This window comes from Capra hircus, chromosome 7 (genome assembly GCF_001704415.2).
Source record: "Capra hircus breed San Clemente chromosome 7, ASM170441v1, whole genome shotgun sequence".
NCBI lineage: Eukaryota > Metazoa > Chordata > Mammalia > Artiodactyla > Bovidae > Capra > Capra hircus.
The window spans coordinates 57,456,754-57,526,887 of record NC_030814.1 but is presented as its reverse complement, the minus strand read 5'-3'; the positions used below and the strand labels follow the sequence as shown (position 1 = coordinate 57,526,887).

At 44.3% G+C, this 70,134-nt stretch overlaps 3 protein-coding genes across 8 annotated transcripts in view; 2 read left to right on the top strand and 1 right to left on the bottom strand.

Moving 5' to 3' along the window:
• The window catches only part of KIAA0141 (KIAA0141 ortholog), a 15,334-nt gene extending 1,881 nt beyond the window's left edge, over positions 1 to 13,453 (top strand). The window contains exons 3-13 of one of the 2 annotated variants that reach the window (XM_005683338.3): positions 1 to 49; positions 1,688 to 1,835; positions 3,340 to 3,501; positions 3,751 to 3,839; positions 3,938 to 4,034; positions 6,741 to 6,883; positions 8,045 to 8,203; positions 8,297 to 8,389; positions 10,777 to 10,936; positions 11,886 to 12,128; positions 12,873 to 13,453. The exon at positions 1 to 49 is cut by the window's left edge and continues 75 nt beyond it. In XM_005683338.3, the coding sequence (XP_005683395.2) occupies positions 1 to 49; positions 1,688 to 1,835; positions 3,340 to 3,501; positions 3,751 to 3,839; positions 3,938 to 4,034; positions 6,741 to 6,883; positions 8,045 to 8,203; positions 8,297 to 8,389; positions 10,777 to 10,936; positions 11,886 to 12,127 (1,342 nt within the window). In that variant the 3' untranslated portion in view covers position 12,128; positions 12,873 to 13,453. The remainder of the gene's footprint in view (positions 50 to 1,687; positions 1,836 to 3,339; positions 3,502 to 3,750; positions 3,840 to 3,937; positions 4,035 to 6,740; positions 6,884 to 8,044; positions 8,204 to 8,296; positions 8,390 to 10,776; positions 10,937 to 11,885; positions 12,129 to 12,872) is intronic. The other variant, XM_018050215.1, reaches the window with a different exon arrangement.
• Positions 18,263 to 31,252, bottom strand: PCDH12 (protocadherin 12). The gene is made up of 4 exons (XM_018050214.1): positions 27,807 to 31,252; positions 24,709 to 24,806; positions 22,464 to 22,615; positions 18,263 to 19,110 (listed from the first exon to the last, which is right to left on the bottom strand). Exons 1-4 carry the CDS (start codon positions 30,675 to 30,677, stop codon positions 18,644 to 18,646), a joined length of 3,588 nt encoding a protein of 1,195 aa, XP_017905703.1. The 5' UTR covers positions 30,678 to 31,252; the 3' UTR covers positions 18,263 to 18,643.
• RNF14 (ring finger protein 14) lies at positions 41,727 to 60,910 on the top strand. 5 transcript variants are annotated; one of them, XM_005683072.3, is made up of 9 exons: positions 41,727 to 41,847; positions 44,309 to 44,484; positions 46,748 to 46,917; positions 47,943 to 48,094; positions 50,790 to 51,317; positions 52,626 to 52,854; positions 56,668 to 56,840; positions 57,778 to 57,908; positions 59,475 to 60,910. In XM_005683072.3, exons 3-9 carry the CDS (start codon positions 46,764 to 46,766, stop codon positions 59,530 to 59,532), a joined length of 1,425 nt encoding a protein of 474 aa, XP_005683129.1. In that variant the 5' UTR covers positions 41,727 to 41,847; positions 44,309 to 44,484; positions 46,748 to 46,763; the 3' UTR covers positions 59,533 to 60,910. The 5 variants fall into 5 exon arrangements, with proteins under 5 accessions (XP_005683129.1, XP_013821100.1, XP_017905702.1 ...); XM_005683073.3 differs by having other exon boundaries at positions 41,794 to 41,914; XM_005683074.3 differs by lacking the exon at positions 41,727 to 41,847 and adding an exon at positions 41,922 to 42,167.

The window sequence follows — 70,134 nt, the reverse complement described above, 5'->3', positions numbered from 1 at the left end:
GATGTCTGCCTGTGGCTCCCGGAACACATTGTGGGATGCCATATCATGGGTAAGGCTTCCCCACTCCTTTCCTTGACCTTCATTGTGGATGAGAATGATCCTGTATGGAAGTGTAGCCTAGAAACAAGAGCTAGGGCATCAATGTGCCCACACTCAAAATTTGAGTAACCCATGGTGTTGGAGCATATTTGGGGAGATATTGCTGATCCTGTTCCCCCTTTGCGACCCCATGGACTGTAACCTGCCAGGCTCCTCAGTCCATGGGATTTTCCAGGCATAAATACTAGAGTGGGTTGCCATTTCCTTCTCCAGTGGATCTTTCTGACCCAGGGATCGAACCTGGGTCTCCCGCATTGTAGGCAGACACTTTACTGTCTGAACTACCAGGGAAGCTTCCATTCATTCAGTAAACATTTATTGAACACCTTCATTGAGCCAGGCATCTTTTGCTATGCCTTAGGGACATAGCAGAGAACAAGGTAGATATGATTCTTCATGACGCTTATAACTAAATATTACTAAATAGCTAACTTTTCATTTATTAATAAATTCTCTATATATTATCTTTAATCCTTACAAAGCTTTACAGAGGAAATATAATATTCATTTTATAGATGAGGAAACTCAGGCTCTGAAAGTTTAGGTAACACTCTTAAGAGCACACAGCTATTAAGTAGAAGAACCAGATTTTACTCTGGAGCTCATGCTGTTAGCTACTATGGTCTGTACCTTTGTTGCTGTATCTAGTATAGCTTGTGAAAGCACTCAGTACACATCCTGGCCTGTAACAGTTACTTAGTAAATATTTATTGACTCTGATCTATAAAGACAGAGGTTTAGTAATATGAGCTGACAGGAGGTCTATCAGGGTAGAATCTTTGCCTCTCAGGTTCTGTTTTTAAGATACTCTAAATGACGTTGGCACTCACATCATTCTCATGTCCATCATTTCTCATCCCTCTCACTTTTATGCTGTGTACTTTGGGCAGGAGGTTTGACCTCTCTGAGCCTCAGGTTTCTAATCTTTAATTTGGTGTCATCAGCAGAGCTGAGCCTGGAATGTCTCCACACCAAGGGCACTTCTCTCTGGGGATCTGTGGCCTAGGGGCATAACACATCCTGGAGAGGGTGTGTTTTCCCATTTTGTCAACGATATGAACCCTAGGGTGATCCTGTAGTGAGTCCTTCTATAAACTGGGTCTGGATCTCAGGGGTCCTGATGTCACCCCTGAGCTTTGTCACTATTGCCCATGTGAAAAAGCCTGACCTTGTTTATTCAGTCACTCACTCATGCATCTATTCAACATTTATTTATTAGTGCTCTATCTATTAGGCGAGGTGCCTATATCTACTAGATTATATAGATAGATAGATAGATAAGTCTGTATCTATTAGACTATATCTATGGTCTACTAGGAATACATAGGTGAGCAAAATAGACATGGTTCCTGCCCTTGTAGTGCTTAGAGACTAACAGGAGAGCCAGACCTTGATGGATAATTGCAGAGATGACTGTTTAAGTACCAGTGTGATCTGGGCTCCACAGGGAAGGTTTGGGTGCTTGTAAGAGTGTGTAGTGGGCAAGCGGCCACAGCCAGAAATCAGGAAAGGCTTCTCGAGGTAGTGACATTGGGCTGCAGGAGTTGATCGATGGAGAGCTGTGTCCATTATATGCTGTCTTCCCCAGGGCACTCTGGCCGTGTTGGCCCTGCAGCTGGCGAGGCAGATCCACTTCCAGACATCCCTGCCAGCAGGACCTTGGCGAGTGGAGCACTGCTCTTGGTGCAGTCCGCTGGACCGCTTCCTCTCATCTCCCTTGAGGCACCCTTGTTCCTGTGAGTTCTCAGTCCCAGGGACAGAAGGGCTGGGCTGGGAGTTTCTCTGGGCCAGGAAGCATCTCTGGACACACCTCAGGAAAAGAGCCATCAGAGGCTCCTTGCCTTTCCTATCTGCAGTCAGAGGAAGGGGAATGGGAGGAAGTTCTATCCACCCAGGGTGTAGGCCACACCTGCCCCCAGGGTCCTCCCATGTCCTCCCCTCACCTTCCATGGAGGGAGCCGTGCAGGGGTCCAGGAGATTTTAGATTCTAGGTGTGGCTCCCTGCCCCGTTCTCAACCAGTTAGGTTATTCTCTGGTTAGTCATTCATTAAAAAGTGAATCTTTGTGGCGGTGGCTTAGTCGCTAAGTTGTGTCCAACTTTTGCGACCCCATGAACTGTAGCCTGCCAGGCTTGTCTGTCCATGGGATTTTCCAGGCAAGAATACCGAAATGGGTTGCCATTACCTTTTCCAAGGGATCTTCCTGATTCAGGGATCGAACTCTGGTCTCCTGCATTGCAAGCAGTACTCCTGTGTTGCTGGTGAATTCTTTACCAACTGAGCCACCTTATTGAATGGCTATCATGTGCCATGGTACAGAGGCAGTGCAGTGCAGTGTCACGGTTACAGGTCTGGAGTCACACTGCCAGGATTCCAGCCCAGAACTGCTGAAACTAGTTTTGTGTCCCTGGCCAAATTACTTAAAAAAAAAAACAACTTACTTATTTTTAGCTGTGTTTGGTATTAGTTGCACTACTCAGTGCCCTAGAGCACATGGGTTCTTAGTTCCCAGACCAGGGATCAAACGTGTGTTCCCTGCATTGGAAGGTGGATTCTTAATCACTGTACCACTAGGGAAATCCCTGGATGAGTCACTTAACTTTCTTGTGCCTCAGTTTCTTCACCTGTAAAATGAGGAAATAATAAAACACACCCCATAGGTTTCTTGGAAGGACTAAATGAGTCAATACATGTGGAGGACTTAGTGCCTGGCATGTAGTAAGCACTCAGTAAGTATCACTTTAAGTTCTTGCCTTTATTATTATGACTACAATCATTATCAATATTACCATCAAACCAAGTGCTAAGTGCCAGGCTAGAAGAGTGAATAAAGTAGATGCCTTCCTGCGGCTGAAAGAATTCAAGCCAAGGAGAGATTTATGCTTGAGGGATGTGGGTATCAGCAGAAATGTGGGCCTCTTTCCACCCAAGTGGAGGGAAGCCAGCCAAAGAAATGGAGGAGGAGGCATGTGATGGAATATCTCAGGAGTTTCCAGATTCTTCCTTTGGTCCGTAAAATCTCAGGGAGAGCTCAGTCAGTCCCAGTAGGATGAACCAATCCCCTTCTCTCTCTTTTTTTTTAAAATTTTATTTGGGCGTATCACATGTGGGATCTTAGTTCCCCAACTGGGGATCGAACCCACGCCCCCTGCATTGGAAACAGAGTCTTAACCACTGGATGGCCAGGGAAGCCCTGAACTGATCCCCTTCTGATGTGACTGTTCTCACTGGCTCTTTCTAGCACTGCGGAGACACATTCTGCCCAGCCCTGATAGCCCAGCTCCCAGGCACACTGGCCTTGGGAAACGCAGGCTGGGCCAGGAAGAACCCTCCACTCAGCCTGAAAGCATCTCTTCTCCCAGCTCCTTGAGAGCAGCTAGGCATCAGGATCCCTCTGAGGAAGGTATGGCCCCAGCTACTAAAAGCAGAAGGCTGTGGCAGGGTGGGGTGGGGGTGGGGAATTGGGCAGATGGACTTTTATTGCTGCATATGCCAGCTAAGGGAATTGTCATTCTTGTGAGTCCTCATGCTTTCTGGGGCAATTTGGAATTATTTTGGTTCTTGGCAGTGGTGCTGGTTGGAAGGCTGGGGGCATTGGGAGAGTGGGAGAAAAAAGAAATAACACCTTCCTCCTTTGCCCTTTCCCTCGCAGATCCCAGTGACATCAGCTTCCTGCATGCCAGCAGTAGCTTCAAGTCCAAGGCAAAGCCGGCCCAACCTCAGCCCACTGACGAAAAGCAGGTATTGTCCATGTGGCCACGTGGATCCCTATAACATTTCCCTAAATAGGCAGCACTCCCAGGGAACTGTCCTATGATGAGTCTATGTTTCTTCCCCAGGAACAAGAGAAATCAAAAAGTCTTTCCCTCGAGGAGGCCGTGACTTCCATTCAGCAGCTCTTCCAGCTCAGTGTTTCCATTGCTTTCAACTTCCTAGGTAACTGGGTGGACCCTGCCTCTAGGAAGGCAGATGAGAAAATGGGAAAGATTTGGGGTAGGTCAGATAAGATCAGGGCAGCAAATGGCCTAATAATAACATAAATAAACATGAGAGAGTTTATTTTCTCCAAGGTATGTCGACCAAAGCTAGCAGAATGGCTTAGTGGTGTCAGGGACCTATTCTCAGTCCAATAGTTCTGCCATTCTTAAAACAGGCTAAAGGTCCCATCTGCCTCATATGCAAATACTAACCAGCTGGAAGGGGAAAGGTGAGAAAGCTGAAGAACCACTCCTTCCCAACCTAGCAGTTGCACAGATTATTGTCCAGAATGAAGACTTGAAGTTATATTTAGTCTCAGAGGAGCCTGGGAAATGTAGTCATAGAAATGTACCTGGAAATTCTGTTACTGTGTAAGAAGGAGAAAAATCTTGGAATGATACCTTGAATTTTCTGCTACACTTAGGCAAAGATAGTCTCCTGAGGTTTGGTGCAGGCCCTCAAGTGCCCTTACTTACCCACATCTGGAGACCCAGATACCTCTCAACATTTGTCCTATTCACCACAGTGACCTGGCTTGTTCCAGGCCTTCTCAGACCCCCAGCAGCATCTCTTGGAGTCTAATGGGCCTGTGGGTGAAAGGCTGGGATTATTCAGTACAGATGTATTAAACAGTCACCTTTGCTAAGCCCCGTTTTAGTTGTTGGAGACACGGTGTTTCACAAGACAAAGTCCATACTCTCATAGAGCTGTTGTGTGAGCTGAAGGAGAGAAAAACAAATTAACAAACAAAAAAGAGAATTTCAGTTGATGATAAATCTTATGGAGAAAATTACACAGGGGGATGCTTTAGTGACTTGGACAAGGAGCAGCTCTGATTTGGAAGGCCTTGACCTGACTGAATCACAGATGGAAAGATCCTTGACCTGGCTGACAAAAATAAGCCAGTCTTGTTTCTGTTTGGAGAAAGCTTTCAAGCTGAGGGAATAGGAAGTGCAAAGGTCCTGAGGCAGGATTGAATTTTGTTTGTTTAAGGGGAAAAAAGGGTGAATGTGGCTGGAGCTCAGGGATCACCAGGAGAGTAGAAAGAGATGAAATTAGAGAAACAGGCAGGGGCCAGATCAGATCAGACCTCTGAGCCACAGTGGTTGAGACAGGAAGCCACTGGAGGGCTTTTGTACTACAGCAGAAAGCGGGGGCAGTGATGTGATCTGATCTACTTTTTCAAAGATCTCTCTGCCTGTGGGACTTCCCTAGTGGTCTAGTGAGGTAAAGACTGCGCTCCCAATGCAGGGGGCCTTCGTTCGATCCCTGGTCAGGGAACTAGATCCTGCATGATGTAAGTACAGCCAAATTTAAAAAAAACAAGAAAAAATTTCTGCCTGCTGTGTAGACAGATGTGGATCATAGGAATGCCAGAAGGGAAATAGGAAACTAGCTTGGAGCTGATGGTTAAACAAAATGTGATAGTGACTTGGTCTAGGTTAGAGGCAGAGGAGCCAGTGTGGGGAATGGAGACAGGGTGGGATCCTTCGCCCTCTGGAGTCTTCTCCTCAAGGACAGAGGGCTCTGTGAACCCTTGACAGTGAGTTTTCAGGCAGCCGGGAGGTGACTCATTCACTGCTAGCTGAATGGAACCCAGCTTCCACCTCATTAGCTTTTTGTGATTTTTGATGGGCAGACCGTCTTCTGAGAATTTTCTTGCCCATTCCTTCCTTCATATACATATTCATTTATTCAGCAAGTGCTCAGCACTGTGACAGAGCACAAAGGGAGCGTAAGCCATAATCATATTTTGCATTTGTATAGAGCTTTCACCCTATGCAGAGTTATTTCTTCTACATTCTTTTTCTGCTTCTGCCTCCGGGATTTTACAGTCTAATTGAGGAGACAGGGCTTGTACTCTCGAAACAGTTTAGTTCCTAGAAAAAGGCTTATATATGAAGTAAGTGCCAGAAGAGTGTTTAAAGCCTGAGTGTGGTCTGAAGATTCTAGGGCAGAAACAGGTTGGGACGGCCTGATGATGGAGGCAGAAAAAGGCATCCCAGGCAGGAAAAACAGGCTTAGAGTTGAGAGTAGGCCATGCCCAGCCTCTTCCCTGTTTTCCTCTTTGTTCAGATGATAAAAAGAACATGGGCTTTGGAGCTGGGATCTCTTATATTATCTCTCACAGTTTTCTCATAAAGCAGGATTAACAGTATCAGCTGTATCAGTTACCTTATGTTGGTGACAAGCAGCCTAAACCCACTTCGGCTAACCTAAGCACAAAAGGAACCTATTGGGATCTATAGCTTCCTGCCAAGGAATCAGAAAGGACAGGAATCAGAGAGGCTCCAGAAATCTAGAGGGCAGTAACTGAGCATCAGTGTCTGCAGAGTGCTGCCATCAGAATAACCTGCAGGGGCTGTTCTCTCTCCTGTTGCAACCAGATCAAGATTCAGATTCCTGAGAGAAGGTCTCATTGGTTGGGAAGAGCAGAGGCACACTGATTGACAGCACTGGGGGGAGGGCTGTTCCCAAAGGGAAAATTAGGATGCTGTTCCCAAGAGAAGGATGGAGTATAGGATGGAAATACTCAGAGGATGGAAATATATCCATGCAAAGTGTCTAGCACAAAAAAGAAAGGAAGGAGCCTCTGGGTATCTGACTAAGGATGTGGGGAAGTTCACAGAGGAAGCTGTGTTTACAGCCTGTGCTTTCTTACAGGGACAGAGAACATGAAGAATGGGGACTACATGGCAGCCTTTTCTTACTTCCAGAAAGCAGCAGACCGCGGCTACAGCAAAGCACAGTACAATGTGGGCTTGTGTCACGAGCATGGCAGGGGCACCCCCAGGGACCCCAGGAAGGTACCGCACCTCCTCCTGCCCCCAGGCTCATTGCCTGTGCTGCATTGCCCATAGTGACCTCCAGAGATGAGCAGGGGCCAGGGCTTGGGAAAGTCCAGCTTCTCTCTCCAAGCCTGGAGGGAAAAATCAATAAGTCTCCAGCTTCTCAGAATTTAAACTCCAAACACAGGAAGGCCAGGGACCTTGTCTTTCTTCTTTGCAGCTATATCCTCATGACCTAGAATGTTACCTTGATGAATGGATTAATTAATTCTAAAAAGTAGGGTAGGCAAAGATGTTGTACATAAGAATGTTATTTCCTAGAATTGTATATGATGGCCCAAAAAAGGGAAGCAATTTGAAGTTCCTTCAATAGAGAATTGGTTAGTAACATCTATGTTGCCCTTAAAAATGATGTACTGTATCTATATTTATTTATAAGGGAAGGTATTCATGGTGTATTACTTTTTTTAAACTAGCAGCTTTTTTTAACAGTTTTATTTATTTTACTTCTTTATTTTTGGCTGTGTTGGGTCTTCACTGTTGCATGGGCTTGTCTCTAGTTGCAGAGACCGGGGGCTGCTCTTTGTTGCAGTGCAACAAAGCCATCGTGGTGGCTTCTCTTGTTGCAGAACATGGGCTCTAGGGTGCATGGGCTTCAGTAATTGCAGCTCCAGGACTCTAGAGTACAGGCTCAATAGTTGTGGCGCATAGGCTTAGTTGATCTGCAGTGTGTAAGATCTTCTCCGACCAGGGATCGAACCTGTATCTCTTGCATTGCCAGGTGGATTCTTTATCACTGAGCCACCAGGGTGTAGTGTTAAGTGAAAAAAAAATAGGTTGCAAAATAGTTCTCTCTATCCCTACAAACACGCACACGCACACACATACACACACACACTTAGATATGTGTGTGTGAATACATATATAATGTGTATATATATGTTAATATTACAGCATATGGGGGAAGGCTGTACACTAAAATATTAACAGAGAACTATCTTCAGAAGGTAGGATTTCTTGGAATTTTGTTTCTATTTTTGACTTATTTGTATTTTCTGACTAATCTATTGATACAGTGATTATATATTATTTAATTAAAATAATTTTTTAAAACTTCATTCCAAAAAAAGGCAGCCTACAGAGTTCTCAGTTAACTGGATATTTTCCCCTTCAACCCAGGCAGCTTTTTATTACCAATTGGCTGCCAGCCAGGGCCACAACCTGGCTCAATACCGCTATGCAAGGTGCCTGCTACAAGACCCAGGCTCCTCGTGGGACCATGAGCGGCAGAGGGCAGTGTCCATGCTGAAGCGGGCTGCAGACTCAGGCTTACGAGAGGTGAATGCCATTGGTAGGGTCTTTCCTGGGTACTTGGGTCATGTTGAACTAGGCAGTAACCAGGATACCTTTTTCCTTCCTCCTTGACCACAGGCCCAAGCTTTTCTCGGGGTGCTTTTCACCAAGGAGCCCTATGTGGACGAGCAGAGAGCTGTGAAATATCTTTGGCTTGCAGCCAACAATGGGGTATGAGGTTTCCTTATCCAGGCATGATGGGGATCAAATCGGATAGAGGAAGTGATTTGGGAATGGGTACCATGCTTAGAAGAAGGCTGATAGGAGCATTGGCTTTAAGCCTTAACTCTCGCTAACTTGCTGTGTGCCCCTTGAGCAGTGGTGTGCTGATGTCAGCTCACACCAGCGTAGAAGAGTTGACATTAGCTTGAAATCAGCTGTGGGGGGAGCATTAGCACCACAGAATCGCCAAATGCTACATAGCAGGGCTTTCCCCCTTAGAGAGCTAGTTATTATTTTTGCTAGCATACTACTGAGCTGGTCACTTGTTTTCCTCATCTCTAAGATTGGAGTAATAATGCCTGCCTGACCTGCCTACTGCTTTACGGGGTTGTCGTGAGGATCAGAATCTAACTGAGATAATAAGTGTGAAAGCACGTTGTAAAGTGCACACATAAAAGGTGTACCATCACAAGGAATTTAGTCCAGGGAAGTCAGAAGACATGTGAGGTGAAGACATTGAGCAGTTTGAGGGGTAGAGGATGTCTGGTTGTCTATGAACTAGGGATTGGCATCCAGGTAGCATGACCCAGAGTCTGTTCCAGAGAGCATTAGCATAAATAATAAAAGGAAAAAATGTTCAGATAGGTTCAGGAAATATTGAGTTAAACAGATATTTTTAATGCAGGAAATTTCATAGCTTTATGTCACCGTGAATCACTGAAAAGACATCTGTGGGTCTGCTGTATCAAGTGTCTCTGACCAGTGTATATATTTTTTGAGTTGTATCTTGAAGGACCAGAAGCCCTGAATTAAAGCCAGCAATGGCCATGTACTAGAATTTCCCTCCATAAGGGCTGCTGCTCCTCTTTGCTTTCTGGCCGACATGGTGATGGCTTCAGTGAACTCTTGGGCATCAGAATACTTCTCCTTTTTCACTCTGTGTTGTCCAAAGTATCTGCCATGGAGGCATGCATGTTCAGTCATATCTGACTCTTTGTGACCTCATGGACTTGCCTGCCAGGCTCCTCTGTCCGTGGGATTTTCCAGGCAAGAATACTGGAGTAGGTTGCCATTTCCTACTCCAGGGGATCTTTCCAACACAGGGACTGAACTCACCTCTTCTGCATTGGTAGACGAATTCTTTACCACTGAGCTACATGGGAAGCCCAAAGTATTTGCAGTAGCCATCAAAAGGGGACCAGTATTACCAAGCAGTACCAGCCTCTGTGCCTGCCTTTCCATGAAATAGCTGCAGAGCCTTCCTAGAGCTGGATGGGCCTCAGGACCATATGAAGGACAATCCTGGGGACACCCTGGCCTGTGTTAGTCACCCAGCAGGCCCAGTGGAAAAGTACACAAAGGGATGTAGTATAACGTGTACGTGCATAACAGCATGGGTATTTTGACCTGACTGTGTTCCAACCTGGCCTGTAGCCATGAGTCAACCATATTTATTACATCGACTCTGGTCTACATGTTACAGAAACTTTCCAGAAATTTGACTTTAGAAGGCAGAAGAGATACGGCCGGCAAAACAAAACAAAACAAACAAAAAAAGAAGGCAGAAGAGAAATGGAACCATGATGGGAGACTGAATATAATGAAAATATTTACTACTGAGAGGGAGAGATTACGATGTGGGCAATGACAAGTGTAATAACAATAACGCTAATCTAGACACTTTCCGTGTACTGACACATTTAACCACAGGGTTAATAAGGTTGGTGCTGTTATTCGTCCCACTTTACAGATGAGGAGACAGGCACAGAGACATAGACTGTCATGTCTGAGGTTACACAGCTGGGAAGTGGTGAAGCCAAGACTGGAACTCAGACATCTGGCTGTATAGACTGGGTTCCTAATCCCTACCTGATACTGCTAGTTCTCAGCAAGAGAGAGAGAGGACCCAGAGCCAAAGGCAAAGGGATAAAACCATTTTAACCTTTCAAAGGAGGAGGAACACGTTCTCGGTAACGTAGGCTTTGTAACCGTCTGGGCAGAGATCAGGAAGGCATACAGGGCTTGCAGAAGCCCAGCCTCTACCCTCTACCAGGAGAAACAGCTCCTGGCTCTTTCAGGCAAACCTAGGGGTCTGACTCCCCTAGCAGGACTGAGTGCCTCTCGCAGACTTCGCTTCTGCACACCATCCTCAGCAAGTTTCCACACTGCTCTGGCTGGAATTGCTCTGGGTGGAAGGATCCCTGTTTCCTCTGTTCTAGGCCTCTGGCTCTTCAGAGTTGAGACCCCTTGGTCCAGTGAGGGAGTCGGGGCTGGGCCTGACCCTGCGGGGGTGAAGCGCCAGCCTGCTGACTGCTGTGCCTTCTTCCTGCCCCAGCATTTCAGTTCTCAGTCCTTTGTGTGTGTCCATCTGTGTGTCTGTCCGTTTCTTCCTTTAGGACTCACAGAGCAGATACCACTTGGGAATTTGCTATGAGAAGGGCCTTGGGGTACAGAGGAGTCTGGGAGAGGCCATGAGATGTTACCAGCAGTCAGCAGCTCTGGGGAACACGCCCGCCCAGGAGAGGCTGCAGGCCCTCTTCTCCATGGAGGCAGCAGGTACAGACGAGAATCACAACCATCAGGTCCCTCCCTGAGCTTAGTACCCTGCGACAGAGAAGCAGGTGACGGTAGCCTTCTGTCTCTCTGTTACTTCCTGCTCCATTGGTGGGTATGAGCCCAGCTTTTTGAGTCTGACAGATCAAACCTGAGTTTTAACCCCTGCTCTGTCACTGAACTTGGATTGCATGTTCTTGCACCTCTGTTTCTTCACCTCTGAAAACTCATTAGGTTGTTTGTGCCCTTTAAGAGTGGAGTCTGTTTCCCCCAGTTCTGTGGAAGTCCTGTAATCAAATCCCGCCAGCCTTCAAAGTCAGATTTCTTGGGGATTCCCAGTCCTTTTGCCAGTTCCCTGGGCTGGGAAGCCTGACGTAGTGCTCAGAACCTTCACAACAGTGGGAGAACTTCTGTGATACAGTTATTTTCCAGTTTGTGGGCCACTCACCTGGAGGGTATGGGATTTAATTTTATTGTGATTGCGTCCCCTTCTACCATCTCATTGCGGCTTCTCCTTTGTCTTTGGATGTGGGATATCCTTTCTTGGTGGGTTCCCGTGTCCCCCTGTTGATGATTGTTCAACAGCTAGTTATTGGTACTCTCACATGAGGAGGTGAGGGCACGTCCTTCTACTCTGCCATCTTGGAATCAATCTCTGGAAACTCATTGAGGATTAAATGAGACGACAGCCAAGGGCTTAGCATAGCCCTGGCGCATAGTAGGTATTGAATACGTGGTGGCCTTTCAGATGACTCGTCAGGAGGGACTCTATCCTGAGGCTGCCTCCGGGCCCCAACTTACAGTCTAGGGCTCTGGGAGCCCTGCTCACCCCTAACTCACTCTGGCTGACCTGGTGAACAATGCCAGGGGAGCCAAGTCCTTTAAGAAACCCTTGCTCCAAAGTAGACGTCCAAGAACACAGGGTAAGCACTGCTCTCCCATCTCCTTGCAGCCCCAGGGCCCAGCGACCTAGCAGTAAGAGGACTGAAGTCGTTTTCCAGCCCCTCTCTTTGCAGCCTGAACAGGAGCCTGCTGGCAGGAGCCTCTTGCCTGCCACACGCCTCAAGCACAGGGAACCTTGGCCTCCTCTGTAGAAGCGGGCATCTCCGAGCCAGCCCTGGAGCCCCCAGCAGGGCCATCCCCCCACACCCCTATCCCTTGGAAAGGAGTCTCGTCAGACTGGGTTTTGGCTAAGGTGAGATAAGATGCAGTCACCAGGACCTCTCACGGGTGCTGGAGGGAGGGGCGGGCAGGAAGGAGGTGAGATGGCAACAAAAATAGGGTGTCAGTATCCCTTTCTGGGGTGGAAATTCCATGGGAGCTTAGGTTTTTGAGCCATTTCAAGTACATGGCTAATAGATGACTCCGATCATTTCTCATAGGCCCACAAATGAGCTGTGGATGTGTTCGCAGTCATTTCGTCTATACATAAAAGATTCCTTCATTGACCTGGGGAAAACTTTATACTGAAGGGGCCAGAGACCCTGGTCCTTGCCTTGGCCTTTGTCTTTGAGAAATCACTTCCCTTCCCCCTTGCCTGGCCTCAGTTTCCTCAGGCTCAGACTACATCATTTTTTGCCAGCATCTGATGTGTGTGCCTCCGGTGGTTCACAAGAGGATTTTAGGCAGCATTCAGGCTAATATTTTTTTTATTTTAGTATTTGTATTGTTAATATATATTATAAAATGTGATTAGCATATTATAGTTTCACAGATATTAAAAAATAGTGAATCAAGTTCGAGAAAAACCTTGCAACATTGCATAAAGGGAGCACAGATCCAAAGGGGTGGTTCCACAAACGCCTACAGCTCAGGAAACGCTGAATCATGTTGCTTTTGTTCATCTCCACTAGATCCATGATTGTCTCCATTTCACCTTTGATTTGGAAGGAAGGAGCTTAGTGTCCAAAGGCCTGATGTAACTGTTTGACTTTTTCAGGCCTTCACGCTTCACTCAGCCCTAAAGATGGAGCCTGCAAGTTCTCAGAGAGATACCACAACTTGAATCCCAAAGAAGAGGCCAATTATCCACCTGCCTCCCCAAAGAACCTTAAGTACCTGGCCAGCACAGTGAAGAAGAGGGAAGTATATAAAGACCCCGGTTCTGGCCACATCCCCTCGAAGCAGTGGCCTGACTTGCTGTGTTGTTTCCTCAACTGTAGACCAAGGGCAGCGGTGTCTGCCCTCCTACCCACCAGGGCTGAGGTGGGACATTTCACTGCGAAAGGACCTTGGTGCGCACTCAGGCCCCAGGAGGCAGAGTGATGCCCTGTTTCCATGGGTTTGTAAGTCATCAGGCCAGGACTAGAATCCTGCCTCTTGACCCCTGGCCCAGGGCTCTTTTGCACAGTTCTCACTGCAGTTTTATGTGAAAGCTTTATTATCGTCCTGCCGACAAGAGAAGATTGAGCCCCAGGAGTTTTGGTACCAGAGAGTGTAGATTTCAAGATCCTCGTTTGTGAAAGGTTTGTGCCAGAAATGGATGGGAGTTTAATAAAAGAGATACTGGAGATTATCTCATCACTCTTGCCCTTGAGTATATTGGGGAAAGCCAGGGAGACGGGCAGGGGAAGCTGAAAGCTGAGGCTCCATCCTCATATCTAAACTCTCCATTAACCAATTTAAAGGGTCTTAAAAGCTTCTCCAAGAGAGAGACATAGAAAAAAATGATTTCTGAGTCAACACTAATGACTCCAATTACTGAATTTGTGCATAGCTGTTCCCTGGCTTCTGGATGTTAGCCCAAGTTCAATAGCAGAGATGTGGTTGCGGGTGCGGGGTGGCAAGGACTGAGGACCAAGCCCCTAGGAACTGTTCAAATGGGAAAGACCACCCAGCATGGCTAGCTCCACGTGGGGAGGATCTGAGGAGGGGAGTTCTCCACATTTCTCTCTCTGCCGGCCGCACCTCCTCCCACTTCTAGTGGTCTCGCCACTGGAGCCCTAAGCTTCCTCTAGCTCCCGCACCTCCCCTTGCCCTTTACTCCCTTTCCAGGGCTGCCCTGAACACGGGCCTCACCCCACTGGTCCCCTCCTGTGGCTTCCTCCTACAGATGGCTCCTTGGAAGCAGGGACTTTTTCTTTGGATTCCAGTATCCTTAGCACTAAATGAGGCCCCGTTGTGCAGGTAAGGGCTCAAGACACACACTGGTTAAAGCTCAGGGTTTTAAGCTGTGCAGCGCACTCATCTCTCTGCAAAAAAAAAAAAGGTCTGTGGTCAGATAAGTTTGGGAAACGCTGCACTAGACATCCCCTTTTTATAGATTCACAGTATACATCAGCATATTCAAGGTTCCAAGAAATCCTGCAGTAAAGAACTTGGTTAACCGAGTGCTCCCCTCATAAAGCTGGGCACAGAGCCCAGGTCCCCTCAGATAGCTGGTAAACTTTCCTGGGGCACCCGCTGTGTAAAGTGTCACTTCCTGCCTTCCCATGGAGCCCCACTCCCCAGCCTCTTCCCCTCCTTTTGTCACTGGGGGTTCTCTGATTATCAGCTTCTCTGGTCATGCCTGGGGCCAAGGGGCAGTTCAGACAGTCTGGGGACCCTGGGCCTCCTGTGGTGATGACCAGGTAGGGCTCTCCCTCCCCATCGGTTGTTACAAATTAAGTGCTAATCCAATCTGGCATGCCAGATACAGAGGGGGGATATTTTTAAGCTCCCGTTGTGGAGAAGGAAGGATGGAGAGTCGTGAGAGGAATGTTGTCAAGGGACCAAAAATCCTCAGCTGTTCAGTCCCTGCGGTCTCTGTACAGCCTCAGGGGATGGGCTTCCTCGCAGCCTCTGGAACTGCTGTGCTTTTGCCATTAAAATTCCGCTATTAATGACTCATTGTCAGTGCCCTGAAAGGAAATGTGAGGGGAGGCTAGGGGGTGGCCCCATTAGCAGGGCCAGCCTGGGTCCAGATGACCCAGTGTTGGAGCCCTGGTACCCTCAGCAGTGAGCCCTTTGCCAAGGCTCTGCTGCCTCAGTCTCCTTATCTGGAGATGCTGGTTTCAGAAGGCCCTGCCACTGTGGCTTCCCTGGTGGCTCAGCTGGTAAAGAATTCGCCTGCAGTGCAGGAGACCAGGGTTCCATCTCTGGGTTGGGAAGATCCCCTGGATAAGGGAATGGGTACCCACTCCAGTATTCTTGCCTAGAGAATTCCATGGACAGAGGAGCCTGGTGGGCTATAGTCCATGGGGTCACAGAGAGTCAGACATGACGAACACTTTAACTTTTCACTGACACTGTGGACGCTGTTTGGTTCATTATATTTTCAGTGCAGGGCATTAAGCAAATGTTCAGTAAATTTCATTCAGTGAATGAGTGATTCTATGGATTATCTTCTCTCCACCTGACATCAGCCAGTGCCAAGACTACCCAACACATAGCAATTGCTTTAAAATATTTAAATGATTCTGTGTCCCCCTCCCCCCACTGCCATTCCTAGTGCTACTTCTGACCCTTAGTAATTACTCATAAATACAAAATGTTTGTTGAATGAATGTTTCTGATCATGCCTCCCACCCCTGACCCACTATATTGTACCCACTTACTTACTCAGTAGGGACTGGAAAATACTGACCTATTTTCTAGGTGCACACTGTGTGCCAGGCTGAGCCTGTGCTGAAACTCTTCCCGTCCTGTTCCTGTCTTGCTGTGTTCTCTCCAGAGTCCCAAGGGTGGTAGTTGCCATATCCCTCTCATTTCAGTCAGAGGAGAGGTAGGGTCAGTGAGCTGCCAAGCTGAAGTTGGGTGACAGGCAGGGAGGCTGCCTGTCAGTCTCGAAACTGCCCCCGGGCTCCAAGTGAGCACTGCGTTGTGGCGCTGCTAGTGCTGGAGAATGGCTGACTATTGATTAAAAAAAATGTCCCCCTGCGCTTTCCAAATTAAGACGACATTTAACCGAGTGCTTGCTGGCTCGCCTGCTCCTTCAGTCTCCCAGGGGACAGAGCCCATCTTGGTGGAAGATGTTTGAGTATGTCCAAAGCTTCAGCTCTGACATCTCAGCTGATGTCAAGAAGTTTCTGTAACCTTTCCGTTCAGCACACTCAGTTCTGTCAGCATACGCACTGTCTCACTCTCAACTGTTTCTTGGGGGAAAGGACTGACATCAGCCCTTGGAGGGGTTGCCAGGTTTGGGCAAGAGCACCAAGGCTCACCAACATACACCCCAGCCCTGATCAAAGGTCGTTTGCCTCAGAAACAACTCTACCTACAAGTTCTCCAGATTCTGTGGGGAATCAAGGATCACAGTGGTCCTTATCTTATTTAGGTCACAGACCCCTTTGAAAATCAGATGAAAGCACTGTCTCCTTCTCATGGAAAAGTACTCATCCTCCCAATTTTGCATGCTATTCAGCAGGTCTTTAGATCCCAAAGCTCGACCAGGAACCCCAGGTTAAGGACCCTTGATATATCAGAAAGAACATCATCTGAATTTCAGATGTAGATGCTAGCTCTGCCACAAGCCTGCTGTGTGGCTCTGGGCCAGTCAGTCCTTCCTGTCTTGCCATTTCTTTGGCAATAAAGCGTTCAGACTCCTTGTGATTAAAACTGCCTGTCGGTGGAGGTTTAGTGACTTGAGCAGTGCTGCTTACCTTTTTTATAGGTCACATGTTCCTTTGAAAATCTGATAACTCTGTATCTTCTGCCTAGAAAAAAAGCCTGTACACAAAATTTTGCCAAGTATGCAGAGGTTCCAAGGATTACAGATTTAGGTCTTTTGAACTAGAGGGAGGCAGTGATCCAATTGTGAGCAATGGTTCCAGTCTCCTAGGTCATCTCCTCTTCTCATCTCTTCTCTCCATCGCCCAACATCAGCTCTGCACTAAAAATCCACTAGTGATTGGGGGTCAGCACTGTCTACTCCAGTGCTATGATTTTCAGTCTGTTTTCAGGTAATGGAACCTTTTTTTTTTTTCCTTCTCTTTTCTAATGAAGTCTTATACCTGGAGCTCCAGCATAGAGAAAAGGGAATCCTGTAGCATTTCTGTACCCACTGTTTCTTTTTTTTCTTCCATTCAACAAGTATTCATCAAGTGTTGCCTTGGGCCAGGTGCCTTGCTGGTCAGATTGGAAACCCTACCTGCTTGGTGTCCCCCAGCCTCTTTCATTGGCTTGGGGAACCAAAGAACTTGCAAATCACAGATCTTGTAAAGAGGTTATTCTGCCCTGGAGTGAGATATCAGAGTCCAAGAGACCCTCCTCCCAGAGCTCCTGAAGCACTTTGGGGGCCCCATTTTGTTCATCTGTAAAATGGGATAATAGAATAATGATGCCTCACTACATTCCAAGTTTGGATGGTTTTCATTATCCCTAGATGAGAGTATGATTGGCACCTTTCAGTGAACAGTGAACATGTGTTCTGAGCTCTGGAAAAGGACGAAAGGAGAGGCACAGAAATTTTTTCTTTAGTATCAGGGAGAGCCTCCACATTGTCGAGAAGCTGAATAGACTGTTTGGAAACTTCCAGGAAAATTATAAGGCTGAACCTTGGGAAAATACTTGCTGTTTTTTTCATCCCCTCCTCCCCTGGAAGGTTTGTTGCAGTCAGTGTTGATTTCATAGACCCAGTTCACACACTGTCCTCTAGGGCCTGCATTCACTGCTGTGACAGAAGAAGATTTACCCACGATCAGTGGGTCTGGAAAGATGACTTCTGCACCTGAAGGGCTGCTTGCTAAGGAAGGACAGGAGTCTGCAGAGGCCCAGCCTGCATCAGGTCCGTGACAAGTCCCCATCACTCTGCACTCGGAAGAGCAGAGATATGCAGCCTGAGAAGCTTTGGAAATATTCTTTTCAATATTTTTCCTGAGGGGATTTCAGGCAAGTCCACTTCTGGCAAAAGCCCACCTGTGGTAGCTCTTCCTATCTTTTCCTTGTCTGGCAGTCTAGTGCCAAAGTCGAGAGCATGGGTATTTGTGTTGGACAAGCCTAGTTCCAATTTCTGGCTCTGCCTCCTTTCTCTGCTTGATCTTGGGCAAGACACTCAGCCTCTCCCAAGTCTCATGGCCTTGTATGTGAAATGGGGATAATAACATCTCCCTTCCTCTGGTTGTGAGGAAATGAAATGAAATCCTATTGTAAAGACTTGTGCCTGGCCCCTGTTAATACTCTATAAATACTCATGCTTTTCTTAGCTTTAATTTTCACCTGGGAAGCGGATTATTTGATACTGTAGCAATAGGGGAGCGAGGGTCAAGTGTACCTATGTCCATCACCGCTGACCTAACACTATGCACCCTCCCATCCAGGCCCACAATGACACTCCGGCCAGCGACTGGATGACAACCCTCACCCTACTCTTCCCTTTTCCCTGTCCCTCCTGACAGGTGCAAACAGGGTAACTACCCACTGTATTTCCTTTTATTAGTAGGTCAGAGAGCTTTGCCTGGTGCCCCAGGATCCAGTCCCCAACCCTCCAGGGTACAACCAGGCCCTCCTTCCTACTTGGGATGCTCCTTGGCATCTATTTTGCAAAGAGGATGAACCCTCTGTGCTCTCCTTCCATGTGTTTTGCCAGCAAACACTTAGCCACAAACTGCTTCCCTCCTCCAAAAATTCCACAGGTAGAGCCAGCACTTAACATGGGGTTGCTTTGGTCAGCCAGCTCTTTGTCCTGGGGCTCCCGCCTCCTCTGTGGGGCAGCATCCATCACCCTAAAGTTCTCAGGCCACCTCTGGTCAGTGAGTTCAAAGATGAGAGACACCAGTTCCTGTCCCAGAATCCTCAGGGCCTGGGCTTCCTAACATCCCCCAGGGTCCCCGGTTCCTGGATCCACTGGCCCCTGCTGCTGCTGCTGCCACTGCTGGTCCTGCTCTCGGCCCCCTTGTTTCCAGCTAGGCCCGTGAGGCCTTCGGAGCCCGCGGCCCCGCTGGTGGCCAGGTCTAGACTGAGGGTCCTCCCGCAGACAGAGAGCCGCCGCAGCACCTCGGAGGCGGCCTCCACCGGCACGGCGGGGCGCTGCTCCAGCAGCATCTCCAGCAGCGAGCTCATCTCCGACAGGAAGGTGCTGGCCAGGCGCGTGCCTGTCGGGCTCAGCTCGGGCGCCTTGCCGAACGTCTGGAAGGTCCTGGGCTCCTCCGAGGTCGCAGAGTCCGGGGAGAACACGTTGTCACGGTAGTTGGTGGAGAGGGGCAAAGAAAGTCTTGCCATCCAGGCCGGGTCGGGGACGCTCAGCCGGTCCAGGGCCAGGCCTGCAGGGGGCGAAGGGGACGCGGCCGGTGAGGGCGGAGCCCCGGGCGGGCGGGGCGCCAGACAAAGGAGGGAAGGGAAATGGGGGGGACAGATGGGGCGGCCGGAGGGGGGCGGGAAGGAAGAGGCCCTGACGAGGAAGCGCGCTGGGCAGGAAGGCAGCGACTGAGGTTCGCTGGTGAGCTGGAGTGAGGACGCGGCCGCGGGAGGAGGAAGGCCTAGAATTAGAAATTGGCCTCTTTCTAAAGCATCTCCCAGTCCCCAGGGGTGTTTCGGGTTTAGGTGGCCTCCAGCCGTCCCTGTACAGCCAGGATTTTCACTCCCTTAGGACAGACACCACTAGTTGAGGATGGGAGAGCTGGAGGGATTCCCCTTTTTAGCCAATGCTGTAGTTCCTGGCTTGTTGCTGCCTTCCTTTCCTATTCATAATAATAATAATAGTGACCACTTATTAAGTATTTCTGTGCCAAACAATTTACATAAGTATCTCATTTAACCTCCACACACACCTTTGAAGTCAAGAGTATTTTATGGATGAGGAAACGATTTCCGGAAAGCTCAGTCATTCATCTACTAGGCACCCAAGCCCAGATTTGAGCCCCAGGTCTGATGATTGGAAGCCCCCTGTGACTGAACCACTGAGACCCGCTGTCTGGAGAATGTGCTCTTGCTCTCTCCCTGGATGCTAGGTGCTCACCTGTGGTTCTGGTTTCCCTGGCCTGCTAAGGTCTGTACTGTCGCTCGCTCGCTCTCGACACCACACGCTCTCGACACCTCAGCCTTCGCCTCTCAAGCTGCAGGAAACCTGTGAAGGGGCTGGCTGCCTAAGAGCTGTCCCGGGAAAGGCATGGGGCAGTGAACAAGAGTCCCCCTGACCCGGAATCCCACCATCACACTTCTCCGTTTGCCATCTCTTCAACAGAAAATCCTGTCTTAGGAGACCAGTCCCAGGCCCAGTTACAGAGGCCAGGGCAGAGGAGACAAAGCATAGGCCTTGTGGTTAAGAATCTGTATCTTTAAAGAAAAAGCACAACAACTACTTTAACGTGTATCTAATACTTGCTTAAGGTGAGCCGGTTTAAAGCCTGTGCACAGAGTGAAAGACTGGAGGGGGAGAAGTCAAAGTGTTAGCTGAAATTGCCCCGGGCAGAAATGATTTATTCCCTTTTTGTTTATCTACATTTGTCTCTATTAACCAAATATTACTTTTGTGATTTTGAAAAGTTATTCCAAAATACAGCTAAATGCTGTTTCTATTGATAAATGAGTCTTGGTCTTGCCTTGTCAGTGCGGGGCTATGCAGGCTGTGAGGCAGCCCCTTTCTGACTAGTCCAGCCCATGCCCAGGGCTCAGTGAACGTTTATTGAATGATTGAATGAACATAAATATTAACCCTGGACATTTGGGAAATGTAAACCTTAGTTCCCTGAGACTCCGGGGTAATAAGGTTGGAACTCTTTTGGTGTTACAGAATCAGGCTTTTCCTTGTATAAGGGTCAGAGGGCTTCAGAAGGAATGAAGCTTGGAATGAGAAAATCAGTGGAGTGTAGGAGAATGGCTGAAACATGATGGTGAATTCACTCTGAGGCAGGTGGGCACTGGGCAGACTGGGGTTTGATTTCCTAGCTTTGCAGCTTATGAGCAGTGTGAACTTGGAAAACTTGCTTAATCTCTCTGAGCCTCTTTTTTTCACTTATAAAGTGGTGAGATAGTAGCATTTATCTTGTAGGTGGCTATAAGGATGCAGTGAGCTCATGCAGCCACTAAAATATGAGCATCATCACATCCTCCAGGGGGGCTTTTACCTGATGCAACCGAGACCCCAGTGTCAGGCACATTCACCAGTAGCCCCATCACGGTCCAGCCCTATGGGCAGCGCAGGCTCTGCTACTGTTGCTGTGCTATTCGCTCTCCAACTTGTTACCATCCTCCTGTGTTTCTTGCCCTCTGTGCTATGAGGAATCAGGACCACATGGGAATTAAGCCCACAGGTTCCAGCACAAAGCTGGGGCATACAGATATAACACCAGCACTGAGGTCATCTGAAATTTTCTAATAGCCAGATTTAAAAAGTAAAAAGAAAAGGTGAGATTAATTTATGTAAATTTTTATATTTAATATCATTTATCATGTAATCAATATTTTTAAAATTATTAATGAGATGTTTTACATTCTTTTTTCATACTAAGTCTTCAAACTCTGGAGTGTGTTTTATACTTCTATCACATCTCAGCTGGTCCAGCCATTTTCACATATGGCTATTGGCTATTGGAATGGACCTCATAGCTCTACATTCTAGACAATGCAGTCCTATAAAGTTCTCTGTATTTGTGCCGTCCAAAGCAATATCCATTAGCCACATGTAGCACTGGAAACATGGCTGGTATGACTGAGGAACTGAATTTTTCATTTTACTTACTTTTAAGTAGATTTCATTTTACTTAATTTTAATTTAGAGCCACACTGCCTGGGTTAATAACCATAGGCTACACAACCTTGGGAAAATTATTAAAACCCTGGCCCCTCAGTTTTGTTTTTTTTTCCTTTATGAAATGGGGATAATGAAAAGTCCCAATCTCAGAAGATTTTCTCATGAGGCACTTGGAAGAGGGACTAGCACACAGAAAGCACTCAATAAATATTAGCTATATTTTTTTAACCAAGGAAAGGGAAATCCCTGCCATGCCTTCAGCACACGAATATGACCAGATGAGAAATAGATTATTAACTATGCAACAGAAAACCACAGCATAGGTCAGATTTAGTGTGTGTTACTTGGAGGAGGCTGACTGATGTGTGTTGTCAGGGAGGTGTGGGAGGGCCAGCAGATTCTTGAGTTCTCATGGTAAAGGGGTCTTCAAACACATTAAAGAAATGCAGATGAGTGGTTTAGGAGGGAAAGAGAGGTCCCCTAATGGTAGGTGGGCCCAGGTTGACTTCCCTTCCATCACTGATGAGCTAGGTGATTCTGGGCAGGCTGTGATACCTTTCTGAGCCTCAGTTTGCTGATTTCTAAGTTGGAACTCCTAATGTCTACCTCAGAAGACTGTGTGGAAGCTTACCTTGAGATTATGCCTACAAGACTCTTCCTTAGTACCTGGCACACACCAAGAGCTCAGTAATTGTTCACTATTCTTTGATGATTTTTTAAATGCATAATCAAAGACGAATCTGGTCTTTAAACAAATGAAGACCTGAAGCTCCAGGGGAAGTAAAAAATGTTGCTGATAGTCTTCTTCAGAAATAGACTAGCTGTGTTTCCCTGCAGTGGATTGGAGCAGCCCTCTGAAGCCAGGGCACAGGAAGGGACTGTAGGGGCAGAAGTGGGGTCAGGGTGACCCTGGGAAGTCCCTACCTGTGTGGGGGTCCAGGAGGTTCGACAGCTCTTCTTCTAGCAGCTGCTTCACAGAGATGTCCTCTTCAGGGTCCAGGGGTCCTTCCTCCTGGTCTGCTTCTGCCTGGCCACCAGCCCTGGCGCCTGGGCCATCTGTGTCTGGGATTGTACTCCTGCAGAGGAAGCCAATCCATTCCACCAGTGAGGAAATTCACACACAGATTCATTCATTCCTGCTTATGAATATTCTGCTATTCACGCCAGCATTCATTCATCTGCAAAGTGAACTAGGTTCCCAGCCCAGGCTTCAGAGTCAGACCAACCTGGGTTTCTTGATCCCAGCCCCCTTGCCTACTCTGAGTCTGTTTCTTCATCTGTAAAATGAGAGCAATAAATAACAACCACCTTACGGGGCATTGTGGGGATAAAATGAGGTGTCGCAGGTAAAGGCCTTAGCACAGTGTTGTAAGCACTCAGCAAACAAAAGTGACTGAATGCACAGATATTATTCACCATTGTCCCTCCGTTCCTTCTTGTTACCTGGTACAGAGTAGGAGTTTAGTAAACCTTGGTTGATCCAGCGCAATCACCCTTCCATCTCTCCATCCCTCCAGCCGAGTATGAGTTCCAGTGATGGCAGGGTTCTTTTTCTTAGTATCTATTTTTATTTACTTATTTGGCTATTCCATGTCTTAGTTGCAGCATGTGGCATCTAGTTTCCTGACTAGGGATCGAACCTGAGCCCCCTGCATTGGAAATGCAGAGTCTGAGCCACTGGACCATCAGGGAGGTCTCCAAGGGCAAGGATTTTTGTCTGTGTCTTCTCTCACCAGTGCTCTGAACAGAGGTTGGCACATAGTAGGTGCTTAATAAATACCTGGTGGACTGAATGACTGAATGTTCCCTTCTCCTTGTTTGAGGCTAAATCCCAGACCAGAAGAGCAGGTCAATAGAGGATGCAGCTGAGGTAAGGCATCCCAAAATTACTAAGAGTCTACTATGGGGTTTCTTGCTATCTCCCTGGCCTCTCCCTCCCATGGCTGCCCTCTGTCACTGAGGAGGCCAGTTCCTGGGACTACCTCAGCACAGTGGGTAGGCCTGGCTTCTCATCCCAGCATCTGGGAAGGCTCCCCAACAGCCTTTAAGGCCTGGGGTCCTTGCTGCTTTTTCTCTATGGCCATTTCAGCAGGAAGGTGGCAAGTTTGCAAGTAATGACAACAACTAATGTTTATTGAGCAATTACTCTGAGTCAGACATATGCTTTGCAAGGTATATTCGCCTTCTCATCAAACCTTTCACTTCTGTAAGGGCTTCTCTTGTTATCATCCTCATTTTACAAATGAGAAAACCAAGACTTATAAAGATTATGCATCTTGCCCAAGGTTCCCACAGGTTAAGTGATGAAGTCAGATTTCAAAGGCAGGCTGAGATGACTCTGGAGTATATGTGCTCACCCCTACTCTACAGAGTTTCTAGATATTTTCGCCAAAAACCAACCAAACAAAATGACTATAAGTTGTCACAACAAGAGCACTGAACTGGAAGTGAGTGTCCTGAGAGCCAATCCCAGCTTTGCCACTCACTGGTTACTTGACCTTGAGCAAAGTCACTTTAAGGGGAAAGGACTTAGCATTGTTTGTATACCTCCTTTGTTCCAGGCACTGGGCCACAGGCTTAGAACACTTGTGGTCACTAAATTCTTACCCCATCACTACAAGGAAGTGGCGACCTCCATCTCACAGATGAGAAACTGCAGGCCTGAGGCTTGATCTGACTTACTCAAGTTTACGTAGCTGGGTAGGATCAAACTACTTAGAGCCTCAGTTTCTCCATCTGTAACAAGAGGGAGTTAAATTAGTTGTCCTCTTGAGGTCTCTTTAATTCTAGGACAGCCCAAAGAAACACACCCACATACCCATATCCTTAGCCAGGAACCTTCATATTATATTTAAGGGTCAAGAGCAAGAAGGCTGAACGTTGCAGATTTAAAGTCCATAGTCTAGTCCCTCTGAAGTCAGAGGACAGATAGAGCCTCAGGGATGAAGTCATTTCCTTATTGACTCTGGGTCCTGTAAATACTATTAATACAGTAGCTCCAGGACCAAGCTGTCTGGGTGGGGGGATGGGTGCTGTTCTCTGCAGTCTCCCAGGGAAGTAGCATCTGGAATGTGCTCACCCTTCCTTGCAGCACAGAGGCTGCAGGGGTGAGGGCAGGCTGGTGGGGAGGGGGCTTGAGAAGCCAGAGTTGGGGCTACGTGCTGCTTACCTGCTGCTGCCAGGCTTGGCCAAGTACTTATTTCCCCGGTGGTTTGGTTTGGGCTGGAATTGGCCCTGATGCAGCAAGGACAGCAGCTGGGAGATTTGCTACAAGACAGGAAAAATCTGTTGACTCCACACAATTCCGACCCAGCACACTTCCTTACCGGATGTTTCCCTCAATGCCGGCGCTTTCTTTTTATAGTCTTTCCTCCAGCTTCAGATGTTTGTGGATCGGATGGGGGATGGTGAACAGTGATGGTGACGGAGGCAGGGATGTGTGCAGGCAGGTTCCCTGCTTGGCTTTGTGTCAACTACAGATTCCCGGGAACTGGGTGTCTGAGAGAAAGAATAAGGGCCCTCTGGGGGGCCCCATGAGACCTGCTCCCGGTGGACACTGTGGGATGGGGGTGGAAAAGGCATTTCCTGACTATAAATGTATTATTACTTCAATAAGAATCATCTTAAAGTGTTATATCCCCCTCTTCAGCAGTATTCAAACACTCAGCCAATGTTGGTGGGTCAGATGTAACTATGTTATAAGAAGGCAGAGGGTGTCTTTGAACCATTTATTCATCCTTTCATTCACTCGACAAGTATTTAATGAGAGCCTGCTTGTGCCAGGGCCTGTGCTTGCTGTGGGAGTAAGAATGAGATCACGGCCCAGTCGCTGCCCTCAGGGAACTCCCAGTCTGCCTGGGAGAACAGTTGGGGGAGACAGGGCATGTGGGCTACTATGGGGGCTTACATCGGAGTTGGGAAAAGATAGAGGTGAAGTGGAGCAGATGAAAGCCCCTCATCCAACTTAGAGCAAGGAGGCACTTGTGTGTGTGTATGGGGGGTGTGGCTACAGGGGGAAATCATTCACTTATTTCAGCAAATGTTTTCTGAGTTCATAGTGCATCACAGGCCCCTCTACTGAGACCTGGAGTTTCCATAGACGGTTAGCAAGTGGAGAGAGGGTGAGAGTCTGGGCGAGGGGTGAAAGGAGTTTCAGTTAGAAGGTACTCAAGCTGAAAGGCCAGAGGAGACAGTGGAGTTTCAGAAAGGCTGGTGAATGGGGACAGAGGTGGGTGAGATGTTCAGGGCTAGGCCCCACAGGCTCTTATGAGGGAAGCAACAGGCCAAGTCAAAGTCATTTCTAGCTTGGTGTGTGATGACAGGCAGGTTTTTAGATGTACTCAGATCTCAGTTTCCTCATCTCTAAGGTGACTCTAAAAATCCTACCCAGCCTTCTCAGGCTTGTCAGGATTAATTAGGTGGTTTTAAAGTTTAAAATGCTCCACAGAATCGAGGGGTTTGGGCTGTTACTCCTAGAAATGTTGTGTCTGCCTCCCGGGCCCAACTCACCTCCCTGCTGAGGAGATCCCTCTTCCCTTTGGGCAGCTGTGACAGAAAGGGCCGACCTCAGAGGAGGTCTGGAAGGGGAGGTGGCTGGGACTGGGGTTTCACTGTGACTTGGGAGTGTTAGGGCCCCACTGCTGCCTCAGGGCCATTCCCACCTCCTGGCCCAGGCCCAGAAACCCTCCTGAGGCACCTGCCACCCTTTTCTTGAGTGACAGCCGATACTTCAGGGACACACCCTGAGTGCCAGCCCCTAGGTGATGTGCTGTCATTCTGGGTCATTTCACAGCTAGAGTCAGACTCGAGTCAGACTCAGGTTCAAATCCTAAATCTTCCCCTGCTCCATTTCCCATCTGTGTGACCTTAAGGAATCCTGAGGCTCAGTTTCCTCAGCAGTAAAACAGGGGATAATAACAAGACCCAGGCCATGTGTTGGTTGTGGATATGAGTATTTAATGAGTGAACATCTATAAATCACTTAGTAATAGATCTCAGGATAAGCACTCACTAACTGTCCAGTGGTATCTAATCTCATGTCCTTCTTCAGTAACCCAAGGAAAAGGATGCTATTATACCCATTTTGCAGATGTGGCACCTGAGGCTCACAGGGGCTACCTAGCAATTAGAGGCAGGGCTGGATGGAATTTTAACCCAGATCTGACTCCACTGCAGCACTACGCTATTGGAAAGACACAAGAATTAGGCAAGGTGCCTCTTACCTTTATGTCGATCTCACCTGGGTGCCCTTCTCTCTTTCAATAGGGTCACCCGCAGGGCCTGCTCTCTGCTGTCTCTGGCAACCACCAGCACCAGATTTGACACAAAGAGCTTATTCATTAAGCATTTGATGAATGAATAGGTGAATGAATGAATGGCTCTGGGCAACACTTCTGGGGCTGCACAGAGCCAGGGCAGGACTCCTGAAAGAGCAGCTGGGCCGCCTCCAGGTGGCTTCCTGGGGAAGAAGTGGGGGAAGGAAGCTATGTCCTTGCTCTGCAGGAAACATGAGCTGATGGCCTGGCTCACGACAGAAGTGTGCCTTGATCACAGGGAAATGATCTGGGGTTCAGAGGAGTCGATATAGATGTGAGATCAGGCCCCATCCCAGAAAAAGCTTTCCATTTGTGTCCAGTAAACCCTAGGACACACCCATTCATCATCCCATTTAATCTTCAACCCCCTGGGAGGTAGACACAGGTAAGTTTGGTATCACAACTCCCATCTTATAGATGAAGAAAATAAGATAATGTTGCCCAGCTCCTAAAGTGACTGTGCCAAAACTGGAACCTAGATCTGCCTAACTCCCAAGTCCCATGGTTGTTTCCACTGCCCTACCCAGCTGGCCTAGCCGGCAACCTCTGGGGTCTCAGGCAGCCCCTGAGACCCGGGGGCAGTAATGCCCTTGCCAGCTTGCTTCACAGGGAAAATTGCCCAAATGAGATGAAGGCAGGTACTGTTGCTCGCTGCCTTTGCTGTGTGTCTGGTTGTGCCAGGTGCTCTGAGTAAGTCCTCAATAGGAATTAAGTGACAATTGTGTGAGGCAGATGCTCTTACTGCCATCCCTACTTTATAGATAAGGAAACTAAAGCTCAGAGACAGTAAGTCATTTGTCCAGGGTCACACAGCTAAATTCTTTTGACTCCAGAGCTGAACCACTGCCCCCAGTGCATCCTAAGGTGCTTGGTGAGCCTAAGGAATGAATGGGAGGGTGGCGGGGTCTGATGCTATTCGTGGTGGCCCAGAGGTGACCAGAGAGAGAGGTACCTGAACAGGAGGCGAATCCATGGTGAGCTCCTCTACAGGGTTCCGCTCCGCAAAGGCGGCCACAGACAGCCGGACCAGGCTCCGCAGGATCTGACGGGGGCCTGATTCTTTCTCAGGGGCTACTTTACCATTGAGATTCCGCTGCCGCCTCAGGGTTGCAGAGGAGGCTGGCGGGCTCTGTGGGACCTCCTCGCTGCCCTGGTCTCCAGGCACTCTTCCTGTGGGGCTGCCCGCAGCCTTCAGGAGCCTTGAGCGCGGCTGGCCAGGCTGGGGCTCAGCAAGGTTCAGGTTCTCTCGGGAGGCGTTCCTCTGCCTGGGATGGTTGAAAAGGAGGTTGACAGTGTCCTGCAGCACCTCTCGGCTCTCAGCCAGCGTTCCCTGGTTGCCTTGGTTACGCAGAGTCCTGTACAGGGTCGGTGTGAGATGAAAGGGGGCCTGCAGGCAGGAGTCCCAGCCTGCTTCCATCATTGCTTCCTCGCCCACATGCTTGGGGGGCTGCCCGACTTCACCAGGCTCATCCACCTGGCCCCTTAGCACAGGCACAAGTTGGATGTCTGCCTTCTGAATGTGTTTCTGGGGCCTCTTGGGCTGGTGACGGTAGGTGGACTCTGCCTCCCGACAGTTGTAGGCCCTGTTGTCCTTTTTCTCCGTCCGGCAGATAGACGTGATCAGAGTCAAGATCGACCCAAAGACAGCAAGCAGTACGACCAGGCAAATCACCGTGAGTACCGATGTGCTCAGGGCCCCTGGCTCACGGGCTGAATCCCTCAAGTGGTCCACACTGGTGACGAACAAGACCTGCAGCAGGGCTCGGGTCTGCAAGGAGGGGCTGCCTCGGTCTTCCACCACAATCTCCAGCTCCCACTCACTCCCAGTGAGGCTGCTGGCATTGGTGATGTTGATGAACAGCTGCCCCAGGTTGGGGCTGAGGACGAAGACACCGGCTTCGTTCCCACTCCGAATGGTGTAGAGAAGCTCTCCATTTGCACCCGAGTCTGCATCTGTTGCTATGATAGTCACCAAAAGGAATGGCCGAGAGCTGGAGGTGGCCTGTAGTGGTATGTTAGTGCCTGCTGGGCCCAGGCCATTGGGATTCTCAATGGGCACCAGCAAATGACCTGTGGAGGCGTTTACAAGCACCGAGAGGCTGGCTCTCCCATTGCTCAGTATGGGGTGAATCACCTCTGGGGCATTATCATTGGCATCCAGGAGGCTGACCCAAACAGAGACACTGGATGAGAGCTGGGGCTGCCCGCTGTCCTCTGCAATCACCAGGAACTCAAAGCTGGGCATCTGTTCATAGTCCAGTGACCTTTGTGCAGTGACCTCACCTGTGTCTGAGTTAATAGCTACCAAGTGAGAAACTGGAGAGTCCTGGATGCGGTATGAGATTTTCCCATTAACACCCAGGTCTGCATCATGGGCCTTGATGGTGATGAGGTGGAGAGAGGGTAGGTTGTTTTCCCGAGTGGAGACCTGGTACCTGCTTTTCTCAAACACAGGTGCATTGTCATTGGCATCACTGATCTGAATGCTGAGCTGTTTCTTGTCTGATAAGGGCTCGAGTCCTTGGTCTTGGGCCAACAGAGTGAGGGTATATTGGGGCCACTGCTCTCTGTCCAGTGTGGCGTTGGTTAGCAGCATGTATGTGTTACCATTGGTCCTTTTCAGCCTGAAGTGGCCCAGCTCTTGGCTCAGCCAACAGTGGACCAGGCCATTGTTTCCTGAGTCCAGGTCATTGGCCATGATGAGAGCAATGAAACTGTCCTTGGGAAGAGCTTCGGACACCAGCAGTGGTTGGGAGGCCCATGTGATATGGATGCTTGGGGCATTGTCATTAACATCCAGAACCTTGATGAGAATCTTGCAGTGGGCTGGGATGGGATTGGGACCCAGATCCCTTGCCTGGACATCCACTTCATAGGCCGGATTCTTCTCGTAGTCTAGGTGCTGGAGCAGAGTCACCTGGCCCGTCTTGGCATCAATACTGAAGGTGTTCAGCACCTCCAGAGGCACGTGCTTACTGAGAAAGTATTCCACCTCCCCATTGGGGCCTTGGTCAGGGTCTGTGGCGGTCAGGTTTATGAGGAGAGTACCAGGGGCAGCATCTTCTTCGATTTCTAGGGCCAGTGAGCTCTCAGTAAACACAGGGCTATTGTCATTGGAGTCCAGGACGCTGACCTTGACCAAGCTGGTGCCTGACTTGGGGGGATTCCCACTATCATAGGCAGTTAACACCAGATCAAAAAATGAGTGGATTTCCCGGTCCAGCTCCTTCACCACCACCAGTTCTGCGTGTTTTGTCTGATCGGGCCCCACAATGACATCCAGGGCGAAGTGCTCACTGGGAGACAGGGTGTAGGAGTGCAGGGTGTTGGGGCCAGTGTCTGGGTCCAGAGCTCTGTCCAGGGGGATCCGGGTGCGCAGAGAGGCGCTCTCGGAGATTTCCAGCTCCTGCTCACCTTTGGGAAACTGCGGCTGGTGGTCATTGATGTCCAGCACCTGGATCTCCACGTGAATAAGCGCCCGCTCCCCTGTGGCCAGCACATCAAAGGACACCAGGCAGGGATCCTGCTGCTGGCAAAGCTGCTCCCGGTCCAACCGCCTCCCTGTGCTGAGCACGCCGTCCTCAGAGTCCACCTGGATGGGGAGTCCCTGGGGCAGCTGTAGGACCTGGAAGGCAGCCCCTGCTTGGCCAGGCCCCTCCTCCCGGCCCCGTTCCTGAGGCAGCTTCCCTATCACGGTGCCAGCCGGTACCTCCTCTGCCACCTGATATCTCACAGTGAGAGTGGCCACCTCCTGACAATCCCCTGAAAGGAACAAGTAGCCACCTGGCCCCAGAAGTCCCAGAAGTGACAGAAGTCGCATCATGCTTACCACCAGAGTGCGCTAGATCCAGAAACTGCTAGAGTTCTTCAGGGGCTGGGCAAGGCCTCCAGTGTTTCCTGAGGGACCCGATTAGCCCCGTTCTCCTGCCCCCAGACCTGTTGGCACAGCCTCGTCCCATCATTAGATAATGGAACTAACAGAAAGAAAGGCCATTTTCGTCAGAAGAGATTTGAGAGGTGCAAGGACCGATGAGGTAAAATTGCCAGGAGAGCCCTGGTACAGGGCACTGTGGGTCCCCGTCAGCCAGTGATGGACAAGAGTCGGTCCAAGAGGAACTGGACCCAGTGAAGCAGGATGTGGGGATCTGACTTCCAAACAGTTGCTGGGCCAGGGAAACAGAGAAGCAGCTTTTTCCTATGGAAACCCCACCTACAGGAAAAGGGAGGGCTGTGAGTTTCTATGCCAATTAGAGAAAGAGAGTTTCCGTGAAGCTGAGTGGACTGCCGCTGAGGAGGATGCGGCTGGGGACAGGCCGGATGGGAAGGTGCTGTCCATGTGGAAGGCGGCCGCTGAGGGGAGGGGAGCCCCTGCTGTGTTCAAGTAAGCAGAGAGCCCGAGCCCCTCCTGGACGAGTCACGCCTCGGCCTCTCTTCCTTCCTTGTCTCTCCTTGTTTCCTTTATCTCCCGTTACTCCTCTCCCACTCCTCTTTTCCCACCCTTGTCTACATCTCAGTCTTGACTCTGCCCCAATACCCGTTTTTGTCTCAAGGGAAGCAGAGCTGATTGAGAGAGTGGCCATCAGAGCTGAACTGCCTGGGTTCAAATTCTGACCCTGCAAGTTCCCAGCTGGGTCATATGGGACAAGTCACTCAACCTCTCTGGGCCTCATCTTGAGAGTGAGATGGGAATTAGAACAGTAGACCTCTCAGGCAGAAATCTTGGAGATGAAATGGACTGTGCATGGAAAGCCTGGCCCAGAGTCATGAGCAATGACATTGTTATTGGAGGTGGGTGTTGTGATCTGCACAGTCTGGCCTGCCTTGGGACTGGCTCTGGCTCCTGCACTGGCCGTAGGGCAGTCCCTTGCCCACACAGACCAGATCGTAAAGGACCCCATGGCCTTGGCTCCTGAAGCACAATGACCTCTCTGACCCAACGGTGTGGCCTCCCTCCCCCTTCCCTTCTGGCTCCCCAGCCTCCTGCCCATTGTTCTCCACATCTGCTCTAGCTTGAGCTCCTATCCCGGGGAATCCCCCAGCCTCCCACTCCTTGGTCTTGGAGGTTTTTATACCTTTCTCTCTCCCACACTTTCCTCTCCCTTTCCTTCCCTTTCTCCAGTTCTTCACTCCCCACTGCAGTTCTTGTCCAAGAGTCCTGTCACAGAGATGAGACCCAGGAGGTGGCCAAGAGGGCAACTGGCTTGGGTGGCCTTGAGGTGGCTTGCTCCTTCTCATTTCCTCCTGCTGCTGCTGCCCCACCATTGTCCAGTCTTGCACTTTACTTTGAGGTTGAGTCCAGAGGTTTGTAAAGCATTTGATATGATGGGAGTTAAGGGTCAACTTTGCCTAGGTAGGTCCTTAGGGCTGGAGGTGCCTGTTGGGACAAAAGTGACTCCAGTCGGGCCACTGGCCTGGAGGCTTGTGGCCATTTGGATGGTATGATGAGGACCTCCTTGGCCTAAGCATCACCTGTGCTCCCCTCTGTACTTTCTTTTCCACACCCTACCCCCTCATATTCTACTCCCTGGAGATTCCCAACAGCACAGGGTCTGAATCCAATGAGGATATTCCCTGGCTCTGGAGACAGACAGAGCACTCACTAGCTTAGAGACATAGCACAAGTCACATGACCTCTTTGGGCCTCAGTTTCCTTCTCTAGTAGAGCATGACTATCCTGCATCTCCTGAGTTTCTGGTAAGGATTCAATGAGATGATACAAGTGAAGGCTCAGTGCAGCGCCTGGCACAGAGAGAGCACTCATTGCATGGGTCTAGTTTACCTGGTATTATTTGCCAGGCTTGATACCCTGAGTGCAAATGGTAAAGATGGTCTTGCATTTGTCCCTTCACTTTTTTCTCTGTCTTCTCCACCAGGAAGTCTCACTTCCCAGGGTGTCCTCAGCTTGAGCGCAGGCTAGGGCTACCTGTCCTGCAAAGAGAGCCAATGTGGGCCCCAGGTCCTCTGGTGGTAGCCTGCATGGTGGCCCCACTTCCTGACCCTCACTCATCCTGCTGTGTGCAAGGCAGTGAGCAGGACAGAGTGACCCCCAAGGGACTCGTAGTTTCAGGTCAGGGTGGGGAAATGAAAGAAGTGGGTCCAGTGGGGTGGCTCTGGATTCAGGTCCTCCTGGAGGACCCTTAGATGCGCCCAGAAGGATGTGGAGGAGTGAGCCAAAGGAGGTGGGTGGGCAGCAGGGAGGCAAGGCAAGGGGAGGGAGCAGGATGGAAGAAGCCTGAGGTGGGTAAGCTGGCTCCTTGTGGTCCTACAGGAGGGTCTGTGGACACAGGGGTCTGTGCACAGAGGAAAAGTAAGTTGGGCTGGGGATGTCAGCAGGGCCACCGGATGATGGCGGGCCTGGGGCCCAATGCTAAGGACTTGGACCTTGTCCTGTGGGCTATGGAGAGCTTTGGAAGGGCTCTGAGCTGCGTGATGAAAATAGCAGCTGCCTGCCAGGCCTTGTGCTGAGTGCTTCACATGCATCATCCCACGCCACCCTCTCAACAGGCCGTGGGCGAAGAAGCTGAGCCCTGAGGTTGGGTAACTTGCTCAGGATCACGCACATTTGCCTTCCAGACAGCCCCGCAGGCTGCACTCTGGGAAACGGATCAAAGGAGCAGAGAAGAGGGAGGAAAGGCAGCCAGCTAGGAGTAATGCAGGGCAGCTTTGGTGCAAGAAGCTCTGGTGCGTAGAACGTTTCCAGAATGCCATCTGGTGGCCAAAGGCAGAGAGGCAGGGAGGTGGGTGGCTGGAGTTCACAAATGTCCACAGCTCCAGGGAGAAGGCAATGGCAACCCACTCCGGTACTCTTGCCTGGAAAATCCCATGAACAGAGGAGCCTGGTAGGCTACAGTCCATGGGGTCGCTAAGAGTTGGACATGACTGAGTGACTTCACTTTCACTTTTCACTTTCATGCATTGGAGAAGGAAATGGCAACCCATTCCAGTATTCCTGCCTGGAGAATCCCAGGGACAGAGGAACCTGGTGGGCTGCCGTCTATGGGGTCACACTGAGTCGGACACGACTGAAGTGACTTAGCAGCTGCAGCAGCAGCAGCACAGCTCCAGACCCCTGTTCTGTGCTGTGTGCAGCACAGCGGAAGGACCTATACCCAGGTGATAATCATTTTTCCTAGTGGGAAGCCAACTGTGACCGAACACCCACAGAGGGGGGATGATAGAATTCAAGATTTTACCTGAGGTTTTTTGGCGGGGGAATGCTGCTTAATTCCTCAACCGGGGAGCAAACCTCTGCCCTCTGCATTGAAAGTGCAGAGTCTTAACCACTAAACCACCAGGGAAGTCCCTTATTTGCATATTCTTCAAAGGGCATTTGAATATGTGTGTGTGTGTGGCCTTGATTGGCACCCATGGATGCAAAAAATGGACTCACAGGTCATGAAAACTTTTGGATCTCATAGGTGGTTTATTATTGTTCTCTGTTTTACTCATGTTGGGTGCAGGAAGCTAAGACAACCCTTTAAGAATCCAAGGGCAGCAAAGGAAGCACCAGACCTTTTAAAGGCTATTGTCTCTAGGAATGAGGTCCCCATTTAGTAATACTTCCTCCTCTTTTTTGGCTGCAGGGTCAGTTGATCTTTAGCAGCTACATGTCAAGGGGTAAAACTGGAATTTGTTTGAAAAGCCTACATCACCCTGAGTCTTAAAAATAGATTCAAAGAAGCAGAAATTGTTTCAAATCCCTAAGTCTGAAATATTTTTAAAAAGAGGACAGGCTCGGGCTTGTTGCTTGGAGGCCTTGTTCACCACCACCCTTTGGGTTGCTCACACTTGGGTCCATCACTATGGGAGAGGTCGGAGACTGAAGTGGGAAGGGTCAGGGATCAGAGGATCTCTTTAAATACCTGGTGTCCTGAAGAACCTTGAGGGCAAGACCAGCAAGGTGAGACTCTGACACTTAAGGGACTTGAAGATCAGTTGGATGAAGGCTAAGATCATTTCCCCACATTAGGAATGTCCTGCTGGGCTGGCTGCCCACCCCCAGGACTCCCTGTGAATCTGCCCAGCCACTGCTGTAGTCACCACCACCAAATCAATGCACCACCAAAGCAGCACTGATGAAGCTGGGGGCCTTCATTCTCAAGACCTTTCTGGCTGGGGAGGTGACTGGACCACCTAAGAGTTGCCTCTTTTTTTCCCCAGCAAAACCTTACTGAAGTTGGAGGCATTCTAGCCTGGGCCATTGACTGGGAGACTCAAGGACTTGTTCTGGGTCCTGCCCCACTGCTTGTGGTCTCTGTTGGGGGCAGATCACAGATGTCCAATCCCACCCATCTGGGTGGATTTCTGGGCCCACTGTAGAGAGAAGAATACTTGGCAGGGAGAAATTTGCTAAGAGAGGACTTTTCAGGAAGTGGAAAGGTTTTGTGTCTTGATCAAGAGTGGTATCTCTCAAAAGGGTCCACGTATCATAGTCACTTGAAAAGCTTTTCAAAATACCATGAACAGGGCAATTCATAGTTTTCTTTTTTCTGGACTGCCAAAGAGAATTTTATAATTGCCAGCTCTATTTTCCTCTCTTTGAAAATGCTTCATCTTTCAGATCACTTGGGACCAGGTTGGGTAAGTTGATTGGACCTTTTTGCTGGAAAGAGAGGCCTAATTGATCTATATAATAAAAGGGAAAATAGATGAGGGGGAGGGGAATTGCTGAAGGTTGAGGATATTGTGGAGGGGGTACCTTAGAGAACAGCCGAGGCTGTGAAGGAAGTAGGTTGATGATAAGGACTTTCTGATGGATAGTTGTAAACTGTGACTGTCCTTCATGGTTTTCAAGAAAAGTGCAAGAAAGGATTTATAACATATTGTGCTTTAGTTACCACAACACAGCCTCCAAAACTGGACCACATAAATTCTGAGTTAATCAGGGTTACACTTATGTCTCTCTCCCTAATCTTCAGAGGAGAAGAGGGCTACCTCCAGCATGTAGGCCTCAGTTCTGATATTGATATTATTATCTGATTCTGATATTATGACCCAGTATCGGTCATTCTACCACACATCCCTTCTCCACCCCAACCTGATTGAGAGCCACTGACATAGAGCATCTTAAACTTTTTATTTATTTTTTAAACTTTTGGCCATGCTGGGTCTCTTGCTGTGTGCAGGCTACTCATTCTGGTGGCCTCTCCTGCTGCAGAGCACAGGCTCTCAAATGCGCAGGCTTCAGTAGCTGTAGCTCGTGGGCTCACAGAGCTTCTTAGAAGCACTAATAGCCTGGCAAGAACTCTGTAGCCATCAGGCCTTTCTCACCAAGCATCCTCCTGGTCCCCACCTCTGTCCTATGTCTGTATCAGTGCTCAGCAGAAGCTCTGTGCACACTAGTTCTTCCATATTTCTGCAGGCCCTTCTGCCTGCTTCTCGGATTCTCCTTTTGGTTTGCCTTCCTTCTGACTCCCAGGTGTGGGCATGTCCACCAAATATTCTCTTCAGCCCTCTCTTCTAATTAGGGTTCTTAGCCCAGAAGTAGGTTGCCAGGTTTAACAAATAAAAATACAGGGTGGGGGCATCCCTGGGGGCTCAGTGGTAAAGAATCTGCCTGCCAATGCAGGAGACATGGGTTCGATCCCTGATCTGGAAAGATTCCACATGCTGTGGAGCAACTAAGTCCCTGTGCCACAACTCCTGGGCCTGTGCTTTAGAGCCTGGGAGCCACAGCTACTGAAGCCCGAGCATCCTAGAGCCCGTGCTCAGCAACAAGAGTGGCCACCGCAGTGAGAATCCCATGCGTTACAACTAGAGAGCAGCCCCTACTTGACGCAACTGGAGAAAAGCCGCGTAGCAACGTGGACCCAGAACAACCAATAAATAAATTTTAAAAAATATATAGAGTGACTGTTAAATTTGAATTTCAGATAGTGAAAAAACTTTAAGTGTTTTTATCTGGCAATCCTATCCAGACGTTAAGTATGACCTCACCACAAGTTCTTCTCTGTTTTCCTTTTTCCTCTTCTTTTTATTTTTAGAATTTTGGTTTACACAGTGAATTTGAAAATCTATCAGTAAACACAAAAATCAAACATATTGACTGGGAGCATCATCTGTGCATGAATATTCAGAGGCTGACTCTGTTGATTGGCCTTGTTATGTATTCAGCATTTCTGGGTGATTGTAGGATGTAACTGTTCTCACACTAAAAGAACCACCCCTGAGGAGGCTTGGATCACATTCATTAATTTATTTGGTCATCCGGTCACTCATTCATTGGGTGGAATTCAGCATGTTCTTCTCCATTTTCAAGGTCAGGTTTTTTTGGCAAGGGAAGTAGCTAAATAGCTAAAGTTGACCCATATTTTCCTTTCCTCTAAACCACTGGTTTGGTTTTCTTTCTTCACATAGAATCTAATCAGCCTAATTCTCACCTTGCTTCAGAAAGATTCTTGCAGGAAGGAAAACGAGTCTTCCCATCGTTACATGAATTCTCATGGGACTCCCCTTTATAAGTTTATGACAGCCAAGAGTTGAGCCCGGAGCTCCGAGAGAAACAGCCGTACGCTGATTTATGATGGCAGCTGCTGCTAAATCTCACCCCTCTTTCCTTCTTACAGTGCCATGTTACCTTGGGGTTACAAAACTCTCTTCACTGTTATTCAGGGGAATAATAATAAAGTGCCAGGTTGCAAGTATAAACATGATCATTCTGTGCCTATTATTGTAAATCAAATTTTACCTTGGAACAGAAGCACAGAAAACATTTTTATACTGTCAGCCACTGCAAGCCTTTTTAGGAGTCTGTTTTTATATAACCCTGGGATGACCTGAGGTATTGTTTGAGCTGTACTCACCAGGGAAGCTGGCCACATTGGTTAGTCTGGCTATTTTTCCTTACAGACCTGAGCACTTTCCTTAGGCAAAGTGTTAACCTGACTTAAGCATAACATTAAGGTTAATAATGTGGGCTCAGGACTCCAATTGCCTGGGTTCAAAGCATGGCATTATAATTTCCTATCTGTGTGACCATGGCAAGCCACTTAACTTCTCTGTGATCAGTCTCCTTAGCTTTAAAATAGGGATGATGATGATGGTAATATGTTACAGGGTTACTGTCATGTTTAGCTTACTCCATGCAGAACATTTAGAGTGGCGCATGGGACATGAATAGCGCTCTACTTGTTAATTATTTATAATTCTGCTTTTAGCTCTCAATTTTTATTTTTGAGTATGAAGCCCCTGTTTTAAAGAAACACCAATTTTTCAGATTTCCAGGTGATAGTAGTAAATTTTTTGAGATCCACAGAGTGAGGAAGTATAAACGACATGAGATCAGTTGTGAAACTTCTGTACTGGGATGAGGCCTGCCACTATCCAGTTCTGTCCCAGAGATAGGGACAAGACTTTCCCTTCCACACTGCTGCCCCTGTATATGTCAAGGCTTGTTTCAGGAATGCTTGAGAGGGATGGCCATTGAAAAGGAGGCTGGCCCCCCGGGCAGAGGGGATGAGAGCTCAGCAAAGGCTCTGGACACCATTGGATGCCAGTGATGGAAGGCCTGCCTGTCCCTACAAGACCAGACATATTTTGTGACTCACTTTTGCTTCTCTACCCACTGGCAGGGTCTTGACCTCTGGTCTAGGTCACACAACCCATTCTCTCCTAGCCCTGGACTCCATCATCTTCTAGTGTTCCTGAGGACAGGATATGGAGTTAGATCGCTTTCTCTCTCTCTGTATTTTCATTCTACCTATCATGACATCATAAACTGTAATCCTGACTTCCCTAGGGCCTTCTCTTTTAATTCTTAAAGCCAGAATGACTTTATTCTGTCTGTATTTCTGTTTCAACAAACCCTAATTCTTTTACAAGCTATATGAGAGGGTCAGACTGATGAGGGATTGGTCCTAATACTATATAGATCACCACTGAATGACACTGGTAAAATCATTTCACCCCATAGCACCTCAATTTCCTCATTTGTAAAATGGGGAGATACAATTACTTTGGTCATGGGGTCCTGGGTGTTAAAATGAAACAATGCATGTAAAATGCTTAGCACAGCAGATGATTAGGCATGTAGGGAAAGCTCAATTTAAACTAAATGATGCAAAACCAGGCGCATAAAACCAATGCTACAAAAATCTTACAGAGTCTAAAAAGAAAATTAAGTAAAAAACTCTGTTTATCCAAACCTGACCTCTAAAGTGGACTCTGCTTAGTCCACTTTAAACATTCATCCAAACTTTTAACACTGCTTGAAATTCTTCTATTCCCTCCGTCCTGTGACCTCTGACATGAAGCCCTGACAGGATGTCACAATCACCTTTCACTTCGACTTTGTGAGACTTTCCTGGCCTGGTTCTTTGTCCCCTCGCTTTTAGCAGCTGGGAGATCTCTGGCTACATTCACGGTCTCGTCTCTGAGCACTCTGCAGTAGGGTTTCACTCTTGGCTTTATTTCCTTTGGCTGAATATGAACCGTATTAGTGGATGACTTCAGAGATTATGCTTCCTTCCTTTGTCTTTTTAAGGAGTACATTTCTGGTTTTGATATCCATTATAGGGATAGTTAGGTTTCTGTTCTGTAACAGTCAAGGTTTATAGCACAGAGGATTAGGACTGATTATTTGCATTTCAAAAATTTCCCTTCTGTGGCAGTCAGGAAGCCCCTCCAGTACCCGATTTTTTCCCACTTGAGTTTTCCTTTCTCCTGCATGCAGGACCAGCAGTGTAATTTGTGAAGCTCAGTGCAAAATGAAAATGCAGACCTCTGTTTTCCAGAGTGGCTACTCCATTTTACATCCTCAGAATCAATACATGAGGATTCCAATTTCTTTGCCACTTCATCTGTTTTCTTTTTAAAAATTCTTTATTGAGATGTAACTGGCATACAACATTATATTAGTTTCAGGTGTATAACATAATGATCCAATATATGTATGTATTGAGAAATGATTTCTACAGTGAGTAGTTAATATCCAACACCATACATACAGATTTTTTTCTTGTGATGAAAACATTCAAGATTTATTCTCTTAGCAACTTTCATATATAGAGTATTATGTACTATATTCACCATGGTTTCCATAACATCCCAATAACCCATTTATTTTATAATTTAAAGTTTGTGTCTTCACCCACTTGCCCACCTCTTGCTTCTGACAACCACCAAACACTTCTCTGTATCATGAGATTAAAAAAATTTTTTTTTCTTTTCATTACAGTGGTTCTAGTGAGTGTGAAGTGGCTTCTAATTGTGGTTTTGATTTGTATTTCCCTGATGACTATTTCCCATCACTTCATGGGAAATAGATAGGGAAACAGTGGAAACAGTGGCTGAATTTATTTGGGGGGGCTCCAAAATTACTGCAGATGGTAATTGCAGCCATGAAATTAAAAGACGCTTGCTCCTTGGAAGAAAAGTTATGACCAACCTAGACAGCATATTCAAAAGCAGAGACATTACTTTGCCGACTAAGGTCTGTCTAGTCAAGGCTATGGTTTTTCTTGTGGTCATGTATGGATGTGCAAGTTGGACTGTGAAGAAAGCTGAGCACCGAAGAATTGATGCTTTTGAACTGTGGTGTTGGAGAAGACTCTTGAGAGTCCCTTGGACTGCAAGGAGATCCAACCAGTCCATTCTGAAGGAGATCAACCCTGGGATTTCTTTGGAGGGAATGATGCTAAAGCTGAAGCTCCAGTACTTTGGCCACCCATGCAAAGAGTTGACTCATTGGAAAAGACTCTGATGCTGGGAGGGATTGGGGGCAGGAGGAGAAGGGGACTTCAGAGGATGAGATGGCTGGATGGCATCACTGACTCGATGGAAGTGAGTTTGAGTGAACTCCGAGAGTTGGTGTTGGACAGGGAGGCCTGGCGTGCTGCAATTCATGGGGTTGCAAAGAGTCGGACACGACTGAGCGACTGAACTGAAACTAAACTGATGACTAATGATGAGCCTTTTTTCACATGCTTACTAAACATTTGTATATCTTCTTTGGAGAAATGTCTATTCACATCCTTTGCCCATTTTTAAATTGAGTTATTGGTCTTTCTGTTGTTGAGTTGTAGTTCTTTATATGTTCTGGCTTTTAAACCTTTATCAGACATATGATTTTCAAATTTGTTCCCCTGTTCTGTGGGTTGTCTTTTCTTGATAATGCCCTTTGAAGCACAGAAGTTTTTAATTTTGATGAATCTAATTTATTTTTCTTTTATTTCTTGTGCTTTTGTTCCTAAGAACCTATTGCATAATCCATGTTCATGATTTAATCCATTTTCTTCTAAGAGATTTTTTAGTTTTATTGCTTACGTTTAGGTCTTTGCTATATTTTGAGTTAATTTTTGCATATGGCATGAGGTAGTAGGGGACATGTAATTTTAATTCCCACTCAGCCTATACGCTTTGGTAAATTCTTGAACCTTTCTCAATTTCCTCACTTGTAAAGCAGGAATAACAAATAGTATCTAAAGTATAAGGTTACAATGAAGTGAACATTTACATAAAATCATGAGTACAGGACTTGAAGCATCCCTATGCTTAATAAACACTGTAGTTATTACAGTTACAATATGACCAGTGAGAGAATGCCTTCATAGTGGAGGTGCCAGAAAGATAGGTAGCATTTCTGAGACCGGGATCCCGGGAGGTAGAAGAGGCTTGCCTTCTCTACTTGGGGGAGCAGGTCTACCCCAGGTAGTTCCCTGCCTCGTGATTTACCTCTAGTGATTGGTAAAAATTCTAATTCCGAGGCACATTCCCAGCAGGGGCCCCAGAATCTGCATTTGTGTCAACGTCTCCACAGGCATACTGAAGTCTTAAGTCTGGTGGGCAGCGGTACGGTGACGGTGGTCGCGGCTGCAGCGCCGGTTTGACCTGCTGGGGGCGGCCGAGGGGCCGGGGCGGTCACGGCGTCTGCGCACAGCCCTTCTCTCGCCGAGGCCTCTCAGCCAGATCCGCCCGGCTCAGCTGACAGCTCCGAAGACGGAAGAGGCGGTCCGCCGGTTGAGCTGGGCGTCTCCAGGAGGGGCCAGCGAGTGGAGGTGAGGGGACCCGGAGCTAGGTTGGAGGGCGGAACTTTCGAGCCCGGCGCGGTGGGGCAGCCGGAAGGTACGGTGGGAACTGCGCTACAGGCGCGCGAGGCAGAGAAGGGCGGCCGGGCCCGGACTGCTTGCTTAGCAGGCTTCAACTCCCCGGACCCGGGACCCGGCCCGGCTAAGGTCCCCGGGGTGCCCAGAGGAGGAAGGGGAAGTTCCAGGCCCTGCCCCTTCGGGACCCCTGGGCGGGCTCACACGCGCGCAGCGTCCTCCGTTTCCAAGCACTGGGGCAGGTAGCGGGGCTCGGGCCTGCCCCCCAGCTGTAGGTGAGTCGCGCAAACAACGACTCCATACGCCCCGCAGTAAGCCGCGGAGACACGGCAGCGGCATGCTGACCCCCCGGTCCCCCGCCCACGGGTAAAACGTTCATGGTGTGGCCTGGGAGAATGAGTAGGATTTTCCCAGGCTCGAGGGAAACCCGGCGGAGGAGGGGCTTCCCTCACTCTTATAGCGGTTTCCGGTTTGCCTAAAAGTAATATTAAACTTGAATTCTCTCGTCTTGTGACACCGGGGTTTATTCTTGTTCCTGTGCTAATAGCTGAAGAAACAAGGTGGTCTGAATCCCGTTTTATTTTTATATTAGCTCTGTGACCTTGAGCCAGCGTGGACTTAAAATGTCATTTTTCTGTGTATAGTGGAAATAGGAGTAGGACTTTCTTCATGGGGTTGTGGGAATCTAACGGGTTAGTGCATTTAAAGGGCTTACCACAATGCCTGACACGTGGTAAGAGTTCACTCTTTTTGCTGTTATTGTGACGACCAACCCAACGTGCTCCTGGTGGGATGTGGCAGTGCAGTCCCTGAATCTTGATTCTAGTCCCCCATTGCTGCAACCACATCTCACCCCAGTTCAGTTCTCACTTTTTCCAGTGTCTAACCTAAAGCACTGCTAGAGTCTGAGAGCAGTATACATAGAGGCAAAACACTTGATCCTTGCCCTTAAGGAACTAATTTAGTCTGGGAGGAGAGGAAGCGCAAGTTCAGAGGAAAAACTAATGCAAGGTGGGGTGTGACAATGTCATAGGAAAGTTACAATAAAAAGTTTTCTGAGTTTTTAAAGGAAGACATGCTAATTGGAAGTTTTATATGGAATAGGGGTTTTGGAGGTGAGTCTTGACTGAATGAATAGAATCAAAGAAATTCATGTCAGCAATTTTAATTAAGGGACTGGGACCCATGGCAGCTTCAGAAGCTGGGGTCTGGTGAGTTGGGTCATAAGGAGCTGCCAGTGGGAAACAGCTTGGAGTAGAGTTTCTTAATCCTGGCTGCACATTAGAATAACATGGCTAACTTGGATGACCCATGTCTGATTGAATTGCTCTGGGGTGTAGCCTGGGTATAAATTCATTTCACCTCATTTGTATAGGACTTCCCTGGTGGTTCAGACAGTTAAGCGTCTGTCTACAACGTGGGAGACCCGGGTTCGATCCCTGGGTCGGGAAGATCCTGTGGAGAAGGAAATGGCAATCCACTCCAGTATTATTGCCTGGAAAATCCCATGGACAGAGGAGCCTGGTAGGCTACAGCCCATGGGGCCGCAAAGAGTCGAAACGACTGAGTGATTTTACCTTACCTCATTTATAATGTTTGAACAGGAAGAAACAAAAAGCTTAATTACATTATCACCATGTTCTACAGGTGGTAAAAAGCATTTACAGTTATGTAAGGTGATGTGAAAAGACTTATTATATCATACATAATACATAGTAGTACTACTCGATAAATGTAAATTGATCTTAAATTTCATTGTTAACTTATTTGAGAGTCACACATCTGAAAATATGGTTTTAAAATTATTGTTTTATATATTTTGCATATTTTAAGGTATTCATAGCATTCTCCAGAACCCGTCTATGGACCAGTCTCCCTTTCTCCTTTATTCCCTGTTCAAGAAGCCTGGTAGAGCATTTAGAATAGGACTTAAATGTTTGTGTGTCAGCACTTTTATTATTTTGTTTTTAAATACCCTGCTGTCTTCCTTAAATTAACCTAACGTTGAGTGTCCCTCTCAGGATTAATTCGTTAGTGGACAAAAGGACAAACTGGAGGCGTAGGAAATGAAGGAATAGAAGAAGTGGAAGAGGAAAGGAAAAAGAAAAACGAGAAAACCGCAGGAAGTGGTTTGTTATGGGGGCATGTTGTGCTGTCCTCTCCTATGACTTTGGTGTTCTCAGCTCCTCCCAGGGCTGAAGGCAGGCAGATAAGAAGGGCACTCAGATTATTGGGAACATGCAAATATCCTTTGAACCACATGGCTCAGTTTGGCTGACCTAAGTGATCAATATGCAGCTGTAGATTAGGATTGACTGTGTGTTAGAATGTGCTTGATTTAAGTGGTGGTTGTGGAAATTCAGAATTTAAATTTGGAGAGGATGCTAACACCATCTTTTGTATTTTTTTTCTGCAGATGGCAGGGTTTCTCTAGTATATCTGGTATGAGTTCTACATCTTGGCCTTTTATCCACCTTCAGCAGTCTCATCTCCATCATCTTAAGAATAAATGAGATTTGCATGAGTTCCAAACTTGGGGCTGAAGTACAAACTCCAGTGCTGATATCCTTTTCTTCTAGTTGTTATTAACAGGTACTAACTGACCTCTAATTGAATATATCACTGTGTCTTAGGTAGGGACACAGCTTAAGCAGAACCATTATCATCTGCTAGAAAATGTACTTTTTGAAAATGGAATCATTTTAAATGAATTTGAGTTTTGTAGTGTCACTTTTTTATAACATGAAAAACCACGTCCTAACTTTTCCTTGTGCATTCCAATTTAGAAAATATTTCGGCCAAGAGGGAGCATATTTGCAAATACAGTTACAGTCTAGTATTTTAATCGATAGAATGGTAATTTTTGGTGGTTGTTTTATTAATTTTCACAGATTCTCACACATATTTTTTTGCATGTTTGAATTATCTGACAGTGTGGTGTATCTTTCAGTTGCTGTAATTAAAAAACATTTGTACAGTTTAATTATAGCATATTTTCACTGTTGGTGTTACCTAAAATAATGATAAATCTTAAAATTGATTTGATATTATTTCAAAAATTTAATGTTTTTTGCTGCTTCCACAGTTATCTGTCTGACATGTTATCATCCTTTTAACAGTCTCTAGAGTGGGGTGTTCTCAAGTAGGAGCAATTTTCTTCCCCCTCCCCAGTGGCAGGGGTGGTGGTGGATATCTGGTTATGTCTGGAGATGTTTGTGATCGTCACAACTCTTGAGGAAAAGGGATGCTGTTGGCATCTAGCAGGTTGAAGCCAGACATGCAGATTCATGTCCTCTAATGCACGGGACAGCCTCCCACGACAGTTGTCTGTTCCAAAACATCAGTAGCACTGAGGCTGAGAAAACCTGCTATAGAGATTCCTGTGGATTTAAAAAATTCATTTATTTTTAAGAAGTGTATCAAATATACTTTGACTGCTTTTATGAGCAAGGCACTTTCCTAAGTTTAGAGAGCAAGTCAAAGTACTTTGTGAATTGTCCTTGAAAAATTTTTTTATTGTGCTTTCTTTTTTCAGTTCAGTTCATTCGCTCAGTCATGTCCGACTCTTTGTGACCCCATGAATCACAGCACGCCAGGCCTCCCTGTCCATCACCAACTCCCGGAGTTCATTCAAACTCATGTCTATCGAGTCGGTGATGCCATCCAGCCATCTCATCCTCTGTCGTCCCCTTCTCCTCCTGCCCCCAGTCCCTCCCAACATCAGGGTCTTTTCCAATGAGTCAACTCTTCGCATGAGGTGGCCAAAGTATTGGAGTTTCAGCTTTAGCATCAGTCCTTCCAATGAACACCCAGGACTAATCTCCTTTAGAATGGACTGATTGGATCTCCTTGCAGCCCAAGGGACTCTCAAGAGTCTTCTCCAACACCACAGTTCAAAAGCATCAATTCTTTAGCGCTCAGCTTTCTTCACAGTCCAACTCTCACATCCATACCTGATCACTGGAAAAACCATAGCCTTGACTAGACGGACCTTTGTTGGCAAAGGAATGTCTCTGCTTTTGAATATGCTGGCTAGGTTGGTCATAACGTTCCTTCCAAGGAGCAAGCATCTTTTAATTTCAGGGCTGCAATCACCATCTGCAGTGATTTTGAAGCCCAAAATATAAAGTCAGCCACTGTTTCCACTGTTTCCCATCTATTTCCCATGAAGTGATGGGACCAGATGCCATGATCTTTGTTTTCTGAATGTTGAGCTTTAAGCCAACTTTTTCGCTCTCCTCTTTCACTTTCATCAACAGGCTTTTTAGTTCCTCTTCACTTTGTGCCATAAGGGTGGTGTCATCTGTGTATCTGAGGTGATTGATATTTCTCCAGGAAATCTTGATTCCAGCTTGTGCTTGTTCCAGCCCAGCATTTCTCATGATGTACTCTACATAGAAGTTAAATAAGCAGGGTGACAATATACAGCCTTGACGTACTCCTTTTCCTATTTGGAACCAGTCTGTTGTTCCATGTCCAGTTCTAACTGTTGCTTCCTGACCTGCATACAGATTTCTCAAGAGGCAGGTCAGGTGGTCTGGTATTCCCATCTCTTTCAGAATTTTCCACAGTTTATTGTGATCCACACATATCATACCTAACTGAAAAAGTCAGCAATTATAAGAACCACAGCTGTCCTTTTTGAAAAAGGCTGTTACTGTGATGATCTACTGGGATATTAGATATGCCTGTCACTTTTAGTTAGATAGAAAAGTGAGAATATTGATTGATTCTTTGCAGTTGTTTTTGAGGAACTTTCTTTTGAGGGGAGTGGGTTTGTTGGGGGGAGGGCCGTTAGACTTTTCCAGACTCTGTGCCTTTTCTGTTCTTAACTGACTTGAATGATTATCTTCAGCTCCTCAGAAAATTAAATGTCGTCAGAAGACCGAGAAGCTCAGGAGGATGAATTGCTGGCCCTGGCAAGTATTTATGATGGAGATGAATTTAGAAAAGCAGAGTCTGTCCAAGGTGGAGAAACCAGGATCCATTTGGACTTACCACAAAATTTCAAGATATTTGTGAGCGGTCAGTTAATATTCTCTTAAACAGATTTTTTTTCTAGATAAAGGTTATTCTCAATTTCTTAGTGTACCCTAAGTTATTTGTCATCTTGTGTTTATAGGCATTAGTGATAGATGGTAGTATTACAGATTTAATGCCTGTTTCTGTTTTAATTGAAAATAAAGGGTGAACAATTTTCAATTTAATTCTGCCTTTTTGATCACAAATGTTATCCTGCCTATTTCATGCTTCCTAATCATCTAACTAGCAGTTCATCAGCCGTGAGTCATTGGCTGTTAAATAGGGGTAATAAAATAGAAAATGAAATAATATATGTGAAAACACTTGGAAAGATTTGGTTGTTGTTAATGCTATTTGGTTTCTAGAATCTTTTTAACCACCATAAACACATGACTCTACTACTCTGGGACCTTTTGCTTCAGAAAAAAATTAAAAACTAGTGCTTTTGATACTGTATTCACAGAAGACATTATGAACGCTTTCTCAATATGTTTCTAGTGTAACAGCCTTAAGTAGAGAAAGTAAGTGTGATGACTGGAAATGAAACTTTGATTGTGAAGGTGTTATGTGTTGTAGCTTGCCCTCAGCCTGAGATCATTGCATTGGCATAAATCCTCCCAACTCTGATTCATTGGAGTTGGCACATTGTCTAAGTAGGTCATGGCCTTTTGATAGAAATAATGTCTTTTTCTCTAGATTGTGTCTTTAATCATCTGCTGTAAAAAACAACAAAAGAAAACATTGTGTATTACTTGTTCCCTGGTGTTAGGAATTATACTCAAAAGTGTAGCAAGAATAAGTTGTGTATCTTCATTTTAAATTTCATGATGCTTAGTAGATTTTTTTAAGGGGTTATAAGATTTTTTTAAGGTGGTGGCTCCAAAGTAAAATTAAGAACAGAAAGTGCTTTGAGGGAGGGTTTTTATCCCCTCAACTAAAGCATTACGTTTTTCTTGAGCACTGCTCAGCAGTAATGGACACTCAAGTGTTGACCAGCTGATCCTTTCTAATCTTTGTTTTTGGTTCAGGCAATTCAAATGAGTGTCTCCAGAATAGTGGCTTTGAATACACCATTTGCTTTCTGCCTCCACTTGTGCTGAACTTTGAACTGCCACCAGATTATCCATCCTCCTCCCCACCTTCATTCACACTTAGTGGCAAATGGCTGTCACCAACTCAGGTTAGACCCGAAACTTAATTTCTATCCATTTTTAGAAACTTAAAAAATCATCTTTAATTGAAGACTACCTTGATGATCTTGAATTCAGTGCATGAAGAACAAATGGGTTTGATGTTGTAATTGTTTCCCCTTCATGAATTATAATGTTAATAAGTTGAAAATGTTTGGTGTTTTAGAAAGGAATGGCAATAATTAGAATGATTAATCATTTTGAATTGCAGTAGGAGTAATTTTTAATCAAGTATATTGTTTCTATCCTTTTCTTGGTATTTTCCCATTTAATCTGTATTGTAATGGAGACTATAGGTCCTCCTCATTTTCCTCAGATGTTGCTATTGCTTTTTATTTTTCTTATCCATTCCTTAAATGAAAGATTTAATTGTAATTAGGACTAAAATTGAGCTAATGTACTTATAATAAACGTTCCTTAAGAACGCATAAGAGCGCTTTTGTATGTAGAAGTCTGTATATTAGCAACAGTTGTTGACTGCGCTCACATAATGTGAATGCACACAGAAATGCATATGATTCCCTAGATATTTCACTAAGGTTTGAGATCTGATATTACGAGCTTTCATTTCCTCTGCGTCGTATATCCTTTTCTACTAACAATGTCATCTCTTGATTGAGACATAAATATGGCTTGAAGCTGATATAATGTATTCTGGAATAGATAATGGATCAATAGCAGTTGCTTTTCTAGAAGTCATGATGAAGATTGATAGGCTGATGTATTAAGACAAAAGCTGTCAGAGTTACTTGACCTCAAGGAACAGCTTGTCAGTTTTTCTTTATTGGTCATGTAATTCTCATTCCCACCACTGTGCATTCATCACCAGGCTGATCCTTAGATGAGAGTGCATTTGTAAAATTGAACTTCGAGTTTAAAAACAAAGTTAAATTTTTAAAAAGAATAATACATGTAGAATAAAAAGGAGTTTCACCTTGCATTTTAACATCTTTGTCAGAGGTAACACATGCAAGACAGTGGATTATTTACATTTAGATCACTGAGAGTTGACTGAATTATCTAGACATTTATAGTCCCATTTCTCCAGAGAGCTCTTGATACTTTATGTTCATGCATGTATACGTATGTACAGTTGCAGATTCCAACCAAATAGCATCTACTTAATGCTGGCTTTTAAGGTGTAGGGAGAAGAGAGTTGCTCATTATTTTATGTTACATAGCTAAAATTACAGTAGGACTCTGTCAAGTAAATTTTTGTCCATATAATTGACATTTTAATCTGTCTCTTATGCTCCTTCTTCCTTCAATTCTTGTTTGTTACTGGGCCCTGATTCCTTGGCTTTATGAATTGCTCCTGTTAATAATGAAGTTGACTCATGGACCTGTTCCTCACTGAATCTGATTGATAGATAGAACTGGGTTTAGTTTTCTAGTATTTTCCTTATTTCTTTTTCAGTATATATACACACAGTGTCTTTCATGCTCTTCTCTTTCTGCCTCCCTCGTTCCTCACATGTACGTACATCTCAGATACCTCTTTTGAGAAGGGACTAGAGAAGAAAAGAGGATGGAGGAGGGTGACTTCTTGCTTGGATTTGGTGACTCAAACATTCAGAGCTTTCTTTTAGTATTTATTACATTTTAAAGATTTCATCTGGTTTCTTATTGATCATGAAAGCACATTTATGCAAATGTGTAAAAGCATTTGTTGTCCAGTCTTGAACAGTCAGTGTTTAATTTTGTACCCATATAGAATTTAGTGAATAGCACTGCGCAGTGTAAGGAAGAGAATGTGGTTCTTTTTCACTTCAAATGTCAAATTTACAAAATTTATTTGCATCTGGAAGGCTTATTCTTTGATGTTTACCTAAAAAGAAAAGCTGCTTATGAACCTGAGCTCTACTTAAAAATCTTCTTATATTTGCCTTTCAAATTGAACAGACCAGTTTTAAAGGAGGAAAAGTCAAAATAGTTTAAAGTTTGATTGCTTAACTTAGGAAAAATGTGAGCTTTGCCCATGGGAGTCAAATCATGTTAAGGGCTTGTAATCATATCCAGGTTCAATATCAGTCTGCTTTCCTTTATTTACCAGGATCTGGTGTAATCTCAGATTGCTTAGTTAAAATCAGCTTATAAATTGGAATAACAAGGACTATGAGATTAGATTCTGTTAGTGATTTTTTTCACATAAGTTGACTTCTTGATACAATTAATTAATTAATTTGAAAGAATTAATTTTAAAGCTTGGATGGTATTTTTAAATTGTTTTTTGCTAATCTTTATTGTAGGGTACCAACAGGGCTAGTACTCCAAAGGAATAGAAATAGTTCGTTTTAAAACTAGATCTCTTCTCCTACATGAGATAGATAGCAATACTAAAGTAAAGAAAAATAAAGAACAGAAAAAGTCCTCCATTTCAGTAGCCCATATGTAAACCTTGTTCTACATCTGGTAGACTCTTAACTGTTTCTCTTGTTTTATAGAACTTCTTTTAGCTTCTGAGCTTGTGTCTATGGTTCATGTTGCTGAATAGTTTAAGAAGTACTTTGATAAGAACACTATGCTATTATGCAGCACAGTTTATCACAGAAGTGAAAAGAATACTTTCTACTTCCTAACAGGAAGTAGAAAGGTCTAAATTAAAAAGATTTCAAGGGAAATTAGGAGTTGACAGCATCATCATCTTTCCAAACTCACCAACATCCTCATGTGTTTTTCCCCTAGCTATCTGCTCTCTGCAAGCACTTAGACAACCTGTGGGAAGAACACCGTGGCAGCGTGGTCCTGTTTGCCTGGATGCAGTTTCTTAAGGAAGAGACCTTAGCGTACCTGAATATTGTCTCTCCTTTTGAACTCACGATGGGTTCTCCGAAAAAGGTTCAGAGAAGGATGGCTCAAGCTTCTTCCAACACAGAGCTAGATTTTGGAGGAGCCACTGGATCTGACATAGACCAAGAGGAAGTTGTGGACGAGAGAGCCGTGCAGGATGTAGAATCATTGTCGAGTCTGATCCAGGAAATCTTGGACTTTGATCAAGCTCAGCAGATAAAATGCTTTAATAGTAAATTGTTCCTGTGCAATATCTGTTTCTGTGAGAAGCTGGGTAGTGAGTGCATGTACTTCTTGGAGTGCAGGCATGTGTACTGCAAAGCCTGTCTCAAGGACTACTTTGAAATCCAGATCAGAGATGGCCAAGTTCAATGCCTCAACTGCCCAGAACCCAAGTGCCCTTCAGTGGCCACTCCTGGTCAGGTAACTCTTCACTCTGCTGACAGCTGCTCCCTAATTCTCTCACAACTCTCCAAAGGGAGGCATTCTCTCAGGAACTTCTTGATAGGGCTCATCAGGACAGTCTGAAGCCTTGGAGCCAGCCCACCAGTTTTATTGTGTCCATGATCTTTATTTAAACAAATGTAAATGCTCCCTTTGCTGGCTTTGGTGTTCCTTGGCAAGGATGAGCATTAAAAAAATAATTCTGGTGATTTACTCTATATTATCTGCTAGAAGGGGGAACTACTACCCAGTCTGTGTGAGGTTGGGATCTGGAGGGGTTATCCCTTGGGATGATTAACCAAATGTTTACAGACTTTAAAGATAGCCTGCTTGGTTGTTTCTTCTTTTTTTTTTTAAAATCAGCTCCTTTGAGTCATAAATGTACTCATTTAAAGTGTACATTTTGCTTAGTTTTGACAAATGGGTAGACCCATGTAACCACTGTCTCAGTCAAGATATAGACTTCCCATACTAGCTCAGTTGGTAAAGAATCTGCCTGCAAAGCAGGAGACCCTGGTTTGATTCCTAGGTCACAAAGATCTGCTGGAGAAGGATAGGCTACCCACTCCTGTATTCTTGGGCTTCCCTTGTGGTTTAGCTGGTAAAGAATTCACCTGCAATACGAGAGACCTGGGTTTGATCCCTGGGTTGGGAAGACCCCTGGAGAAGGGAAAGGCTACCCACTCCAGTGTTCTGGCCTGGAGAATTCCATGGATTGTACAGTCCATGGGGTCGCAAAGACTCAGACATGACTGAGCCACTTTCACTCACTCATTCACTCATACTTGGTTTGATTTTGAAGTGAGATAGAGGGTTTTATTTTCTTTTTTTTTAATCTAACTTTATTTATTTTAATTGGAGGCTAATTACTTTACAATATTGTATTGGTTTTGCCATACATTGACATGAATCCTCCACGGGTGTACATGTGTTCCTCATCCTGAACCCCCCACCCACTCCCTCCCCATCCCATCCCTCTGGGTCATCCCAGTGCACCAGCCCCAAGCACTCTGTATCATGCATCGAACCTGGACTGGCTATTTGTTTCACATATGATAATATACATGTTTCAATGCCATTCTCCCAAATCATCCCACCCTCGCCCTGTCCCACAGAGTCCAAAAGACTGTTCTATACATCTGTGTCTCTTTTGCTGTCTCGCATACAGGGTTATCATTATTATTTTCTGTTCATCTGGTTTTTATGCTTGCTTCCTAAAGATCTCCCTTAGGATCAGAACTGGTTGGGAAATCATCAAACTTAACGATGTTTCACATTTCCCTCCAGGTCAAAGAGCTAGTGGAAGCAGAGCTGTTTGCCCGTTATGACCGCCTTCTCCTCCAGTCTACCTTGGACCTGATGGCCGATGTGGTGTACTGCCCCCGCCCATCCTGCCAGCTGCCTGTGATGCAGGAGCCTGGCTGTACCATGGGCATCTGCTCCAGCTGCAATTTCGCCTTCTGTACTCTGTGCAGACTGACCTACCATGGGGTCTCTCCATGTAAGGTGACAGCAGGTAGGTTGTAACCGTGTGAACTCAGTCTCCCAGCCCTCCCCCACCCCCTAGAAAAGAGACTTATCACTTCAATTCTTAATTTGGAAGAATTGTGTTCTTCTTTGTTGGTTCAACAGATATTTTTATGTCAGTTACTGCCTACATTCTGGGAATATAGCAGTGACCAAATGCCCTCATGGAACTTACATTCTAATGAGGGAGACAGGCAAACCCAATAAATAAGAATATTAGATAGTGGTAAATGCTGAAGAGGAGAAAAAAAAGGAAAGCAGAGACAAGCTATGAAGTGTTCTGAAGGGGAAGACGTTTGGGATTTTATTTAGAAAAACCCAGCAGAGGCAAAGTGGTTTGAGTAGACTTGAAGGAAGTAAGGAAACAAACCATGCAGATATCAAGGGGGAGCATTCCATGAAAGGAATGACAGGGTAATTTCTATCGATGAATATGGAATAATGTAGATGCTGGCAAATACAGAACATCTGAGCTATCACTGTTGTCTCCATGATGCACACGTTTGATCAAGTGCTTTCTCAGTGAGCCCAGGAGGCCTCAGAATCTTCCTCAACCCAGTGCTTTAGAAAGCCACCCTCTATTGAGGTAGGCACAGGAAGTGAAACCTGCTAGCCATTTCTGGTTTAGATAAGGATTGAGAAATCATGCCCTTGACATCAATTGGACTAGACTTTGGTGACTTAGTGTTTCTCAAACTAACAGGGCTGATGATGATAGCTACTTCATAAGGTTATTGTAAGTTTGAAATGACCTATTGTAGTGCTGCTCAGAGTTGTTATAGTTGTTATACTGGTCAGTGACAGGGTAAATACAGAAATTGAGAGTCAGGGTTTAAAACTTTTATAGCAATTTCATTATTGCTGGCCACTGACTAAATTTTATATCAGTCAAACACAAAAATTTAGGCTTATATTTTTTGTCTTTTTATGCATTTTTATAATAATTCATTTGATTATATTTTGCAAAAGTATTGGTCCTTGACAGAGTGGAAGGAAAAAACTGGTTCTTCACTGAAGTTTGAGAATGGGCATTTTGCATGTGAAATGCAAAATGGTAACTATTTTTTTTTAATTTTTGTATTATTTATTATTAAAGTATAATTAATGTATAATTTGTGCTGATTTTTTCTGTATAGCAATGTGATTCATTGCTGTACAGAATATACGTACATTCTTTTTTATATTTATATTTTTTTCCATGATGATTTGTCACAGGATGTTGAACATAGTTCCCTGTGCTATACAGTAGGACCTTGTTTATCCATTCATATATAACAGTTTGCATAACCCCAACCTCCCCAATCCATTCCACTCCTGGTTTCCTTGGCAACTGCCAGTCTGTTCTCTATGTCTACAAGTCTGTTCTTATTTTGTAGATAGGGTCATTTCTGTCATATTTTGGATTCCACATATAAGTGGTATCATATGATATTTGTCTTTTTCTTTATGACTTTACTAGTAGGATAATCTCTAGCTACATCGATGTTACTGCAGATGGCTTTATTTCATTATTTGTTATGGCTGTGTAGTATTCCTCTGTATGTATGTACCACATCTTCCTTACTCATTCGTCTGTTGATAGACATTTAGGTAGTTTCCATGTCTTAGGTATTATGAATAGTGCTGCTGTGAATATAGGAGTGCAGCTATATTTTTGAATTATAGTTTTATGTGGATATTTACCCAGGAGTAGGATTCCTGGATCATTTGGTAATTCTGTTTTTCGTTTTCTAAGGAACATCCAAAGTGTCTTCCATAGTGGCTGCACCTTTTTCAGTCCCATCAACAGTGTAGGAGGATTCCCTTTTCTCCACACCCTCCAGCATTTGTTATTTGTAGATTTTTTAATGATGGCCATTTTCACCGATGTGAGGTGGAACCTCATTGTAGTTTTGATTTGTAGTTCTCTAATAATTAGTGGTATTGCACATCTTTTCTGTACCTCTTGGGCCATCTGTTTGTCTTCTTTAGAGAAATATCTATTTATTAATAGTTATTTTGCCCATTTTTCCATTGAGTTGTTTGTTTTTGTTGTTGAACTGTTTTGTTGTATGAACTGTTTGTATATTTTGGAAATTAAGCCCATGTCAGTTGCATCATTTGCAAATACTTTCTTCCAAACCATCTCTATTTATTGATGGTTTCCTCTGCTGAACAAAAGCTTGTAAGTTTGATTAGGTCGCATTTGTTTATTTTTGCTTTTATTTCTATTACCTTGGTCAGAAAATGTTTTGCCTCTGTTCTCTTCTGAAATTTTTATGGTGTTATGTGTTAGATTTAAGTCTTCAAACCACAAAATGGTAACTATTAATGCCAGTATTGCTATAGTTACTGATTGTTAGCAGAGTGTCATCTCCAAGAAAGGACCCTGACAGGAGAATGAGTAAATGGAGTATTTCCAGTCACCTATGACAGTCTTGTAGAGGTTATGGGCAGATGGGATGGAGAACTCACCAGAGTATAATATAAGCCTTTTCTTGAGACTTTGGTATCCTTATCATTGAGAGGCTGAAGTACCTTCCAGGTATTTCACAATGTTTGGGGAAGAAATCAAAGATAGACTTGGGGGCTGCAGCAAAATTGGGAATCTCTTTCTTATTCTCTATATGTTAGATATTACCATAAAAAATATATGATACACTAATAATTTTATTATTTTGAGAACATTAAAGCAGCAACCTCTGTCCTTAAGATGTCTTGGAGTACAAAAACGCTTTGAACTAGTAGAGGAAATACAAATGACAGGATTTAAAAATACATGTCTGCTGCATCTCAGTAGAAGTGTTAAAGTCACGGGAATGAACAATACAGAGAAAGGATACATAGGTGAAGGAAAAGTGCAGTTATAATTCTGCTCCAGAAGTTGTCTACTTCTAAATAGTATGAGGAAGGTAAAATAATAAAAGAGCCAGAACATTGTTGAGAGAGGTCTTTAATTAATTGTGTTGAAAAGGTAAGGTAATAGAATTGTGAGCAAAAGCCTTTGTTGACAAATAAAGCCTTTGGAAATAGCTGCCCATTCCATTTGAGTTAAGTGATAAAGCAGTAGAAACCAGATTGATGAGTATTAAGCAGAAAAGTTGGTAGAAAGGACTTTTCCTTTACCTGTTGGTGGTAAATTTTATTCACTGGCTTTTTTCTTATATATGCAGAATTGAACTGTTGGTCTTTGTCCTTAAATCAAAGGTGCTTTTGTTTAGTTTGGCAGGTCTTGTTATTAAATGGTGAATGATGCTGACTTAGTAGAAAATCAGCGTCTGTTTCAACCTTTGTGTCGTTTGATAAGTCAGCCTTTAAACTGTACTACTAGTTGTACTAGTTGTACAAAAATATCAACATTAATAAGTTAAAATCAAAGAGAAAAGGTAAGCTATTATTCTGTCACATTTAAGAAGTCCAGCTTTTCTACTTGGAGAATTCCTGTCTGTTCTTTGTCTTTTATGCATGTGTAATTTTTACCTAGTTACAACCTAAATATTCTTTTTGCTGGCTTCTGTAATGAGTATTTTAATTGAGTTGTAGCCATCCTAATTATAAGTTTTAATAACTAAACATTATGTCATTAAGTGGTTCCACACATAATTATTCCCTTGGACATTTAATTTGTTTGCCATTGTTATATGTGTTATATGCGTCTCTTTGCATATAATTTTACTTTGGATTAATTCCTTATGATAAAATCCCAGGAATAACATTATTAAATAATAATATTATTGAATAGTCAAAGGTTATGATCATTTTTAATGATTTTTAATGAGCTTTACAAATTGTATAAAAGTTAATTTTCCATTTCACCTTCTAGAGAAATTAATGGACTTACGAAATGAGTACCTGCAAGCAGATGAGGCCAATAAAAGATTTTTGGAACAGAGGTATGGTAAGAGGGTGATTCAGAAGGCACTGGAAGAGATGGAAAGTAAGGAGTGGCTAGAAAAGAACTCAAAGAGCTGCCCATGTTGTGGAACTCCCATTGAGGTAAAAGTCTGGGGACAGACTTGGAGGCCTGCCTACTTGCCAAGCATGTTATGATTTCCTCAAGAAGCCTTTTAATTTTGAACTAATTAAGAAAACATATTTTGGTATTTATTAAACCTTCTTAGAAGATTCAAATTTGCTACTAATTATTGTTATTGATATTAAATATATTAGACTTCCTTTTTCAGAGTGCTTTCATACAGTGATAGTTTTTCTCACCTTGTATCTGCCTCAAAATTTAATGAGTTATGAGGAGGCCATGCTAGGACTACAGTCAACTCAACTCATGTATGTTATTTTTTTTAAAAAAACAGGCTGACTTCTCAAAACTATTTATCCTGGAATTTAACACATCTTTTTAACAAGTTCCTGCTTACGAAATACAGATATAAGTCAAAATAGATAGATAAATCTATTGTTTCTTGACAAAACCTTAATATATTTTAAAATCAAAATATATGTCTTTGCATTTGATTCCGTTTTTCCAGTCCATTATATCTGAGCTAACCTGGATGATGATGCCTCAATTATTCCATTAAGGAAACTAGCCTTCTATTTAACCACTTTGGCATGCCTCAGCTCTGATAGAATGGGAGACTTGGGTACCAAATGTTTACTAAGATTTAGGTAAAAAGTTTAAATCCCACATATTAAAGCCAAACATTTTCATAATCAATCTAACTACATAATTCACCTATACATGTTTGGTTTGTATTTACTGTTTATCAGAAGAGATTTTACTTAGTATCGAAGTATTTCCTGTATTTCCCTTGTAACGCCAAAGAGTTTAGGTATTAATATCAGTGTGTGTTAGCCTGTGTTTCTCAACCCTGCATTAGAAAAGGGAGACAATAAGGAGAATGTTGCACCAAATCATTTTGTCAAGTGCATTTCTCTTTTGCTTTTACAGCCTTGATATTTTTCTCTTTCCCACCAGAAATTAGATGGATGTAACAAGATGACATGTACTGGCTGTATGCAATATTTCTGCTGGATTTGCATGGGTTCTCTTTCTAGAGCAAACCCTTATAAACATTTCACTGATCCTGCTTCCCCGTGTTTTAACCGGTATGTATTCCCAGAACTCCTACTTTCAGCAGTTTTTTGGTACTTGATTTGCAGACCACAAGCCCAGGAAGTTTTAGCGCTGTTTAGAGAATTTTCTTATATTTTTAAATATTTTCTTTTATATAGTTTTCATAGTTTTCTTTCATATATTTTGTCATATATGCATTTTCTTGAAAATGAGTTTTATGATGAAAATGTACTATCTGAAGATTTTCTTTAATTTATTATCCTCCTCAACTTTTTTAGTGAAAAATTTCAAACATATGGAAGAGTTGAAAGGATAGGACTATGATATCTTTCACCAAAATGAACAATTGATAGTATTTACCATATTTGTTTTCTAAATTTATTGCTTAACTACTTGGCCATAAGTTGGAGATATGATGCATCGTCTCTGTATACTTCCACACATCTTTCCTAAGATAAGGAAAGTTTTGTACATAACAGTAATACCTCAAAAAATTTAACAATGGCGTACTGTCATCTAATAAAATATTTAAGACTTATCAACTATTCCCAAAAATATCTTTTAAAGCTGTTTTATTATACCAGGATCTAATCAAGTTTAATTATTTTATTTGATTCTGTTTCATAATAGAGAAAAGTATTACCCACCTTTTGTTTGTCTGTATTGAGCGGAACGTTGACCTTTTGAAGAGTCCAGGCTGTTGTCCTATATAACCTTACCTGCTGGAGTTCTGTTTCTCCATGGTGCCTTTTAGTTTGTTTCTCTTTCCTCTCTATTTTCTGTAAAGTGGAAGTTAGCTGTAGAATGCAGTTTGATTAGATTTAGACTAACATTTTTGACAGGAATACTTAACAAGAGGTGGTGTACTTCATGTTGTATCACGTCAGATCCATAATGTCAGGCTGTCTCACTATTAGCATGATGTTCAGTTCTATCATTTGTTCCGTTGTAAAGGTAAGGTTTTTCTTCTGTTGTCAGTGAGTGATCTGTGGGATGACTCCTTGGCACAATGTGAATATCCTATTCTCCACCAGCTTCAGTTTCAATATCAGTTGATAATCTTTGTTAATAGACATCTGTGGGGTACCTACAGCCAGTTCTTGACATTATGAAACTATGAGTTGAAGAAACCACCTCTGCCTATGAACCACTGGAAATAAAAGTGTTGAAAATACAGATTTTAAGTAACATAAGAGGAGGAAAAGAAATTGGCAACTGTAAAACATTCTACTAGTGGAGAGTACAAGCACGGTGAAGATGGAAAGGATGGAGTGATTAGTATGTAGTAAAGTTACAGTGTTTTGAAGGAGTGCAGCTTCTTGACTGCCTGAATTTTTCAGTCTTGACTTATTCTACATATTATACACATTAGTGTCAGTTTTTGTGATACCTGTCTCCCATTATTGTTTCTCCTTGGCCCTTGAGAGTTGTCTGGATCCTTAAAAAAGGGTTGTTATTTCAGCCCTTCCCAGTAGAATAATTAAAGGAAAGGAAAAGATATTATCAGAATAGTGCAGAACATATATTTGAAAAAAGGAAAGAAATTATATTCAGTTTCTATCAGGTATATTAAAATGTACCTTGTTTTATGCTTCCAGGTTGTTCCATGCTGTGGATGTTAATGGAGATATTTGGGAAGATGAGATTGAAGACTAGTTAACTTCTACTGCTCAAGATATGGAAGTGGAATGGTTTGCCCTAATCTTTTGTCAAGTATACAGAGTAACTTTGCAGGATATTTAGGGTGCCATTGATTTAGTCTTCCTATGTAGAAGATATGGAAGAACAAGGTTTTATTTTCATGTGGTACTACTGATTAAGGCACATGTATACATTTTTTCATTGCAGCATAATTGAGGAAGTATTAAGCCAAAGGTTCAGAAAATGAAAACTAGAAAATATTAAATATTACAATGTGCCCAAAGCTTTGAATAGTTAAAATTAAATATTTATTTTCTTCTCCAAGCTTTAGGGAAAGAGAGAGGGGTCAAGAGTTAAAGACCTTTTTGTCTCTGAGAAGCATCCCTCTAAGACATTCTGTGGGAGCTCTCTCAGTAGTACTCCTTAACACTTGGGGTAGGTAGAAGCCTTACTAAAATTGTGCCGAGACCCTGATCTTATTTACTCCGTATTGCATTCTTTCCAACCTGATTTCTGCTAATTTTATTTGGAGGAAGCCCGTTACTCTCTAACTGATTAGATGGCCCCGTGTCATTTTGATCTGCTGCTTTTCAGAATAGAAATTTACAGATAATTTAAAAAATATTTTTTAGTACGTAAACACTGTAGGTCACCTAATATATTTATCAGTGGTCTATAGTCCACTGGTTTTGAGCCAAGTCTAGAATTTATTGATAGTGGCTTAGAAGAATTTCAGCCCTTTTAAACTTTCATGCTGCTTCTAGGCAGTAGAGCCTAGATTCAGAACGACTTGCCTTTGCTACCTTTTGTTCTACATTCTCTCCGGTTGACCCTTGCCCTACCTTTCATTGGTAAGGACAATTTTAATATTAGCTCCAACAGCTCATATTTTTATTTCCCCTGCTGGGATAGGAGAAAGCCTAATATATTCCCAAGCTGAACTTTAATTATCTGCGTTTTGATAATTACACTGCACCACCATAGTTCCAGCGCTAAGTTTCTGAATTCTTTTTAAAAGGGCTTCTCTAATGTGCTATGGAAATTTGTTTTCCTATCCTCTCTTTTTTTTTTTTTGGCATCAGCACTGTTTCAGGGGATGATTTTGGCTTGATACCTAGATCCCTGTTCTTGGGTTTTGTTGGCTTTTTGAAAAATTGTCTTTCCTTATGGTTTGGTTAGTGGGTTGGTAGCAAAATAAGATTTTTGGTAAAAAGGATAGAAGAATTCAGCTAAAGCTGTGAACATGTTCTTTTTTCCTACCTTGTCATTGAAAATTGGGGAATTGCTTTTAACCATTTTATGTGTGTGTATCCAAAGAGCATGGACTGTTTCTGGATTGTCAATGAGGATGCTAAATCTTAAAAATAAAAATTATTTAAAAATTGTCTTATAATTAGAGCAGAGTTGCTGCTATCTGTTCTGTCACCAAGGCAATGATCACATTTAAAAACTATGTGGTGTATAACACATATTCTTAAAGTGAGCAGAAGAAAGTCATGGAACAGTGTCTCCTCTTTTCCCTAAGCTTGTGACCGAACTTAGATTTGGGGGCCCATATTTTGTTTAATCTACATGGATTCAGCACATTTTATATAAGAACTAAAGTTAACTTAAAAAATAAGTTGAAGATAAGAAATGGAAATGAAAACAACTAATTATATATAGTACATACTTGAGAATAGTGGCTCTTCTCAATGACTGGGTAAGAGTTCATTTCATACCTTTCACTGGTAGCCTCTCAGAAGCGCTTAGGTTCATGGGCTAATTGATGTTGCTAGGGGTTATTTGGGTCTGTTGTACATTATGTTAATGATGTATTGAAAGTAGGAAAGACATCTTAGTTTCGTGAAAGAAATGACAGGATTTTTCTCTGTGATTTTAAAAAAACACAACAGGTCCTTAGCTTCAAAGACTTGTTTGTTCAACTGAGTGTTTTTTCTTTAGGTACAAGATCTTCACCCTTTAATTTTCACAAAGACAGTAGGATTTATAAAGTCTTATTTTCATTTATTTACTTATAATTTGCCAATCTGACAGGGCAAAATGGCGCACAATTAAAAATTTTTTGCATACACATTAACTACTAATGAATATAATTTTTGGAAATTTTCATTCTATGAATTGTTGTTAAGTTCCTTTGAATTTTTAAATTGTTTATTGGAATATAGTTGATTTACAATATTGTATTAGTTTTAGGATAAAGGCCTTTTTTACAGTTGCGCTGAGATTTGCCATAAATTGACATGGACCTTATGAGTCCTTTTGATGAGACTGAGAGAGCAGAGGAGGATCCCTTTGAAGATATATAAAGCAAGTTTGAAGAGGGTGCATCCCTTGATTTTGTAGAAAAGGTTTGGATCTAGAACTGATAAAACAACCGCTAAATAACTTTTTAAGTCAATATAAAGCTTTTGTGACTTTTAAAGCGTGGGATTGAATCAACTTAAGGGCCTGCTTTTGTCACTTGAGGTAAATCTTGTCTCATTCATTTTTTTCTAAAGTAAACGTTTTGTTTTACAGTAGTTTTAGATTTTCAGAAAAATTGCAAAGATAGTACAGAGTTCCCATCTACTCTACACCCATTTCCTTACTCTTTTTTTTAAAAATGTGGACCATTTTTAAAGTCTTTATTGAATTTGTTACAATATTCTGTTTTATGTTTTGATTTTTTGGCCTCAGAGCATGTGGAATTTTAGCTTCCCAACCAGGGATTGAACTTGCAAACCCTGCACTGGAAGGTGAAACATTTCCTTATTCTTAACATCTTATATTACTATGATCATTTGTCACAGTTACTGAACAGCGTTATTAACTAGGCTCTATACTTCTCATTTCCTTAGTTTTTTTTTTTCCCCTAGAGACTTTTATCTGTTCCAGGATCCCATTCAGGATACCACATATTACTTTTAGTCATCATGTCTCCTTAGGCTTCTCTTGGCTATCACATTTTTATTAGTAATATTACATAAACATTGTATCTTGATGCACCTGTATTGGTCAGAAGCCAAAAATTTTTTCAGAAGACTGATTACCTGTTGCAGGTAGGCTCAGAAAATCAGTAAAATTCTTTATTGATTGAAGTCTTTTTCTATTTTTTTCTGAGGACACTGGCTATCTCTGGAGTTTTAGGCTGTATGCCTATTATGGTCAGTTTTCTGCTCAGCTTCATGAGGAAATCATTAAACACTGGACAAGTTGATCAGACTTGTGGGTCATCTGGACTCACAGAGGGGCTCTGCACTAGTGTGAGAAGATGAGCCCTGCCACCTCAGCTAAATACTGAATTCAGTGAGTGAGCATCTAGGGGCTGCCCCCCTTCCTATTGAGGAGATGGGTAAGAGAGAAAACAGTTGGCAGCCGTATTCCCAGACCTATAGTATTGTCAGCAAGGTCATTTTTCAGTAGAAGAGGATTCTCTCTTTTTTTTTTTTTTCTAATTTCTTTTTGGTTCTCATTTACATTAGAAATTCATTAATGTACCTACTTTTTATATTTAAGAGAAAATTAATCAGATCTGATCATCATAAAGCCCTTCGTGTGGTGGCCTGATTTAGAAGGGAATTTCAGAATTTTGCCTGGAATTTCGGAGAGCCTGCTGCTGCTGCTGCTGCTAAGTCGCTGCAGTTGTGTCCAACTCTGTGCGACTCCATAGACAGCAGCCCACCAGGCTCCCCTGTCCCTGAGATTCTCCAGGCAAGAACACTGGAGTGGGTTGCCATTTTCTTCTCCAATGCATGAAAGTGAAAAGTGAAAGTGAAGTTGCTCAATCATGTCTGACTCTTAGTGAACCCATGGACTGCAGGCTCCTCCATCCATGGGATTTGCCAGCCAAGAGTATTGGAGTGGGTTGCCATTGCCTTCTCCATATTAATCTTTAAAGTAAGTCATAAGCATCACCAGCAGGTGGCAATAGTTCCCATGGTATAAATGCAATAACTGGTTATGACAGGGGTAGTATTTTGTTGTAGAAACACATCCCAGATGTATTTCTGAGATTTTAATTTTTCTCATGTTTCATTACAGTTTGTTATACACTTTGTTAGGTAGAATAACATCTGATGATACCAGCAACGCAGGAACAGCAGTATTACTAAAGACTATACGGCCACTTAAAACTGTACTTGAACCATAGTTGACCTCCAATTGTGATGTGACATTAAAGTGTCACCCCTGATAGTAGTGCTTGCCTGCAACCACTGAAGTGAAGAAATTAAGTTATATCTGAGTAAGCAAGACCAAGGAATTTTAAACTGTGGTGCCATCTCATATTGATGAGAGTAGCTAAGTAGTGTGTTCCCTGAACTTTGGCTCATTAAAAGTAAACATTGGCCTGCAGGCCAGGTTGAGAGGTTGTGGTCAGAAAGCTGTTTATAATATCAACTTTGAGCACCTATAGTCTAGTGTCTGCATAATTACTCAAGTAACCTGAAGATTTACCACTCCAAATAGTACTGTATGTTTCTGAGCCAGAGGATGCTTTGAAGAGTGTCGTGCACATTGAAAACTTAGTGAGATTCTGATGCCGAAGTACAAAGTCAACACAGTTATTTCTTTTCCTTGACTCTTTTTTATTTTCTTCATTGAATCAACAAACTAATATTAATATAACCTGCTGCTGCTGCTGCTGCTAAGTCGCTTCAGTCGTTTCCGACTGTGCTACCCCATAGATGGCAGCCCACCAGGCTCCCCCGTCCCTGGGATTCTCCAGGCAAGAACACTGGAGTGGGTTGCCATTTCCTTCTCCAGTGCATGAAAGTGAAAAGTGAAAGGGAAGTCGATCAGTCGTTCTCAACTCTTAGTGACCCCGTGGACTGTAGCCCACCAGGCTCCTTTGTCCATGGGATTTTCCAGGCTAGAGTACTGGAGTGGGGTGCCATTGCCTTCTCTGTAATGTAACCTAAATGCATATAAATTTAAGAGATGATTGTGTGTCTTAATTTCAATCCCATTCCAGTACAAACTTGTTGTGTTTCCTAGTATTCGTTCACTCATTTAATGAATATTTATTAACACCTCACAATAGGCGTTACTATTTTTTCTAGGAACTGAGAATGTAGCCTTGATTAAAGCAGATATAAATCTCCCTGCCCTTGTAAAACTTAAATTCTGGTGGAAGGAAACAGACGCTAAGCAAATTACATGATTTATCAGAAGATAAGCACCATGGAGAAAAGTTGGAAGAAGGAATAGGGGAGGCTATTAAGGGAGGCTGAGTGATGTTGGAATTTTAAAGAGCGGACAGGAGTTCATCAGCATAGCCCTTGAACAAAGGCTTGGCAGTGTGGAAGTGAACCTTGTGGACAATGTGAGAAGAGAGTCCAGGCAAAGAGAACAGCAGAAGCAAAGGCCCTTGGGATAGGAGCGTGTTAGAGGACTCCGAGAATGGCATGGTAGCCAATCAGAACTTAGGCAGATTGCGAAAAGGAGAGTATTAAGAGGTGGGATGGGAGTAGGTGGTGCTGCAGACTGCTTGGGCCTTGGGTGAACTTTGGCTTCTACTCTGAGATGGAAGCCCTTGGAGGATTTTGAAGTGTGATAGTGTCTGGTGTTGAGGGAACAGGGTGAGCAAGGGCAGAAACAGATTAATTAGGAAACGACTGCAGTAACTCAGGTGAGAAGTGCAGGTGCCTTGGACCAGTGTACCAGCACTTGGAATCTTGACAGATGTTCAGATTCTGTACTTCCTTAAAAGTAAAACTAACAGGATTTGCTGCTAGATTGGACATACAATGTGAGAAGATGAGACAGCAGAGTCGATTTCTAGGTCTTTGTAAATAGGTGATATGGAGAAACCTATAGGTAGCAGAGGTTTGCCAGAGGGCTTGAGTTGTGGACAGATGAATTTGCTATGTCTGATGGTTATCTCAGTGGAGATGTTAGGTAGGCAGTTGAATATTCTGCTGTTCAAGGGAGAGATATAAATATGGGAGGCTGGAGGTGTAAATATCAGGCTGGAGATGTAAATATCAGGCTGGAGATGTAAATATGAGAGTCAATGTGTAGATGATATTTAAAGGCGTAAGACTGGATGAAGTTACCAAGAGAGTGAGTTTTAAGAGAGAAGAGGTCCAAAGACTGCATCTTATGACACTCCAAATGCTAAGAATTCAGGGTGATGATGAGGAACCAGCAAAGGAGACTGAGAGTGACCAGTGAAGTAAGAAAATCAGCAGAGTGTGATGTCCTGGAAGCCACGTCAGATGTGAAGGACAGAGTGGTCGGCTGTGTCAGACACTGCAAATAAATCAAGTAATATGAGCTTTGAGAATAGACTTGGAAATCCATTTAGAGGTCATTGGTGACCTTGACAACTGCTGTTTTAATGGAGGGGATGAAAATCTGGAATGTGTTTGAGAAAGAATGGAGTATCTTTACAGTAATAAAGAAAATGAACAAACTGAAAATCAACTTTTCTTAGCTCCATCAGAGAATTGAGGTCACAGGGCAAACTTCCACAAAAACTAGAAAGACAGGAAAATGCAGAAAATACAGCTCTGCTTACCCGAAGTAGAAGTTGCTGGAGGCAATAATTAGGCTTTAAATGAATTGCTAGGGGGCTGAGTGTGGATTAGTGAGAGTTTAAAACTATGGGGAGCAATTTGTAACACATACCATATAAATTATTACAATTTAAAAAAAGAAACCTCCTGGGAGCTCATTTGAAGGGGACCCACCCATATGTGGGTTTTACCACCAGTAGCTCAACCGTCTTGTCACTCTGAGGATGGCAAAAGAATCTGCTTCTGTCAGGTGTTGGCTGGTGCGGGGCTGGGGGTGGGGGGTGGACTGGAGGGTGTAACTTTTGAAATAACCCCAGAGCTTTGTTTCCAGGACAGAAGCCTGCCCTCAAGGAAAATTGCTGGTGTCGAAGAGATGAAGCAAGCACCAGAACCAAACTCAGATGTGGCAGAAATTTCAGAATTATCAGAACGGGAATTTAAAACAACTAAGATTATGCTAAAGTCTCTGATAGAAAAAGTGGACAATGTGCAGGAACAGATGAGGAATATAAGCAAAAAATGGAAAACTCCAAAAGAGAATAGAAAAGAAATGCTAGATATAAAAACTATCAGAAATGAATGCTTTTGATGGGTTCATGGGTAGACTTAACACTGCTGAAAAAAGAACCTTGCACTTCAAGATATGTCAGTAGAAAAACTGAAATTGAAAGAGGAAAAGGAATGAAAGACAAAAGATACAGAAAAGGTACAGAGTATCTAAGAACTGTGAGGCAGTTGCAAAAGGTGTGTTATGTGCATAATGGGAATACGAGAATAAAAGAATTGGAGAGAGATTGAAGCCAGAGTATAGATAATTCCACGAAGTTTCTTACTGCAAAGGGCATCAGAATGAAGCTATTATGAGAGAGGACCAACGGTAAAGAGTTTTGTTTTTAAAGTTGTTTTGTGTTCTTGTAGGGGTGATTCAGGAAAAAAAAAAAAGGACAGTTTGATGCTGTAGGTGTGAAAGGAGAGTCTTTCAGGAGCAATGCCCTCAAGGAGGCAAGAAAAGAAGGGATCTAGTACTTTTGCCTGGAAAATCCCAAGGACAGAGGAGCTTGGTAGGCTGCAGACCATGGGGTCACGAAGAGTCGGAAACGACTGAGCGACTTCACTTTCACTTTTCACTGTCATGCATTGGAGAAGGAAAAGGCAACCCACTCTAGTGTTCTTGCCTGGAGAATCCCAGGGACAGAGGAGCCTGGTGGGCTGCAGACCATGGGGTCACGAAGAGTCGGAAACGACTGAGCGACTTCACTTTCACTTTTCACTTTCATGCACTGGAGAAGGAAATGGCAACCCACTCCAGTGTTCTTGCCTGGAGAATCCCAGGGACAGAGGAGCCTGGTGGGCTGCCATCTATAGGGTCACACAGAGTCGGACACGACTGAAGCGACTTAGCAGCAGCAGTGTACAAATAGAGGGATTGGACAAGGGAAAAACCACAGGAAGAGGGCAAACTGAGGGCAAGGCTAGCAGGTGGGTGTATGTGGTGGTGGGAACCTGTGAAGTTCTTTACCACTTGCTTCTATTTTCAAGGTCAGAGAAAAGCTGGAGGAAGAGGGATTAGAGGCCATAATTAGACATTATGAATTAGGTCTCTTTAAGGAGACTGAAAGGCCTAGGGGAAAATAGTTGTTAAGGACACTCTTGAGGTCCAAATTACTGCGTTTTATTTTTCCATTATTTCATAATTGAGGATTCTATCATAGTCTATTTATTGGAAACTTCGGCACCTTTCACTAGCATCTCATCACAGTAAGGATGTTAGCTCCCAGGAAAGAGGCATCAGAAAATATCCCAGAGAGGCATAGGGAATCAGGATTGCTACTCTACACTGGAGGGTCAGGGAAGATATCTCTGATAAATGACATTTGAGCAAAAGACCTGAAGAAGTAAGGGAGTAAGCCATGGATATATTGACCAGGGTTGGGTGTAGATAGTGGGCAAGTCTCTTGTATCCATCTGCAGTTTCTAAACATGTATTTAATAGGAGGCATGACACCCATTTGTTGGCATGCTGCTACTTTTTACTAAATGAAACTTTAAGCACATTGCATCCAACCCCTGAAATACAAATTATATATATACACTATCTTTTCCTTTTTGTGTATCACACTAAGGGTTTTACAGATTCACCTTTTTCTACTTAGCTGTATTATTTATGTTTAAAAAAATTTTATTGGAGTATAGTTTACTTACAATATGCTAGTTTCAGATGTGCAGCAAAGTAATTCAGTTGTACATGTATTCTTTTTCAGATTCTTTTCCTATATAAGTTATTACAGAATATTCAGTAGATTTCCCTGTGCTATATCGTATGTCCTTGTTGGTTATATGTTATATATAGTACTGTGTGTATATTAATTCCAGGCTCCTAATTTATCCCCTGACCCTTTTCATTGCATTCATGGGGTTCTTGAGGTAAGAATACTGAAGTGGTTTGCTATTTTGTTCTCCAGTAGACCACATTTTGTCAGAACTCTCCACCATGACCCTGATGCTGGGAAAGATTGAGGGCAAGAGGAGAAGGGGGTGACAGAAGATGAGATGGTTGGATGGCATCACTGACTCAAGGGACATGAGTGAGCAAACTTGGAAATAGCGAAGGACAGGGAAGCCTGCCATGCTGCAGTTCATGGGGTTGCAAAGAGTTGGACACAAATTAGTAATTGAACAAGAACCCCAGCATTTCCCTTTGGGTAAATATAAGTTTGTTTTTGAAATCTCTGAGGCTGTTTCTGTTTTATAGTTATTTGTCATTTTAAAAAATTAGATTCCACATATAAGTGATATCATATGATATTTGTCTTTCTCTTTTACTTCCTTCACTAGTATGAAAATCTCTAGGCCCATCCATGTTGCTGCAAATGACATTATTTTGTTCCTTTTATGGCTGAGTAATATTCCATTATATATATGTAGCACACCTTCTTCATCCATTCCTCTGTCAGTGGACATCTAGGTTGCTCCATCTCTTGGCTGTTGTTAAATAGTGCTGCGGTGAACATTGGGATGCATGTATCTTTTTGAATTATGGTTTTCTTTGGATATATGCCCAGGAGTGGGATTGCTGGAATTTATGGTAGTTCTGTTTTAATTTTTAAAGGAAGTTCCACACTGTTCTCCATAGTGGTACCAATCAACATTCCCACCAACAATGCAGGAGGGTTCCCTTTTCTCCATAACTTCTCCAGCATTTATTGTTTGTAGACTTTTTGGTGATGGCCATTCTTAAAGCATCCTTGTTTTCTGGCAACAAAATATTCCAGGCCTACTGTGATTGCTGCCCAAAACATACATTAATGATTGCTTCTCTCCAAGAAGCCCTGAGTAGCATCAGAGGCCCAGTCTGGCCCAGGAGTATACATCCCACCTGATCTGCACGAGAGCTGGTTGAAGCATGATGACACTGTTGCTGGGAAACACAGACCTTGGAAAGACAGATTAAAAAAAAAATTTTTATTCTTACTATTTTTTAAATTTTTACTGGTGTGTATAGTTGATTTATAATGTGCTGTACAGCTGTATATCTGTGGCACAGCAAAGTGAATCAGCTTTATATATACCTATTTGTTGTTGTCACTAAGTCATGACTTTCTGTGACCTCATAGACTGTAGCACACCAGGCTCCTCTGTCTTCTGCTGTTCCTCAGAGTTTGCTCAAATTCATGTCCATTGAGTCAGTGATTTTATCTAATCATCTCATCCTTTGCTGCCCCCTTCTTTTGTCTTGATTCTTTCTCAGCATCAGGGTCTATTCCAGTGAGTCAGCTCTTTGCATCAGGTGGCTTCAGCTTCAGCAGCAGACCTTCCAATGAATATTCAGGGTTGATTTCCTTTAGGATTGATTGGTTTTATGTCCTTGCAGTCCAGGGGACTCAAGAATCTTTTCCAGCACCACAGTTCCAAAGCATCGATTCTTTGGCACTCAGCCTTCTTTGCAGTCCAGCTCTCACATCCATACATGACTACTGGAAAAACCATAGCTTTGACTATATGGACCTTTGTCAGCAAAGTAATGTTTTTGCTTTTTAATATGCTATCTAGGTTTGTCACAACTTTCCTTCCAAGGCACAAGCATCTTAATTTTGTGGCTGCAGTTATTGTCCACAGT

What these genes read in the sequence shown, in the direction of transcription:
- PCDH12 (XM_018050214.1), bottom strand. Translation starts at nt 30,677, where the DNA reads ATGATGCGACTTCTGTCACTTCTGGGACTTCTGGGGCCAGGTGGCTAC. An exon ending in GCCAAGCCTGGCAGCAGCAG is followed by an intron (nt 22,616 to 24,708) that starts GTAAGCAGCACG and finishes CTTCCTCTGCAG; the next exon opens with GAGTACAATCCCAGACACAG. An exon ending in CCTCCTGGACCCCCACACAG is followed by an intron (nt 19,111 to 22,463) that starts GTAGGGACTTCC and finishes CGCCCCCTGCAG; the next exon opens with GCCTGGCCCTGGACCGGCTG.
- RNF14 (XM_005683072.3), top strand. Translation starts at nt 46,764, where the DNA reads ATGTCGTCAGAAGACCGAGAAGCTCAGGAGGATGAATTGCTGGCCCTG. An exon ending in TCCATGTAAGGTGACAGCAG is followed by an intron (nt 52,855 to 56,667) that starts GTAGGTTGTAAC and finishes TTCACCTTCTAG; the next exon opens with AGAAATTAATGGACTTACGA. An exon ending in GCTTCCCCGTGTTTTAACCG is followed by an intron (nt 57,909 to 59,474) that starts GTATGTATTCCC and finishes TTATGCTTCCAG; the next exon opens with GTTGTTCCATGCTGTGGATG.